We start from the raw sequence: 72,089 nt of genomic DNA on the forward strand, positions 1-72,089 counted from the left end.
TCGCCGAACAAGACCGCAAGGTTTATTTGAACTCTCCTTTCACTTTGGGGAAAGGCTCTAATATCATTCTAGTATTATATTATCCAATCTTAGTATGTTTGTTAAAAAATTTATAAAATAATTTATTTAGCGTCAGATTTGCTTTTGTGGGCATGCATACAAAAGGACGAGACAATTTTGAGCTTTGCGCCCCGGACCTGTAGAGCAGACCAATGTGCGGAACTATCAGGAAACCGGCGTACCATATTAGTGGCCTCGGGTGGCTGGTACTTTTTAAGTCTAGTTGCGACGGGCGAATATTATTAATCTAACCTATAAACTAAACTGTTACTGGGAAAAGTGATTGTACAAGTCTACACAAAGTTTCAGCACTGCTGGTACGCTTCATTAATTTTCTATGAGACCACTGTGTGGGGCTCCAGCTTTTTGCTACATACAAGCAACACAGTCTGATAGATCATTTTTAATAACCTCCTTTCTTTCTGGGATAAAAGGAGAGTATAAAAGGAAAAATGACGAGTATACAATCCTGTTCCCTCTTGGTTATATCGCACACTGTGCAGTGGGTTAGGTCTGATTAAGCCTCTGAGTGCTCTGGATCTTGACCAACTGGATCTCCTAAAGTGTATTTAGCCTCTTTTGGTTTCTCCAACGAACATGCTCAAAGCGGTCAATGCAAACAACATTGTATTTTTTAAAAATTAAAAAAGCAACATTTGGTTTGAAAACGCGCCCAAGGTTTGAAGTGGCCATTTAGTACTTCTGATGTATTTAAATGCAGACCACTGCATAACCCCAGTTGCAATAACTTCAAATTTTAGACGGGCATGCTAAAAGCTACTTTCGTTGTCCAAGCTTTTAATTGGTTACTGAGGTAAATTCACTTTTTCGTTTCCTTTTCACCTTGTAAGTGGTGTGGGGCTGCACCCTGCTCATTACATAATCCCATTATGTTCTAAAAGGGTTTTAAAATGAAAGAAAAAATTAAAGAATAATAAAGTACACTTTTGAGACTTTTTGTCACAGAATTGTGTGTTTCACAATGGGTTGACTTTTAAATCACTGATAGTTGGATTCAAACTGAGCTTATTCGCCACTTATCCGCGCACGGCTCAACAAGACAACACCGCTTGGCACCCCAACACCCAATCAGATGTGAGCTAGTGAACCCATTGGCCCTTGTCAGACAGTCTCTCCCCCCCATTGAGAACACGACTGGAGACAAGTGTGGGGGGGAAGGAAGTGTGTAGGTAAAAATGTTCCAGAGGACCTCAGGCTGTGGGTGCACAAGGATAAAACAAGAGTGGTGGTTGTGTGTGCGTGTCGTGTGTGTGTGTGAGAGAGAGAGAGAGGAGGTGTAGTAGTGTTTGCCTCTCGCATGGATTACAGAAGCAACAAGTAGTAAATGGTGGTGAGGTAGCGTGCAAATTTCTTGCTCCAATGGGAATTTTCTCAGATGCATACCGATGGTTCAGTGTGGCTTTTTCACTGGATACTGTTAAATGGCAGCGGAATGTGCCTTGAAATGGACAAACTAACAAATATCTTTCCTCACCAATCCCTCTCTCATGCTGGTGCTGGTTGTTGAGGTTCCGAGGCTTCATGGGCCAAGAGACACAGGTCAGTGGAATCCTTATAGTTTATTTTGAGTATTCTGTATATTGTTCTTTAGAAGAGCCTGCGTCCAGAGGAGAATGTTTAGCTTGAAAATAACTGAAACAACTGAAAAACTTAATTTTTATTTAGTAATAGTAAGGAGAAAAAACTGAGAAGGTCGGCCCCCAATTGTTAAAAAAGAAGAAGAAACATCGCCAAGGCATTAAGAGCGCCATTTACATCCAACTTGCGAGAGTCCCAGGCTGTATCAACCTACTCCACAATTAAGTTTCCTCACAATTAAACAGGCTGTCATGTGAAATAGTGGTACCATGCAATAACTGATCACTCGGAACTCATGTACAGTGGAGAAACTCCCTGAGTGGCAACGAATGACCTGGATATATTCAATGGAAACATGGGGAAACATCATTCTATGTCCGCTACCTTCTTCTTCCTCGGCCCAGTTCTCCCAAGACTATCTAACCATACCCACATGTCATAAAATTAAGCCATTTTGTATTGATGGACAAATGAAGAGGTGATTGGACAATGGGCACCTGTCCTGTAACTAGTTACATTTTCTTAATGAGTACTGATTCTCGACTCTTTCTTTCCTTCGAGGACTTGGTTAAAGATTGCAACATTGTTTTCCAGATTGGTTGCATTTTGGTTATTCTCCTGTTTTATTTTGAAATGTTCAACTCCGCCTTGTGTCCATGTCCCTGGCTGGCTGTTGTGTGTTCTTTTCCCCCCTCTTTCCTGAATTGTTTAATGTTGTTCCTCTGTGGCCTAAAATTTACCTGGCCTTGTGTCTGTTGTTTGTTTGCCTTTCCTCGTTGGGTGTCTGTGTATAATATCACTGTCTCCCCAGTGTGCCTTGGTCTGAATCCCTCCTCTTTCATATTATTGCCTGTTAACTGTCTGTGTGTTCCCCCGTGTCCTACCCTCTGGTTTTCGGTTTGGTGTTCTTTGTTCTTCTTCAAGTTTTATTTGTTACGTGTATTTTCCTGATCGACTTTGTTTCATAAAAGCTTGCTTTTCTTTTTGTATAACAAGACAAAAACGCTTGTCCTGTTTTCTAGGTGATGGGGCACAATTAAGGCTTTTTATGGAGCACTGATGCTTTTCTACAGCCAATTGGCTTCGGGGGAAATTATCCTAATACTTGAGCTTCAGTACAGTGACTTACTCTAACTGGCGAAAGTTGCATGCCTGCAGTGGATTTGCCAATTGAACATTCCTCTTTTTGACACACACACCCACACACACCATGTTTCTATTTACAAATTAAAGATTATGAATTGTGCATTGTGTTTTATTGAGGAAAGTGCTGGGAAAATTATTGGCTAGGTTGGGTGTGCCTTTGGTTGTAACTATGGCAGGGTTGGATTTGATTATGTGGGATGGGGAACACTCAAAGATTTTTAGATGAGGGAACATTATCCTTTCACAGTTTGTTGGATTGAGCGGTTTCCCTTTTTTTTTTTTTGCTTTGTGGCTTCAGAACTTCCCCCAACATTTGGAAAATACTTCGCTCCACAAAGGAACAGATGAATGTGTCCTTGGTGATACAACAAAACAAATAAAAAAATGTTTGATAGTTTGAAAGATGAAGGGTACACATTTTGAATGGTTCAGCCAGTAAGCCAGTGATCCTTCTGCATCTTGCCCAGCGTGGATCATCATGTACCGATGCACCTCCACTGTAGCACCTCCGCTGTGGTATTCCTTGCCTCCTTACTTCAGACTTTTCTCTGTCCAGAGTTTTCCCAAGGTTAATACCTGAAAGACAACAATGACTGTAACCTCATTAAAAAACGGTTTTTTTTTAATTTGCATCCTTTTTATTTACTTGAATTGATAATTGTCCTGCATTTGATTCAATTACCGATTTATAACAGTACCTGTGGGATATGGATTTTTCCACCATTTGTGGTGCTGGGGTGGTAGCTGTATGTGAGGGCTTTCTTTCTGTAGGTGGTGATCCTTTAATCAATTGTGAGCATGTGTTGTCAGTCATTTTATACTGCACATCCTGTACTTGATTGTAGAATCCAATTGTTTTGAATCTAAGGATCCAGCAGTGTGAAAAGAGTCAATGCTGTTTTGGTTCTCATAGGTGTCAAACTTGTTTTGCATCATGACACTAAGTTTCTGTCCCAGGATTTTAGGGTGTTGTGGCTTATTTTCCATTGTGTCATTACAAGTATAACATTTAACAGTTTGTGTCAGTTTGCGATAACTCCTAGACCCTGGCACTCTCTCTCTTCTCGGACAGTTCTATGTTGCTTGGTAAAAGGGGCCAGCAATTGCAGGCAGGCAGGCGGTGTTCATCAGTTATCAGAGGGTCCAGAGGTCTCATCTTTTACCACTTAAATATCAAGCGTCCGCAAGAACGCTTGTCCCACTTACTTGGTCTCACTTTAAAAAGGCCGTAGCAATGAGGAAGGTGCTGTTCTCAGCGGTGTGCCCTCCGAATAGCTTCATGACTGGACGATTCAATCCTGCTTCCTGCACTTCTATGAACTTCTCTTTTTTGCTTGTTGTGTCTGGTTTTTGAAGATGTGACTTACTTTCCGTGGCCCTTATTGCGTAGTCTCCTTGTTAGGCCAGGGGGAGTTGCATCATAGATTTCGTTCAAACCATTAAATTTTAGTGAATGAGCCAAAAGCAAAGTGCATGTTCTTAAGATTTAATAAAAAACCTCCCTCACAGAGGCCAACATATTAGATATCCTGCATCTGTCCACAATGCGAGGTCACTTTTCCTTCATCAGTGCCCCATTCCCTCCATGAGAAACCCATTGCAGCAGTGATGTTAAAAAAGATGTATGAGCTTCAGGAAAAGGAGCAAGCACTCCCACAAAGCAATGGTGGCCACAGCTTTCGCAGAGCTCATCCACATATGGCAGGTCAGCTGGCCTAGATATGCTTCCAATATAATGGAGGTCCACTATCAGCAGTCAGGAGCTCCCTCACATCGAGCCTCGACCCTCTTAATTTGACCATCCTTGGCCCTTGGCCTTCCCTCTCCTCATATTCTGGACCACCATGTTTCTTCCAGAGCCCCCGTCTGGATGAAGAGTGTATGTGGGATAATGCAATCCACAAAACTCCTTGAAGCCACCAGATGGAAAATGCTGTGGAGTCTTTCAACCCACCTATCAAAATCACAAGCGCCTCATCCGCCTCGCTCCTCGTTTCTACGTAATAAGTTAGACGAGATAAATGAAGACAGAAAGAAAAAAAACGAATATAAATAAAAATAGCTTGTTATGGAAATTCCAGCAATTTAATGATAGCAGGACTATGGAGTTCTGGAATAACCAGTTATATTCATGCTGGGTCCATATAATAATAATAATTAAACAATATCCCAACTTCTGTCCCTGGTTAACAAGCAGCAGCTCATGCTTGCCAAGGAAGTGCCTAATCATTGGAGGAAGTATCTCCCATTGATATTTCAGTTTCAGTTGAACACGTCAAGCACGGACCCGTAGAGAACGCCATTTGTAAATAAAAATTGCAATTTCAATGTATAAAGGCTATAGCCAATGGCTACACTAATCATATCATTATTTAACTAAGTCCACATATTAGCCAATAAATAGCCAGCATAGTATACCTTATCAGGAGCGATCAGATTGGAAGTGTTCCACATGTCCAGAACCGGACCTCTCTTCCCCGGCTTGGCATCCATAATGTTCCCATACATTGGCATAATACCAACAACTCAACAGCAATAAGGCCCCCCCATACGACTAACGACAACACCCACAAATTTTTTTGTTTTTTTTTTTTTTTTTTTTTGGTATATGTTTAGGAGCGGTTATAAAGTGTTTGAGGGCACTCAATATCAAAAACGTCTCTAACCTGTCCAGATCGAGAGACGAGGCAGTGGCAGCAAATCATCTGATTTGTACCGCAAACCAGTTCGGTGATTCCATTCAGGAAAGAAGCATAGTACTGCTTCATACGTCATATGTCACGTGAGGTTATTGAAGCAAGCTTCGAAGCGTGGTTCGAGGAAATTGTTAGTCCAGCGTTTGATTTGAAGCATGTATAGAAGCTTTCAGTATCACACTGCCCATCAATACTATTGTCTGCCTTTGGGTCCTCGCATGTCCCTGAACCGTGACCATTTGTATTAGAAAAAATAAAATCGTAACAATTCGATACAATTAACTTTAACGCCCATATTGCTCCAAATAAAAGATTTTTTGTGCGAATTTTAAATAAATGGTCTGAGTCACTATGTATTGTCGAATCAGGTAACACAATGGGTGGTTGAGCTATGTCTATGGCCCACTGTGAAAGCCTTGCGTTTGCAGTATGTTAGTATTACGAACGATCAGTTGTTTGGATCTTGAGAAAGTTAAAAATACCAAACAACAACCTGCATATCACTATCACCTAGAAGGATGTGTTGAGATTGCAACAATTATGTAATCTAATTGAAATATCTCAGACAGAACACGACCCTTGGTTAAAAAAATAGGTCCCCAGTTCCAAGAAAAACAAGACAATCCATAACAGGCCTCATAAACCAAGCCAGAAAAAAGCCAAATGTATAACTCGTGACTTTGGTAAAAATGTCGCGTGGTTCGTAAAAGGTGATAGATGTCACAACTTTAGTTAAAGTGTCTGTCTGCTTTTTTGCCCTGCCCAAGAACTCATCAATTACTTTAGTGAGACATGTATCATAACCATTAGAACTAATGCCAGGGGTAACAGAAACAATACCACATTGTTTAAATCTGCAGTTTTCCTTCAGAATACAAAAACTTCTATATTGCTTTTTTTAGAAAACCATGAAAACACAAAATAAATAAAATAAATCCATGTCAATTTGTACACCTAAAGTGCTCAATAGAAGGAAAGTTAGTACCCAAAAGAGAACAAGACAGAACTATTACCAAAGTTCACAGAGAAAAATTCCTGTTACTATTTAGCGTCGAAAAAGATAAAGGACAGAACAAAAGCCACCCTTGGTTGGTGTTGAATAATACTTTTTGGAAAAAGCAACAAGGGCTCCAAATTGTCTCTGCTTTTGTAATGTTTTGTGTTGTGTTCCTCCAAAGGTCCTATGGTCCCACGCCGTGTTTACCGGTAAGTGCTATTTTGCAACAAAATTCCCTAGATGATCTATGATGCGTAATATAAAGAATGCCATAATCCAGTGAATGCCTCCCAAATAGTAGAAGCAGTGACTGATACAAAAGGCTTGTTAAGATATACACTGTAAGTTTGCTCTTAGTTTGATACAACTTCATTTAACTTAAAAGCCTTTTTTACTGGTATACGTACCAACAATAAAAAAAAATAATAATAATACAATAACATTGATGATCTCATGCTTTCAAAAATATGTCCCTCCTGATAGTTTAAAAACATTTACAAAGAATGGGTGTGATGAATGTTGGATTTCCTGGCAGTAGGTCGTTCACTACGGCACCAAAGAAACGGAAATAGGACCTACGGGCAGGGACCAATGTCCATTTTATACTATTTTATCTGCTCGATTTTTAAGTCTGCTATTTTTATAATGGTACTTTCAGACTCATTTTACAGAAAACAAAACTGTGTGTATTGTACTGTAAATGGTCTTTTCTGTCTAATCTATACCTAATGGTTGTTAATTGTTTTTTCGTGAAGCACTTTTAGGGGCGCAAACCCAGTCTGTAATGAGAAAGGTGCTTAATACAATAAAACTTATAAATTATTAATAATACCTTCATGCTTGCATGTAATACAACTTGTATAAATTCAATGCAATATAGTAGCTTGTCGAAATGTTACATAATTGTTTTTACATTATCTAACAAACTCTTGAAACAGTTTTTACTCGTCTAATGCACACAGGTGTTGTGAAAGTTGCCTTTATCCATTAGAAAGTAATTAATGCCACATGGATGGCCCTAACTCAGTGGTCGAACCTTTAATATACAAAAGAGGTTTTTGCGCTGTTTGTTTGCCCCTCTTCTCCACAAATAAGATTTTGTCTGGAAGGCCGCAAAATACATTTGATAACGCAGGCTTATTAAGTTTGATGTATAGGTTATCTATAACTATATATGTTACATTTATGAAATGACCAGAATTACAATAAAGGAAACTATTGAGGATGTGTTGCTATTTCACCTGTTTTAAAAAAACAAAGAAAAACACCAAACTCTTTAAAGCGCAAGGAAAAAAACAGTGGCAGTTTTTAGGCCTACTTTACTTTTTTTGAAATAAATTAAACACAGAACTATTGCAGCCCTATTTGAGTCCTCCCCATATTTGTTGAAAATCAATAAAATGAATGATAATATATAAAAATACACAAAAAAATAAAGAGATACATATAAAAAATTAAATGAATATAAAGGAAATTAGCCCACTTTGAATAAAAAAACATAGCTAGGCTGCAGCTAAATAGCTTAAAGATAAAAAAGGCCAGTTTTTGTTATTTTAATCATGTCCGTTCAGTGTGGTGTTAAAGGTTTCTTTGGCTTTTAACAAAATCACAACAGTTTGTTCCTTGAAAATGTCTTTTATCAACATTAACATTTTCTGTTTGATCCATTCTTATTTCTTGCCACATATCAAAAACACAGGTTAAGCCAGCACGTTGGCAGTTGAAAGCAATGTATTTTCTACGCCAGAATTAAATCAATTCTCATTTTCCTTCAAGACTTTGTCTTTTTTTTTTTTATGTTTTTATCTAATCCTGGTAGCATCAGACTTTAGACTTAGTCTGAAAAATCAAAGATGTCCACACCTGCCAGGGAAAGAACTCCCGTCACAAAATATATATATTTTCTTGCATATATCACATCAAATCCAAGATAAGAAGGTGTTCTCCTTTGAACAAGATTGTTCACTGTGCAACAAAAAATATAGAAAAACTTAATATTTAGTTCGATGTTTTTTTCTTTTATCACAAAAAGCTAAAGGGAGCAACCTTCAGTAGGGGTTTAAAGAGACGACTCTGAGCCGAGGTTGCAGACACCCTGCCCTAACCCTAACCCTAATAAACTATTTAGTAGCTTTGTGTTGCAGAGTTGTTGCTAATGTTTTGAAAAGGTCTTTGATTATGTGATTTAGAGGATCTGGCAGACGGTCCACTCTTTTCCTTGCCCCTCACTCTTGTATCCTACTCTTTTCAACCTTTACATAAAAAACTATAGTAATGTCAGTGTAAATCATTTTATTTTCTCAAGCTCCGGTACACTCCTCAACAACACGCACCTCGGAGTCTCCTGCTAACCAGTTTTTTTGTTGTTGGATTAAAAATGCTATTTTTATTTGTGAATCTTGTGCCAGAAGACACATCTCTAAAGTGGGAGGGGTTTGTTTTATTTTATTTTCTGCTTCCTGGCAGTGGACAGTTTAAAGAAACACACACGGAGGTGCCAAGATGAGATCAGCCATTTCAAGATCATCAGTTTATGGTTTGGAACTGAGTTTTTGGAATGTGCAAAATTAATTTTTGTACCTTGAATGTTGTATATGATGCTGGCTGTAGATCTTCCAAATAGCTTCCATCTTGGCGTTTTTGCACACACACCCGCTCTCAGGACTGAAGCAGAGGTGTGACAGAAACTCTATAATCAACAAACTCTACCCAGTTTTTAAAAAAGTCTCAAACAAGCTTAAGTATTAGAGGAGTATCTGAAGTCAGTTTTTGGTGTGCAGAAGGCGCTCATTTTTTTTTGGACCTTTTGGACTACAAACTGCCAAAGACAATGGTTGAATGCCCGTTTGGTTGTTTTTTTGCAAAGAGCGTGCCACTTATCTCAGTGGGAAAGAAGAGCATCAAAAACTGGTTCGGTTTGAGGGTGGGGAGAAAAGTTGCGTGGTCAAAACATTATTTCAGGTAGCATTTGCTACAAACCCTACGTACGATCTAACTTGTGGCATCCCTTTTGTTTCCCCACGTGAAATCAGACAGGAGCCCTAAAACAGTTTTGAGGAACCTGATCTTAGAACCCTTGGACAGTAACTCAGGGTGGAAACACTGTGGCTGAACTGCATGGACCGTTAGTTATCTGCAGTTTGTACTATGCCATCGTCTAAGATATTATCCCACTGGCTACACGGAATGGGCTGGATATAAAGAAGTTTTTAGGTGGTTAGAAGCGTTCTTAACACTTTGGTCTCCAATCCTATATAATTATTGTTTACATAAAATAGCCATGAACAAAAAAAACTATTTTCCTAATTCAATTTTGCTTTTCTTATAGTTGAAAGGTTGATGGGAAGGTATGCAGCCTGAAAGCAATACCTGAAACATTTCCTTTCTCCTGAAATTAGACCCTAGGAAATGACAAGAGCTCTTGCGGTAAAGATGCCAAGCCACAATGCCCTTCTTAGCAAGTACAGGTATCTGTAAAGGAACAGGAGATTATTTTAAAAGTCAATATGCCAGATGTCACATTAATCATTACTGCTGCATGAGACAAGGACAGAACTGTTTTTGTGTGTGTGTGTGTGTGTGTGTGTGAGAGATTTTTTTTATTTTTCAAAAAAACTTTATTTACATATTCTTAAAACAAACAGTTTACTAATAAAGTGTACTAATAAAGTGTAACGAAAAATCATATATCAAAAATATATATTTATAAATAACAATTCTATAGATATATAAAAATTATCCAATAAAACATTGTGCAAAGTGTAAACATTCATTATTCACAGTGCAGGTAATATTTTTAAAACACCAACGTTCTTTAAAAGTGTCCAGATCCCCGGTATGTTTGTAAAACCTAAAATCGAGCCAGAGTCTTGCCCTGATGTTACACAGCCACACTGTCTTGGCCTCCTGCCCCTCTCTGTTCTCAACTTTGTTCCTCCTGCTTATATAAATCGCCATTTTAGCCTCTCCCGAGAGGAAATTTAGGTGCTGCCACTTTTCTTTGTTGTCTTTTTTGTAGGCAACTCCCATGATAAAAACACTCTCGGTAAAAACTATGTTAAAAAGACTAAAAACCAATGTTAAAGAGAGAAAAGCTCTGTGAGTCTCTTACACTCAGTAAAAACATGGATTACAGTCTCACGTAAATTGCAGAATGGACACTTGTTAAAAACAGCAGGATTAATCCTCCACTGGAGGTCGGCTGTCCGCTTTTTGAGGGGAGATTCGTAAAAAAAAAACCCACTGTTGGGCCTGGTCCACTTCCTTCACCCAGTCTGTTACTCCACACAGTGGAGGGTCTGCTGCACAGGCCTTTCTTGTGGATTGCTTTTCACACAGTTTGTATATAGAGTCTTTTTGTGGCTCTGTGCAGCGTCAGTCCTGCCGGGTTAGTGACCTTGAGCAGGGGACCGGTCAGTTCTCCCAGCCCTGAGCTCAGGTTGATCTCCAGAAAAGGGTCTGCTGGGTCTGGAGAAACCTTCCTGTCACTGTAGTCTTTTATTTGGCTCCTTTCCTTCCCAGAGAGCCTCTGGCTCCACAGCTCCAGAATCCTCTCGGCCACTCGAACGGAGGTCAGACCCAGCAGAAAGCCCAGGGCTCGGGCATCGCTCAGCGCCGGCCCCACTGCATCCACTAGTTGCTGCAGGCACAGGGTTTTGGACCTGCAGAGCGCCACCATCAGGCCGGATGTGCTGCTGCTGCTGACGTCCAGCCTGGCTCTGTAAATCAAAGGCCCCTTCAACAACCAGTGCAGAGAGTCCAACTTTGGACACCTTTTATGATTAAAAAGGGCACAAGACTTAAAAACCCCCTGATAAAACGGAGGCAGCTCATTTCACTTAAAAAAATTAGAATCAGTTAAAACAGAGCAGCATCCAGCCCCAGGTTATTTACACGTCTGAGAATGCAGCTGGTCACATCTCTCCACACCAAATCAGCCGGGCCGGTAAGATATTTTTGTAGAAACTGAAGTCTAAAAGTGGCTGTTCGGCTGGCCAGGTGGACAAGGCCCTGTCCCCGCTCCTCTGTGGATAAAAACAGCACCCCCTGTGGCACCCAGTGTAGACCATCCCAAAAAAATCCACCATTTCTTTCTGTAGCTTTGCTAAAAAACCTGAGGGAGGGTCTACACAGGTCAGACGGTGCCACAATTGGATGCTACAAGGTTGTTTAAAACCAAAACCCTACCTTTTAAAAGACAGCTCAGGGAGCAGCCACTTCCACTTGGAAAGCTTTCCCTGAATCTTTTCTGTGACGTTCTTCTGGACAATAATTTATTTTCCTAAAAACACAAGATATTTTCAGGCCGTCAGTTCTCCAAGTGAGGCTCTGGGGAAGAACTGGGAGACCGCCACTCCCCGACAGCGAGGGCCTCACTTTTCTTCCAATTTACCTTCGCTGCCGATGTTATACTAAAACTATCTACTATATCTGTTAAAATGTCCGCATTTCTCTGGCTTGTAATAAAAACAATAATATTGTCTGCGAATGCGGATAAAACAAATTTGCTATTAAAACCAGGTAAAACCAGACCTTGTAGGTTGGAGCGTATTTTGTAGAGGAGAGGTTCCAGGGAGAGCGCATAGAGCATCCCCAACAGAGCACAGCCCTGCCGGACGCCTCTATACACTCTAAAAGGAGCACACAGACTACCATTGAACTTCAGCACACTCTCAACTTCACTGTACAACACCTTGATCTTGCCTATGAAACCAGCGCTGAACCCAAACGTCTCCATTACTTTCCAGAGGAAGTTGTGCTCAACGCGGTCCAAGGCCTTTTCCTGGTCTAGAGAAATCAGACCAGTATCAAAGCCCAATGAGTGGATGACCTGCTCCATAGACTCCCCCCAGCCTGGTGGCCAGAGCCTTGGACAGAAGCTTGTAATCCACACACAGCAATGACACAGGGCGCCAGTTTCCGATGTCCTGCAGGCTTCCTTTCTTGGGCAGGAGCGTTATCACTGCTCTGCGGCAGGACATCGGCATGGAATCAGAGGCCAGACTCTCGTTAAAAACATCTAAAAGATCTGTTGCTAAAATGTCCCAATATGCTTTAAAAAACTCAGTGAGGCCGTCAATACCGGGAGCCCGCCGTCCTTGCATTTTCTGCAGCGCAGCCTGTAGCTCCCGTGTAGTCAACGGCCCCCTCCAGCTGTGAGTTGGTTTCCACGGATACCTGAGGTAGTCCCCCTAAAAACCCCCTAAAAGTGTTTCCTCCCTCTCATACTAAATAAAAACTCACAGCTCGTGTTCTGATCTGGCTTGGTTCCGTTATTTCTTGCCCTGTAACTGAGAGCAGTGAGTGGATTACCCTCTTCTGTCCGTTCTTCTTTTCCAGGCCGAAGAAGAAGCTAGATGGAGCATCCATTTCGGTGACGTTTTGGAACCAGGACCGGACCAGTGCGCCCTGGACTTTAACGTCCAGCATGTCTGCTAATGCCATTTTTTTTACTTTGAGGATTTCAATATATCCACGATCTCCTGTGGACTCACTGATTTGTTCTAGTTCCACTATATCACCCTCCAGGTCTTTCATAGATCTGGTGATGTCATGTGTGACATTGAGGGTGTGCTGCTGACAAAGCATTTTAATTTCAGTCTTACTGCCTAAGACAATCACCCTTCCTCTGCCTAAAAACACTCCAGAAATAATAAAAGCTTCTCTAAAATCTTTCTTAAATTTGAAAACTGAGTTAAAGTGCCAGTATGCGCTTCTTGGCAACACATTTCTAATAAAAACATTATATAAAAGCAAAGAGTGATCTGAAAAACCAGCAGGTATAATATTGCACATGTTAAAATGATGTTTAAAACAATAAATACGATCTAACCTGGTAGAGGAAATCCTATTTTTCTATTTTCTATTTTGCAGTTGTATTGTTTAGCATCTGCGTTCATCCTCCGCCATACATCTACCAGACCATGAGAGCGGACCAGCTGCCTCAGAACATGCTGGGACGCTGGACGCTCTGCGCGGTTCCGATCTAAAAAAGCATTTTCTGTACAGTTAAAATCCTCCGAGGCACAGTACTTCCTCTCTGCACCGATTGTTGGGGCATACAAATTTATAAAAACAACATTAAAAAGGTCAAACCGGGAGGAAATCCACTCCTCCACTAAGAGATGTGTTGTGGCTTAAAATGACTTCCCCTTCCCACTCCCTCCTCCAGTCTATCTCGTTAAAGCCGTCGCTGTGCGTCTCCTGTAAAAAAACGACATCAACGTGTTTTCATTTTGCAGTTTCATATATTTTTGTCCTTTTTTTTTTAACTCTGGCTCCATTCACATTTAAAACACCCACTTTAAAAGTATCCATGGCTGAGATTTTAAAATAAAAAATAAAAACAAATTAATTAAAACACCCATCATCACTGTTTATTTATTTTTTTGCTCTAAGCACACTTTTTTAATCTATAAACCTCCTGCTCAATGAGGCCAGACTCCTCTCTTTGGCTCATATGGAATCTGGCTGAGCTGAGTAACTCCGGAAAGTTATCCTCCACTTTTACTCCGTGTTGGTTTTTTGTTTGTTGGAGAAAAACTTTTAACATTTCAACCTGGTACATTTTTGTTTTCTGTCTGTCTGACACACTTTCCTCTTCACAAACTATCTTCTGCCTGTTCCTGCTTCCTGCCTGTCTGTCTTTCCTCCCCAACTTTACTGTTCTTGGCATCACTGGATGCATTCTTACTTTTCTTTTTCCGTTTTGTGGCAGGTTTTTGTTTTATTGCCTCTTCTTCCATCTCAGCCTCTTCTACCTGCTCACTCCACGGAACCTGTATTTTTCCTGTCTCCTCTCCTTCTACACCACCCATTTCCTCTACTACATCACCCACTTCCTTTACCTCTTCTCTTACCTCACCCACCTCCCTCTGCACCACCCACCTCTTCCACCTGACTCCCCCTGCACTTTCTCTCCCTCCTTTTTTTCCCACCACACCAAGTGAATTAACACCACCTATCCTGTGCACAAAGCTGGACACAGCAGCTGCCACCGGCCACCCCAGTGAAGAGCCCTCCTCCGAAGCCGCAGCCCCTCCTGGCGAAGAGCCCCCCGCAGGGGCAGCAGCAGCCACTCCTCCAGGACCAGGCGGAGCTGGATCCCCACGCTTCGGACAGGATCTTACGGTGTGTCCCTCCTCCCCGCAAGCAAAACATTTCATAACCGATGAAGTGGCAAATATCATGTATTCATAACCATCTACTTTAACGTGGAAGCGGAGGTTGAGCTCCGCATCTCGGTTATTAAGTATCATATACAGCTGTCTTCGGTGAGACACTACGTGTTTCAGCAACTGAGATTTACATCCAGACAAAATCTTTTTTACTGGGGAAACAACTTTCCCGTGTCTGGATAGTTCTCTGCTGAGAAACTCATCAGTTATGAACGGAGGGACATTTGATATTACAACTTTGGTTGCGGGCAGAGTGACCTGCACAAACACTCCGCTCACCGTAATACCTGTCTCGATGACGCGGTGCACCCGCTCCACCTGGTCCAGGAAGATGACAACTGCCCCGTTCATCCGTGCCAGAGACTTCACACTGCCATGTGGCCGACCTTGTCTCCCACAGCTAACCCGATCTCCTCAGCGCTACACGGGAAGCTGGCTGATATTTTGATACTGTGCTTCCTCGTGAGCTTGGTGTAGTCTCCATTTGCCATGACGTCAGACGCCGGCCGGCAGAACACCGGCAGGAGAAAAACACCCAAAAGCACCCCGACTATCCACCAAAACACACCAAAAAGTAACCTAAATCAAACTGTCACCAATGAACTAAGTTAAAGCAAACCCATTATTAAATAAATAAACAACAAGAAAGTATCGAAATAGCACCCACTCAGCGTCTCACTCACACAACCAAACTCCCAGCATGCAGAGAGAGAGACGGACAGACAGACAGAGATGTTGTTGGTTTGTTGTAGTCCACAGTTTGATTCATTTTAAAATGTATGAACTTTTCGATCTGTAATGAAATAGCCTCAAGCTATTGTAAAATGAATAAACCCGATAAACTGAATTTGAAATAGTTAATGTGTTATTTTTATCTGTCTCTTTAAATAATAAGTGTTTTAAGAAATAACTGCACGAGTGCTGATGCTGTTTCTGCAGGGAATAAAAATTACCCACTGAGAAAGCTGTAGACAAACAATGGGCTATAATAGCTGATTGGGTCATATTCCATAATCACTTGAAATAAAAAAGAAAAGAGAAAGCTATTGACAAGAATCTAATAAGCTCCCGTGGTGATTTTGCATGCACTTTTGAGACACATCTAGTCTCCTCTACACAGGCTTCAACACCTGATCATGAGTTAAAAACAACAGCTGTGAATCCCGCCACCTGCTTATCTCCACACTGCAAAACTAACCTGCTGATAAGTGGTCAAAAGTGGAACCATGCAGCGTCTAATATTGATCAAACTCTATCTGGGTGTTTACATTGTTGGCAAATCTGAAAGGGAGTACAAAAAGTACTGGTAAATCTGTGGTGATGCTGTTTCTATCTGTGCATGCTCAATGTGTTCACATTCATCACATCATAACATTTTGGTTGAACTGGACATATGCAGCCAGAAGCAAAAGGTCACAAGTAAACGGGGTTACCAGCTACAAGGGAGAACAGCTGCTTTACACTGTTAGCATAGGGACATTTTAATGGGTATTAAAGTAGTTCCAATAACATCTGTTCACAGTGAGGTCTGTGGCTTATCAAGAGGAACAGCAATATGTTGCTATAATTTTAAAAACAATTAATCTTTTAATGTTCTGAACACCTTAAAGGAAATTCACCTCGATGTTGTTAGGGTGGAGGCCGTGATATCTCTCTGGACAAATAAAACTACATTGTTTAATTAGTGTGAACTGAACCTTTAACAAAGTCCTTTAAAAGAAGATGTGTGCCCATTACTGGTGTACTCACGCCTCATAATCAAAAGCTTCAGAGGTTTTACTCTTTATTTTTAAGAAATCAATAGAAAAGAGAAAAAGAAACTGCGGCTCTACATGTAACCTCTTCAGTCCTACAATGGCATATCTTCAATGAAGCGGAGGTTGACACTGAGCAAGCTCGTGGTTACTCGCACACTCTTCAAGTGATAACATTCATCAGTTGGCCTGATTGTGTGGACACCAATCCAGATCACAAACTGTGCCACGGTAGCTGCTCTGTGATCTTTAAAATGACTGCAGACAGTGAGTGATTATGTCTTATGGCCCAGTGACAGTGCTGGTAAAAAAAAAATCTCAAACCTGACAATATAGATTCACTGGGAGAATTTTAAGTGCAGATGTGAAGAACTGACAACCAACCAGGCCAAACAGGAGGTACATTTATAAACACGGAGATCGATTGGGACGAGAACAGCTCAAATCAAATTTATTTGTATAGCCCAATATCACAAATTATACATTTGTCTCAGTGTGCTTTACAGACTGTACAGGTTACGACATCCTCTGTCCTTAGACCCTCACATCGCACAAGGAAAAACTTCCTAAAAGAAACCCCAAAATTAAAGGGGAAAAAATGGAAGAAACCTCAGGGAGAGCAACTGAGGAGGGATCCCTCTCCCAGGACGGACAGACGTGCAATAGATGTCGTGTGTACAGGATAAACAACATAGTACAAATACAACATTTGACAGAAATTATGTTGTGTTGGAAAAAAAAGAAATAGAAAGTTTGGATGAATCCAGGAAAATGTCAATAAGGCTTCCCGGTGTCCAGCAGGACCAGGTCAGCAGGCGCTTTCACGATTCATGATCCTGACGTAAACTTTATCAGTGGCAACCTACCACATGAGAGACAGACACTCCGGGGATGATACCCCGGATGGTGAGTTAGTAACATACATTTACATAAATGCATACAGATAGAGAGGGAGAAGAAGAGAGGGAGGGGAGGAGAGAGGAAGAGAAGGAAGAGAGCAGGGAGGTGTCACCCGGCAGTCTAAGCCTATAGCAGCATAACTAGGGGCTGATCCAGGGCAAACCTGAGCCAGCCCTAACTATAAGCTTTATCAAAAAGGAAAGTCTTTAGCCTACTCTTAAATGTGGAGAGTGTGTCTGCCTCCCGAACACAAACTGGAAGCTGGTTCCACTGGAGAGGAGCTTGATAGCTGAAGGCTCTGGCTCCCATTGTACTCTTAGAGACTCTAGGAACCACAAGTAACCCTGCAGTCTGGGAGCGTAATGCTCTAGTTGGTTTATAAGGTACTATGAGATCTTTAAGATATGCTGGAGCCTGACCTTTAATTGATTTGTAAGTCAGGAGAAGGATTTTGAATTCTATTCTGTATTTTACCGGGAGCCAGTGCAGAGCAGCTAATACAGGAGTAATATGATCCCGTTTCCTTGTTCTAGTCAATACATGTGCCGCTGCATTTTGGATCAACTGAAGAGTCTTAAGCGACTTTTTGGGACAACCTGATAACAATGAGTTGCAGTAATCCAGCCTTGAAGTAACAAATGAATGGACTAGTTTTTCTGCATCATTTTGAGACAGGATGTGTCTTATTTTTGCAATGTTACGTAGATGAAAGAAGGCAGTCCTTGAGATTTGTTTTATGTGGGAGTTAAACGACAGATCTTGATCAAAGATGACGCCAAGATTCCTTACAGTGGTGCTGGAGGCCAAGTTAATGCCATCCAGAGCTTCTATATCATTAGAAAATGCGTTTCGGAGGCGTTTAGGGCCAAGTATAATAACTTCAGTTTTGTCTGTGTTTAACATCAAAAAGTTGCTCGACATCCAAGTTTTTATGTCCTTAAGGCATGCTTGAAGTTTAGCCAATTGATTGGTTTCATCTGGTTTAATTGATAGATATAATTGGGTATCATCCGCATAACAATGAAAGTTTATAGAGTGGTTCCTTATAATATTGCCCAAAGGAAGCATATATAAGGTGAATAGAATCGGTCCAAGTACAGAACCCTGCGGAACTCCAAGACTGACTTTGGCTGTCATGGAGGATTTATCGTTAACAAGTACAAATTGAGATCGCTCAGATAAATAGGACTTGAACCAGCTTAGTGCGGTTCCTTTTATGCCAACACAATGTTCCAGTCTCTGTAGTAGAATGTCATGATCAACAGTGTCGAAAGCAGCACTGAGGTCTAACAAGACAAGAACAGAGACAAGTCCTTTGTCTGATGCCAATAGAAGGTCATTGGTAACTTTCACCAGTGCCGTCTCTGTGCTATGATGAACTCTAAATCCAGATTGAAAAACCTCAAATAAACTTATTATGTAAAAAGTCACACAACTGTTTTGCGACTGCTTTCTCAAGGATTTTAGCGAGAAAGGGTAGGTTAGATATCGGCCTATAAAACCTCTGGATCAAGACCAGGCTTTTTAAGAAGTGGTTTTATTACAGCTACTTTAAAGGATTTTGGTACGTAGCCAGATAATAGAGACAGGTTGATCATATTTAATAACGAAGTGTTAATTAAGGGTAAAACTTCTTTAAACAGTTTAGTTGGAATCGGGTCCAAAAGACAGGTTGATGGTTTAGACGATGAGATTGTTGAAGTTAGTTGGTTAAGGTTGATTGGAGTAAAACAGTCTAGATATATTTCAGGAGTTACAGATGTTTTTAAAATTCCAACAGTTGAAGTTAAGTCATTACCAATTGAGGTCAGGAGGAGATTAATTTTGTCTCTAATAATTATAATTTATCGTTAAAGAAACTCATAAAGTCGTCACTACTGAGAGATATAGGAACAGAAGGCTCTGTAGAGCTGTGGCTCTCTGTCAGCCTGGCTACAGTGCTGAAAAGAAACCTGGGGTTGTTTTTATTTTCTTCTATTAAGGAAGAGTAATAAGCTGCTCTGGCATTACGGAGAGCCTTCTTATACGTTTTAAGATGATCTAACCAGACTAAACGAGATTCTTCCAATTTAGTGGAACGCCATTTACTTTCAAGATTTCTCGACAGTCAGTAGTCTTTCAGTAATCCTGCTGACAAACAGACAACCAGGCAAACGAACCAGGCCAAAGAAATGACCTTCTTGATGGAGGTGATTATAAAATTCAGGTTAAACAAAAAGGCTGTTAGCCACAGTAAAAACAGAAGGGTAGAGCCCTTCTGTTTTTACTAACAGCCTTTTTGTTGATAAGTTTGGTCTCTACTATTGGATGTATTGCCTTGAAATTTAGACATTCATGGTCTTAAGGATGATGAATTGAAACTCCAGGGGGAGAGAAGGGAGGAAAATCAAAAGCGTATGTAAGCATGGGATGCATTTCTACCATTTATCAGAATCATATCATTTACATCATACATCATTATATCCATCCATCCATCCATCCTCTACCGCTTATCCGGGGTCGGGTCGCGGGGGCATACAATATATAATCTCTCCACCGAGTCCTGGGTCTTCCCCGGGGTCTCCTCCCAGCTGGACGTGCCTGGAACACCTCCAGGTGGCATCCTTACTAGATGCCCGAACCACCTCAACTGGCTCCTTTCAACGTAAAGGAGCAGCGGCTCTACTCCGAGTCTCTCACGGATGGCTGAGCTTCTCACCCTATCCCTAAGGGAGACGCCAGCCACCCGTCTGAGAAAACCCATTTCGGCCGCTTGTCCCCGTGATCTCGTTCTTTTGCTCATGACCCAGCCTTCATGACCATAGGTGAGGGTAGGAACGAAGAACGACCGGTCGATTGAGAGCTTTGCCTTCAATCGACCGGTCACAATGGTGCGGTAAAGTGACCGTAATACCGCCCCCGCTGCTCCGATTCTCCGGCCAATCTCTCGCTCCATCGTCCCCTCACTCGCGAACAAGACCGCAAGGTACTTGAACTCCTTCACTTTGGGTAAAGGCTCATACATCATTATAGGTTTATCCAATTCTTAGTATGTTTTATCGTCAGATTTGCTTGTGGGCATGCATACAAAATAGACGAGACAATTGTGAGCTCTGCGCCGTGACCTGTAAGAGCAGCCAATGTGCGACTATCAGGAAACCGGCGTCACATAGTTGCTCGGGTGGCTGTGTACTTTTAGTCTAGTTGCGACGGCGAATACTTATAATCTAACTATACTAACTGTTACTGGGAAAGTGATTGTACAAAGTCTACACAACGTTCAGCACTGCCTGCTCATTATTTTCTATGAGACCACTGTGTGGGGCTCAGCTTTTGCTACATACAAGCACACAGTCCTGATAGATCATTTTTAATAACCTCCCTTCTTTCTGGGAGTAAAAGGAGAGTAAAAGGAAAATGACGAGTTATACAATCCTGTTCCCTTGTGTTATCGCACACTGTGCAGTGTGTTAGTGTCTGATAAGCCTTGATGCTCATGGATCTTGACTCAAACTGGATCTCCTAAATTGTATTTAGCCTCTTTGGTATCTCCAACAACATGCTCACGGCAATGCAAAAAAACATTTGTATTTTTTAAAGCACATTTGGTTTGAACGCCGCCCAAGTTTGAAGTGGCCATTTAGTACTTCTGATGTATTAACTGCAGACACTGAACTCAGTGCAATAACTTCAAATTTTAGCGGCATGCTAAAAGCTACTTCAGTTGTCCAGCTTTATTGGTCTACTTGAGGTAAATTCACTTTTTCCACCTTGTACGTGTGTGGGGGCTACCTGCTCATACAGTATATCCCATGTTCTAAAGGGTTTTAAATGAAGAAAAAATGAAAGAATAGTACACTTTGACTTTATTGTCACAGATGTGTTGTTTCAATGGGTTTGACTTTAAATCTGACTAGTTTGGATTCAACTGAGCTTATTCGCACTTATGCGCAGCTCACAAGACAAATCACCTGGCACCCCAACACCCAATCAGATGTGAGCTAAGTGAACCCATGGCACCTTGTCAGACAGTCTCCCCCACATTCTGGAGACACGACTGGAGACAGTGTGGGGGGGAAGTGTGTAGGTATGTTTCCAGAGTACCTTCAGGGCTGTGGTGCACAAGGATAAACAAGAGTGGTGTGTGTGTGCGTGTGCGTGTGTGTGTGTGAGAGAGAGAGAGAGAGAGTGTAGTGTGTGTTTGCTCTCGCATGGATGACAGAGCAATCAAGAGTAAATGTGTGAGCGTAGCGTGAATTTCTTGCTCCAATGGGAATTTCTCAGATTGCCATCCGATGGTCAGTGTGGCTTTTTCACTGGATACCTGTCAATTGGCAGCGAATTGCTTTGAAATAAACCAAATATCTTTCCTCACCAATCCATCTTCCATGCTGTGCTGGTTTGTTGAGGGTTCGGAGGCTTCATGGGCCAAGAGACACAGGTCAGGTGGAATCCTTTAGTTTATTTGAGTATTCTGTATATTGTCTTTAAGAGCCTTGCACGTCAGAGGAGATAGCTTGAAAATTACTGACAACTGAAAACTTATTTTTAGTAATAGTAAGGAGAAAAACTGTGAAGTCGGCCCCCAATTGTTAAAAAAAGAAGAAGAAATCGCAGGCATTAAGAGCCATTACATCCACTGCAGAGTCCCAGGCTGTCAAACTCTCAAAGTTCCTCACATTACAGGCTGTCATGTTGAAATAGTGTTACATACATAACTGATCTCGGACATCATGTACAGTTGGAGAACTCCTGAGTGGCACGAATGACTGGAATATTCAATGAAAACATGGAAGACATCATTCTATGTCCGCTACCTTTCTTCTTCCTCTGCCCTAGTTCTCCAAGACTATATAACCATACCCACATCATTAAGCCATTTTTACTTTTATTGGACAAATGAAGAGTGTATTGGAAATGGGCACTGTCTGTAACTAGTCAACATTTCTTAATGAGTACTGATTCTCGCTTCTCGAGGACTTTGGTTAAAGATGCAACATTTGTTGTCAGTCTGGTTGCATTTTGGTTTCCTGTTTTATTTTGAAATGTTCACTCCGCCTTGTGTCATGTCTGGCTGGCTGTGTGTTTCCCCCCTCTTCCTGATTGTTAATGTGTTCCTCCTGTGTCTATTTACCCTGGCCTTGTGTCTTTGTCTTGTTTCCTCGTTTGGTGTCTGTGTATATATCCCTGTCTGCCCCAGTGTGCCTTGTCTGATCGTCTTTCATATTATGTGCCTGTTAACTGTCGTGTGTCCCCGTGTCTACCTCTGGTTCGGTTTGTGTTTCTTCAGTTTTATTTGTTACGTTGTATTTTCTGATCGACTTTGTTTCATTAAAAGCTTGCTTTTTGTTATACACTTGGTCTGTTTTCTAGTGATGGGCAAATTAAGCTTTTATGAAGCACTGAAGCTTTTCAGCCAATTGCTTCGGAAATAGTCTAATACTTGAAGCTTCAGTTACAGTGATCTCTACTGGCGAAGTGCAAGGCTGCAGTGGATTTGCCTTGAACATTTTTTGACACACACACACACACACACCATGTTCTATTTACAAATAAAGATTAATGAAATTGTGCATTGTGTTATTGAGGAAAGTGCTGGGAAAATATGGCATAGGTTGGGTGTGCTTGTGTAACTATGGCAGGGGGTGATTATGTGGGATGGGGAACACTCAAAGATTTTTATTGAGGAACATTAGTCTTTCAACAGTTTTTGGATTGAGCCGGTTTCTTTTTTTGCTCAGAACTTCCCCACATTTGGAAAATACTCGCTCACAAGGAACAGATGATGTTCCTTGTGATAAAACAAAACAATAAAAATTGTTTTGCTAGTTGAAACAGATGAGGGTACACATTTTGATGGTTCAGCCAGTAAGCCAGTGGATCTTCTGATCTTGCCAGCGGTGGATCAGTCATGTACCGCTGCACCTCCACTGTAGCATCCGCTGTGGTATTCCTTGCCCTCCTTGCTTCAGAATTATCTCTGTCCAGAGTTTCCCAAAGGTTAATACCTGAAAGACAAACATGACTGTAATCATCAGTACTAAACGGTTTTAATTTGCATCCTTTTTTACTTGAATTGATATTGTCCTGCATTTGATCAATTACCTATTTATAACATTACCTGTGGATGATGGATTTTCACCATTTGCTGGTGCTGGTGGAGCTGATGTGGAGGGCTGTTCTTCTGTAGGTGTGTATCTTATCAATTGTGAGCATTGTGTTGTCAGTCATTTTACTGATGCCTGTACTTGATTGTAGAATCCAATTGTTTTGAATCTAGGATCCAGCAGTGTTGAAAGAGTCAATGCTGTTTGGTTCTCCATAGTGTCAAACTTGTTTTGCATCACTGACACTAAGTTCTGTCCCAGGAGTTTAGGTGTTGTGGCTTATTTTTCCCATTGTGTCATACAAGTATAACATTAACATTTGTGTCATTGCGATAACCTTAGACCCTGGCACTCTCTTCTCTTCGGACAGTTCTACTGTTGCTTGGTAAAAGGGGCCAAGCAATTGCAGGCATGCAGCGGCTGTTTCATAGTTCTCAGAGGTCAGAGGTCTCACATCTGTTTTCAGCGTCGCAAGAGCTGTCCCCACTTACTGTCTCACTTTAAAAAGGCGTAGCATGAGGAAGGTGCTGTTCCAGCGTGTGTGCACCTCCTGAATAAGCTTCATGACTGGACGATTCATCTGCTCCTGCACTTCTCTGAACTTCTCTTTTGCTGTTGTGCTGGTTTTGAAGAATGTGACTACTTTCCGTGCCCTTATGCGTAGGTCTTGTAGGCCAGGAGTTGCATCAATAGATTTCTTCACCACTAAATTTAGTGAATGAGCAAAGCAAAGTGCATGTCTTAGATTTAACCTTCTCACAGAGGCAACCATATTAGCTCCTGCATCTGTCACAATCGAGGTCACTTTGCCTTCAGTGCCCCATTCCTCCATGAGAGAACCTCATTGCAGCAGTGATGTTAAAAGTATGTATGAGCTTCAGGAAAAGGCAGCACTCCCAAAAGCACTGTGGCCAGCTTCGCAGAGTCATCCACATAATGGCAGGTCACTGCTAGATATGCTTCCATATTAATGGAGGTCCACATATCAGCAGTCAGGCTCACAGCCTCGACCCTCTACATGACATCCTTGGCCTTGGCCTTCTCCTCCTCATATTTCTGGACCACCATGTTCTTCAGAGCCCGTCTGGATGGAAGAGTGTATGTGGGATAATGCAATGCCACAAACTCCTTGAAGCCACGATGGAAAATGGCTGTGAGTCTTTCACCACCTTAATCACAAGCGCCTCATCCAGCTCTCGCTTCTACGAATAAGTTAAGACGAATAAATGAAGACAAAGAAAGAAAACGAATAAAAGAAAATAAGCTTTTATGTGAAATTGCATTTAAATGAAGCAGGCTATGAGTCATGGAATACAGTTATATCATAGTGTGTCTAATAATAATAATAATAATACATATACCCACTTCTGTTTCCCTGGTTAACAGCAGCAGCTCCATGCTTGGCAGTGAAGTGCCTAATCATGGAGGAAGTATTCCCATGATACTTCAGTTCAGTTGAACACGTCAAGCACCGGACCCGTAGAGAACGCCATTTGTAAATAAAAATGCAATTTCAATGTATAAAGCTATAGCCTAATGGCTACACTAATCATATACATAATTTTACTACGTCACATATTAGCCAATATAATAGCCAGCATATATACCTTATCAGGAGCGATCAGATTGAAGTGTTCCCACATGTCAGAACGACCTCTCTTCCTGGCTGGCTCCATAATGTTCCAATACAATTGCAATACCAACAACTCAACAGCAATAACGCATACTACTACGACAACAACCCACAAATTGTGCATTGTTTAGAGCGGTTATAAAGTGTTGAGGCACTCAAATTCAAAACTGTCTCAACCTGTCAGAATCGAGACGAGGCAGTGGCAGCAAATCATCTGATTGGACCGCAAACCAGTTCGGTGATTCATTCAGGAAATGAAGCAGTTACTGCTTCATACGTCATATGTCACGTGATTTGAAGCAAGCTTCGAAGCAGTGGTTCGATGGAATTGTAGTCCAGCGTTTGAAGCATGTATAGAAGCTTCAGTATCACACTGCCATCAATACTATTGTCTGCATTTGGGTCCTCGCATGTCCTGAACCGTGACATTTATATTAGAAAAATAAATCGTAACATTCGATACAATTACTTTAACGCCATATTGCTCCAAATTAAAAGATTTTTTGTGCGAATTTAAATAAATGTCTGAGTCACTATGTATTGTCGAATCAGGTAACACAATGGTGGTTGAGTCTATGGCCCACTGATGAAAGCCCTTGCGTTTGCAGTATTACGAACGATCAGTTGTTTGGATCTTGAGAAAGTAAAATCCAACAACACACCTGCAATTATCACTTATCACCATAGAGATGTTTGAGATTGCAACTTTATGTAATCTAATTGCAAATATCTCAGACAGAACACGACACCATTGTTAAAAAATAGGTCCAGCCTTCCAAGAAAAACAAGACAATCATACAGGCTATAAACAAGCCAGAAAAGCCAAATTATCCACTTGACTTTGGTAAAATGTCGCTGTCGTAAAATGTGATAGATGTTTACAACTTAGTTAATTGTCTGTCTGCTTTTTTGCCCTGCTCCAAGACCTCATCAATTACTTTAGTGAGCACAATGTTATCATACCATTAGAACTAATGCCCAGGGGTACAGAAACAATACCCACATTGTATTAAACTGCAGTTTTCCTTCAGAATACAAGACTTCTCATATTGCTTTTTTAGAAAACCATGAAAACAAAAATAAATAAAAGTAATCCATGTCAATGTACACCTAAATGCTTCAAATAGAAGGACAAGTAGTACCCACAAGAGATACAAGACAGACTTACCAAAGCTCACAGAGAAAATTACCTTGTACTATTTAGGTCGAAAAAGCTAAAGGACAGACAAAGCCACCACTTTGGTGTTTGAATACCTTTTGGAAAAAGCACAAGTGGCTCAAATCTGCTCTGCTTGTAAATGTTTGTGTTGTGATTCTCAAAGGTCTATGGTCCACAGCGTTTTACCGGTAAGTGCTATTTTGCAACAAAATTCCAGTAGATGATCTCTGATGCAGTAATATAAGAATGCTAATCCATTGAATGTAAATTGTAGAAGCAGTGACTGCATTACAAAGGCTTTTAAGGTATACACTGTACGTTTGCATTAGTTTGATACAACTCATTAAACTTAAAGAGCCTTTTTTACTGTATACTGTACAACAATAAAAAAGAAATAAATAATAATACAATAACATTGATGATCTCATGCTTTCAAAATATGTCTCTGATAGTTTAAAACATTTACAAGAATGGTGTGATGAATGTGATTTCCTGGCAGTAGGGTCGTTAACTACGGCACAGATACGGAAACTAGGCATGGATTCCAATGTCATTTTATACTATTTTATCTGCTATTTTAAGTCTGCTATTTTTATAATGGTACTTCAGACTCATTTACATAAACACTGTGATTATTGTACTGTAAATGCTCTTATTCTGTCTAATCTATACTAATTGTTATATTTTTTCTGTGAAGCACTTTAGGCTGCAATTCTTGTATGAAAGGTGCTATACAAATAAAACTTATTATAATAATACTTCATGCTTGCATGTATAAACTTTGTAAATCAATGCAATATATAGCTATGCGAAATGTTACATAATTGTTTTACATTATCTAACAACTCTTGAAACAGTATTTACTCGTCTAAATGACAAAGGTGTTGTGAAATTGCCTTTATCTCATTAGAAAGTAATTATGCCCCATGATGGCCCTAACTCAGTGGTCGGCAACCTTTACTATCAAAAGAGCCGTTTTGCCCCCTCTTCCACCAAATAAGATTTGTCTGGAGCCGCAAAATACATTTGATAACGCAGCTTATAAGTTTGATGTATAGTTATACTATATATGTTACATTTATGAAATGACAGAATTACAATAAAGGAAACTATTGAGATCGTGTTGCTATTTTCACCTGTTTAAACAAAGGAAAACACCAAACTCTTTAAAAGAGAAGGAAAAAATACAGTGGCATGTTTAGGCCTACTTTGAAATAAATTAAACACAGAACTATGCAGGCCTATTTGAGTCCTCCCCATATTTGTTGAATCAAATAAAATGAATATAATATAAAAATACACAAAACAATAAAAGATACAATATAAAAATTAAATGAATAAAAGAAATTAGCCCACTTTGAAATAAAAAACACATAGCTGCAGCCTAATAGCTTAAAGAGTAAAAAAGGCCAGTTTGTATTTAATCATGTCCGTTTCAGTGGTGTTAATTTCTTTGGCTTTTAAACAAATCACAACAGTTTGTTCTTGAAATGTCTTTCAACATTACATTTTCTGTTTGCTCATTTCTTGCCACATATCAAACACACAGGTAAGCCAGCATCGTTGGCAGTGAAAGCAAATGTATTTGTCTACGCAGAATTAAACTCTCTATTTTCCTTCAAGACTTTTCTTTTTTTATGTTTTATCCATGGTTAGCATACAGACTTAGACTTAGTCTGAAACTCAAGATGTGCCACCTGCAGGGAAAGACTCCCGTCAACAAAATATATATATTTTCTTAGCATATATCACATCAAACTCCAAGATAAGAGGTGTTCCCTTTGAAAGATTGTTCACTGTGCAACAAAAAATATAGAAAAATTAATATTTAGTTCGATGTTTTTCTTTTATCAAAGCTAAAGGGAGCCACTTCAGAGGGGTTAAAGAGCGACTCCTGAGCCGCAGGTTGCAGACCCCTGCCCTAACCCTAACCCTAACTAAACTATTTAGTAGCTTTGTGTTGCAGAGTTGTGCTAATTGGTTTTGAAAAGGTCTTGATTACTGTGATTAGAGGATCTGGCAGACGGTCACTCTTTCTTGCTCACTCTCTGTATCCTCTCTTTTCAACCTTTACATAAAAACTAGTAGTAATGTCAGTTAATCATTTATTTCTCAACTTCCGTACACTCCTACACACGCACCTCCGGAGTCTCTGCTTAACCAGTTTGTGTTGGGATTTAAATATGCTATTTTATTTGTGAATCTGTGCCAGAACACATCTCTAAAGTGGAGGGGTTTGTTTTATTTGTATATCTGCTCCTGGCAGTGGACAGTTAAAGAAACACACACGGAGGTGCCAGATAGATCAGCATTTCAAGCATCAGTTATGGTTGAACTGAGTTTTGGAATGTGCAAAATTAACTTTTGTACCTTGAATGTTGCTAATCATGCTGGCTGTAGCATCTTCCAAATAGCTTCCATCTTTGGCTTTTTGCACACAACCCGCCTCAGGACTGAAGCAAGAATGGTGTGAAAAGCAAACTCTACCAGTTTTAAGAAAGTCTCAACAGCTTAAGTATTAGAGGAGTATCTGAAGTCAGTTTTGGTGTGCAGAAGGCGCTCATTTTTTGGACCTTTTGGACTACAACTGCCAAAGACAATGTTAGATGCCCGTGTGTTTGCAAAGAGCTAGCACATCTTCAGTGGGAAGAAGAGCATCAAAACTGGTCGGTTGAGGGTGGAGAAAAAGTTGCGTGGTCAAACAATTAGTTTCAGGTAGCATTTTGCTACAAACCTACGTACGCTAACTTGTGGCATCCATTTTGTTCCCCACGTGTAAATCAGACAGGAGCTAAAACAGTTGCAGGACTCTGCATCTTAAGAACCTTGACAGTACTCAGTGTGGAACACTGTCTGGCTGAAACTGCATGGACGTGAGTTACTAGTTTGTACTATGCATCGTCTAGATATTATCCCACTGCTAACGGAATGCTGGATATAAGAAGTTTAAGGGTTAGAGCGTCTGAACACTTGGTCTCCTAATCCTATATAATCGTTTACATAAAATAGCCATGAACAAAAAAACTATTTTCTAAATTCAAATTTTGCTTTTCTTAGTAGTGAAGGTTGATGGGGAAGGTATGCAGCCTGAAAGCAATACCTGAAACATTTCTATTCTCCTAAATAGACCCTAGAAATGACAGAGCTCTTTGCGGTAAAGATGCAAGCACAATGCCCTTTCTCAGCAGTATCAGGTATCTGTAAAGGAACAGGAGATTATTTTAAAGTCAATGCAGATGTTCACATATTTATATTATGTTTGAGATACTTAACACATCTTCATTTGGGCTGCGTAGATGTGTTTGGATTGGATTTGGATTGACAGTGGTCTGGCAACTCAAGCAGGATTCTCCACTTTAAAACAGTGAGAAGGGAAAAAAGAGGGAAGAGCTAAAAGAGAGGAAGTGTAGTCAAGTGTTTTAATCACGATGAACACAAGGGAAGACTTATTCAAAAACTTCCAGCAGAGTTTAGATTGTCTTTTTGTACCTCGATAAAGGGAGATGTAAAATATGGACTACAAATTTAATAAAAACACGACATTGGTTTGTTTGTGAAATGGGAATCTTCAGACACATTCATCCCCAGTGAGGTGAAGATTGCTTGCCTGGAAGCTCAAATACTTTAATACTTAAATTTGCAGGGATGTCCTTTAAAATGTCATAATGCAGCTGCTGCTTTGTTTTTCCTCCACTTGTGCCCAACAGCGTATTGTCTTAAGCTGTGCAATCTCTCTTCACTGGGGCTCTTGATTTATTTGTGAATTATATTAGTTTTTGTGGAGCAACAGAGTCAATGGTTGTCCTCCATCCATCCATCGTCTACCGCTTATCCGGGATCGGGTCGCGGGGGCAGCAGCTCCAGTAAGGAACCCCAATCTTCCCTTCTACGGGCCACATCCTCCAGCTCCGCCTGGGGGATCCTGAGGCGTTCCCAGGCCAGTGAGGAGATATAATCACTCCAACGAGTCCTGGGTCTTCCCCTGGGTCTTCCCCCGGGTCTCCTCCCAGCTGGACGTGCCTGGAACACCTCCCTAGGGAGGCGCCCAGGTGGCATCCCTACTAGATGCCCGAACCACCTCAACTGGCTCCTTCAACGTAAAGGAGCAGCGGCTCTACTCCGAGTCTCTCACGGATGGCTGAGCTTCTCACCCTATCTCTAAGGGAGACGCCAGCCACCCATCTGAGAAAACCCATTTCGGCCGCTTGTACCCGTGATCTTGTTCTTTCGGTCATGACGCAGCCTTCATGACCATAGGTGAGGGTAGGAACGAAGATCGACCGGTAGATTGAGAGCTTTGCCTTCTGGCTCAGCTCTCTTTTCGTCACAACGGTGCGGTAAAGTGACTGTAATACCGCCCCCGCTGCTCCGATTCTCCGGCTAATCTCTCGCTCCATTGTCCCCTCACTCGCGAACAAGACCCTGAGGTACTTGAACTCCTTCACTTGGGGTAATGGTTCATTCCCTACCCGTAGTAGGCAATACACCGGTTTCCTGCTGAGAGCCATGGCCTCAGATTTGGAGGTGCTGATCCTCATCCCAACCGCTGCACACTCGGCTGCGAACCGATCCAGTGACTGTTGAAGGTCATAGACCGATGAGGCCATAAGGACCACATCATCTGCAAAGAGCAGCGATGAGATCCTCAGGTCACCGAACTGCAACCCCTCTCCTCCACGACTACGCCTCGATATCCTATCCATGAAAATCACGAACAGGATTGGTGATAAAGCGCAGCCCTGTCGGAGGCCAACATTCACGGGAAACGAGTCCGACTTACTGCCGAGTATCCGGACACAACTCTCGCTTTGGGCGTACAGGGATTGGATGGCCCTCAAAAGTGACCCCCTCACCCCATACTCCCGCAGCACCTCCCACAGTATCACCCGGGGGACCCGGTCATACGCCTTCCCCAGAGCCACAAAACACATGTAGACCGGATGGGCGTACTCCCAGGCCCCCTCCAGGATCCTTGCAAGAGTAAAGAGTTGGTCTGTTGTTCCACGACCAGGACGGAATCCGCATTGTTCCTCTTCAATCAGAGGTTTGACTACCGGCCGAACCCTCCTTTCCAGTACTTTGGAGTAGACTTTACCAGGGAGGCTGAGAAGTGTGATACCCCTGTAGTTGGCACACACTCTCTGGTCCCCCTTTTTAAATAGGGGAACCACCACCCCGGTCTGCCAACCCCTAGGCACTGTCCCAGACTTCCACGCAATGTTGACGAGGCGTGTCAACCAAGACAGCCCCTCAACACCCAAAGCCTTCAGCATTTCTGGACGGATCTCATCAACCCCTGCGGCTTTGCCACTGTGGAGTTTTTTGACTACCTCAGTGACTTCCATCAGGGAAATTGACGATGATCCCCCATCAGCTTCCAGCTCTGCTTCAACCATAGAGGGCGTGTTAGTTGGATTCAGGAGTTCCTCAAAGTGCTCCTTCCAGCGGCCGATAACCTTCTCAGTTGAAGTCAGCAGGGTTCCACCCTTGCTGTACACAGCTTGGATGGTTCCTCGCTTCCCCCTCCTGAGGTGCCGGATGGTTTTCCAGAAGCACCTTGGTGCCGACCGAAAGTCCTTCTCCATAGTTTCTCCAAACTTCTCCCACACCCGCTGCTTTGCCTCTGACACTGCAGAAGCTGCCGCCCTTCTAGTCCTTCAATACCCTGCAACTGTTTCCGGAGTCCTCCCGGATAACATAACCCGGAAGGACTCCTTTTTCAGTCGGACGGCTTCCCTGACCACCGGGGTCCACCACGCACTATCCGTTTGGGTTTACCAGGTCTGTCCAGAGTCTTCCCCCACCCCTTGATCGAACTCACCACCAGATGGTGATCAGTCGACAGCTCCGCCCCTCTCTTCACCCGAGTGTCCAAAACATGCGGCCTCAGATCAGATGATACGATTACGAAATCGATCATTGACCTTTGGCCTAGGGTGCACCACGTAGCTTCTTCAGTGCTATGCCCGACCGGGCTCCGTGGCAAACCCGGCCACCAGGCGCTCGCTGTCGGGCGCTCCCTCTGGGCCTGGCTCCAGACGGGGGCCCCGGGCTTCCTCCGGGCAGGGTCTCTCCTTTCCTTTCCCTTTCTTTCATGAAGTCGTTTTTGAACCATTCTTAGTCTGGCCCCTCGCTTGAGACCAATTTGCCTTGGGAGACCCTACCAGGAGCACTAGGCTCCAGACAACACAGCTCTCAGGTTCATAGGGACAAACAAACCTCTCCACCACGATAAGGTGATGGTTCCCAGAGAGGTCAATGGTTGTCCTTTGAAAGTGAAAGTCTTACTCGGTGCATCTGAGGAAGGTAAAACATGGTGCCTGTTGTCTTCATAAAGGAAGAAAATACTTAGAAATGATGATAAAGCCGTGGCTGTGTGTCTTTATTGAAGCCAAAAAGGAAAAAGTTCAGAAAGGAAGAGAACAAAGAAAAAAAAATTAGACATTAAAGTTAAGATCAAAGTCGACAGCTTGAAGTAAGAAAAAGGTCTGCAGAGAGATTTTTACTTTTCTTTCACAACCGAGAGCTTGTTTGTTATTTGATTTCAAAAATAGCGCTCGGATTCACTCAGAGAAAGGACCCCAAAGTAATAATACACAGGAGAACATGACAGAAAACCACATTTTCTGAAATCATGATTCAAGGCCTTTATTTGTGCAAACTGAAAATAACTGACATTTATGCACCCACTAGGAGTAAACGCAAAATAAATCCAGATGTTGCTAAGTAGTGCTGGTGGAGGTGGGAAGAGTGAGGCGTACATTTTTATAGACAAATCGCTGATTTTGTAGCATTTCTTAGCATGATGTGGCAAGTTACTGGCGAAGCCAGTGTTTTAATCAAAATCTGTTTGTTTGTTTTGGCAGTTGTGTACGCAGTAATCTTACTCCAGTCCCTCTTTACCAATTGATATCAGGTAGGAAATAAAAAAAATACATTTAACAGTTTAACTTCTTTGCGTAGAAAAGAACCAGTTGAGGTGGTTCGTGTAAGGATGCCACCTGGGCGCCTCCCTATGGAGGTGTTCCAGGCACGTCCAGCTGGGAGGAGACCCCGGGGAAGACCCAGGACTTGGTGGAGAGATTATATCTCCTCACTGGATTCCCCCAGTCGGAGCTAGCGGATGTGACCAAGCCCAAGAAGGGAAGTTTGGGGTTCCTTACTGGAGCTGCTGCCCCCGCGACCCAGATAAGCGGTAGACGATGGATGGATGGAGTTTAACTTCAACTTGAAGTTCCATACATTTGGCCTATACATTCTATTGTAAACAAGTTTGTAAGCTATTTGTGTTCTAGTTTTACAGGAATGAGGGATAAACACTAAACAAGTTAAGGAAGTAAGAAGTCTTATCCTTCTCGTGAGAACCACTGACATATTGTTTTAATACTGGTTGGTATGTTTCTTTAATGTTTATTTGGAAATGTGTATCTGTAAGATATTAAGAATTCAGATGGGTTCTCTTCCTGTAAGAGTGCTGAGTCCATTAGTGCAACAGGTCGGACTGAAAGCTTGTTACAACCGTGTAATTGTGCAGCTAAAATTAGTCGAGCCATTTGAGGTCACAGAGAACCTGAGATGGTTGGTACGTGTGAATAATTATCTTGGATTTATTGTTCATTTAGCTTTATGTTGTCTTTTCTTTTTACTCAAATTCAGTGCAGATATTTAAGTGTTTAGAACAGCAAATGGCCGTGCACTATGACTTGCCGTCGAAAAGCGAAAATACAAAAAAGTTGGGTCCTTTATTTCAGACAGAAGTAGACAAAGCAGTTTTCCGTATTTTTAGCCAAAGAGCTTTCATTTTGCCAGCCTAAAATGGCAACTGTCACTGGCAGATTTCATCAGCTCTAGCTTGCTAGCAAATTAGGCACCATAGCAATTTCACAAGTTGGTTGGAAACTCTGGGCTGCATTGTAAGAAAAATGAGAACCCTGCACACAAGTCAGTAAGCATACAGTATGTGGCCTACATATTGTAATTCCGTACCATAATGACGCAAAAAAGACCGGAGCTAAAGCCTTCAGGTGCGACCATAAGTCAGCTATTGACACAACAATTAAATAAAGCTAAGCAATGTTTGTGCTTGTAAAACTGCATAACATCAAACATGTTCTTTCTTTTGTCAGCAGTGTTTCAACGTGCTGAAAACCAAATGTTTGCACAAAGATTTGAGAATTATTGTAAGGGCAAAATACTGTACATTGAAATCCAAACATATGTTTTTGCAGTTCACAATACAGTACATCTATGGGTTCACAGTGTTTAATGTAATGGGCTCCGAATGCAGGACAGCATTGATTATGTAGTCTAGAATGCATCCTGTAGGATAAAGGTAACTGTTATGGCATATGGTTGTAATGGTACAATCACGGTACAGAGGGTGGGACTCAATAGCAGGACATAACGAAGTAAATGAAAACAGTCTTTACTGAAATTTGACAGTAGAGTTGGTACACGTGCATGCAGTAAAACATACAGAGATCATTCAGGGGCAGAGTTGGGTCACAGAAACAGGTTCGATACACAGGTAGGTACTCTGCCAAGCAGAAGCAGGATTGAGGAAGCTGGGGAATCAAACACACAGGAATAACACTGGACCTCTTGACATGAATGTACGAAGACAAACTGTGTTTTGTTTGTCCCTCGTTGTCAGACTATATACACCAGGAAGTGGGAGGGGACAACGAGACACAGGTGGAGACACTAACGAACAGATTGGGAACACCTGGGGGTAGGAAGTAGAAACAACTGAAACAAGAGAGAACAGGTAAGTATCACAATATAACACAGACACAGACAGATCTGCTGCGGCTATTTAAGCTATCATTTGATGTCCACTGTTTGAACCAGTTGCAGACGCCTCCCACAAACACTGTTGTGTTCTCCAATTTCTGTCTGTATGACAATATTGTGAACTCTGAAATTCCCAGAAAAGTTATGCTGGTGTCAAAAAGAAGGGCTGTGTGATATTCATGCACACAACACATCTTATGTAACTGGGATTCAGAGACAATCAGTTATATCCATGAATCAATGTGATGATGTTCAAAGTAAAGTTTGAAACCTAAATGCAAACAGAAGTTTACTTTAGACACAAAGTGTTGATCAGATGGATTTGTTTGGTGTTGTAGCCTCTCCAATCTTTGAAGCAGTCATTTTATTTTAGTGCATACGTTCTCACACACACACACACACACGCACACGCACACAGGTAATCGCCTCCTGTGATTACATTGCATGTTCCCTCGAGACCTGCACACACATGCCGCAGCGCACTCTCACACACGCACACACACAAATCCGCACAGTGCCATTTTACCCAGAGGAATAATCTCTGTGGCTGCTATTTAGAGTGAGCAAATTTCCTCTAACTGGATTACTGCAGCCACTCCTGGCTGCTGTCACAGGGGAGATAGAGCAGCTACAGGGTTGGAAGGCTTTCCAGAGACGGGAGAATGACAAGAGGTGGGTCAGCTGCGGTCAAATCCAACTTTGATCTCAAGTCTCAAATTTGAAAGATCTTATTTTAGATATGTTGGAGTTAGGTCTCCTGTGACATGTTCACAACATTCAACTTTGCCAAAAGAGAGGGAAGGAAAAAGCTGCCTCAATCACATTTTGTGTAAGCGACTGTAGCTGCAATACCTGCTACAATCAGCAAAAACCAGTTATGTGCAACTCCTAAACTCCAACTATTTCACCTGAGTGAAAAACTCTTAACAACTTTGTAGCTTGTCTCAGCTAATAGGGATTTGGCTTGCGTGCGAAATTGAACTCTGACCCCAGACAGGGTCAGAGTTCATATATACATAAAACATTTTAGTTTTTCAAATGTTATATTCAATATTGTCATTTTAAAATGAAAAATGATGCAAATTTTATTGATTCAAAAAGGACATCAACACATTTTAGATGGTGCTCCATGGTGACTAGTGCTATTTTTTTAATATGCACTGCGGGCACTGTGAACGTTCTGACAAAAAAAATATCACATACAGCTTTTCCTGCTTTCATCTTGTGGCCTACCTGTGTTTTGCTGTAGCTCGGTCACCAGCATCCTCTACCTTGTCATGGACAAGAACAATGCTTGAGCAAGTATGCACATATTACTTATTGATAGTTTAAGTACAGCCTAAAAGAGTCATTAACATGGCTGTAGACCCTTCTTCTTGTCGAAAGGTCTCCTCCACTTTGACTTTTGTGTTGTATTGCCTAGCTGGTTCTGCAGCATCTAATATTTGTAGATGAGAATTCCATCCACATGAATTTGGCTGTATCAACTCATGATTAAGTATATTTGAGCTTGTGCAGTTGGGTGAAGTTTTAAGAGTACAATATTGCACGCCGTTTTCAGCATATGTCATATTGACTGTTTTTTCAATTCTCAAGTCAGATATGCTCTCATATAGTAAACATAATTGCTCTTTCAACAGTATGTTTTTGGTGGCACAGTTTCTGTATAACCAAAATGCTTTAGCGTGCTAAAGATTCAGCAGGGAGAGCGATCAAACCCCTAGGGATATACAAGCTGCAGACATTAATCACTGAGATATGAAAAGTACATAATTTCAAGAGACAAGCCTATAGAAACATATGGTAGATATTGACAGATAATAAACCAAGCAGGAGGGGAAGAGGGAGTAAATAACAAGCAGGCAGCAGCAGTTTAAGTGATGTGAAACATCATTTCACTTTGTGTTTTGGTTCTTTGTGCTCACTCTGCTTTTCATTCTACCCGCCCCCCAACATTAGTTTCAGGGAGTTGACTTATGTTCAAGTTTTCACATCTTCATTTAAGCAGCAAGGCAGATATTACCACATTCATGCTTGGTTGAGTGTGTCCTAGACCTTGAATGTAGCAAATATCATGACAATCCACCCACAATCTTCTATATTTCTGGAACAAAGGGGATGGATTGACTACTGACTACAAGCTACTGGCGACTACTTGCATTGCCATAGAGTGTGCGGGCCCGCCGGCGGGCCCAGCAGGTGTTTTATCGCGCCTGTACATGGACATTTTTGAACTCTGAAAAATTAATTTTTGGGGGGGGTTTTGGAAAGCTTAGAATCTCGTCTATTTTAATATGGAGATTAAAGGGTTGAAAAAACATAATTGTGCAGAAAATACATAATAGTGCAGAAACATATTCGTAGTGTCGTAATATATTGATTGAGGTAGACAAATACATATGATAGTCTTTCCAGTGTGGATTAATACAAATCAGGATTTATTTACCTGACAATTCCCCCTTTACACACCATTTATGGTGTGTATAATCTCCAGTAAATATAAGGCACCGAGTGGTGTACAAATTCAGCATATGGTATACAAGAATACATTCATATTGCACTTGTTTTTATTCCAGTCATAAAAAGTACCTTTGGTAGAAAACATCAACTTTAATAAAGAATACCTTCTGTATAAAACATCAACTGTACTAAAGAACACCTTCAGTATAATAACAAAGAACCTCACTTTTTATTCCAGCATAAAGACAATTAGCTTCAGTATAATAAAAAACACTTCCAGTAAAAGACTGTAAATATCAGTAAACATTAACATCAGTAAAAGACTGTAAATATTAGTAAACTTTTAATGTCTGTATAAGACTGTAATATCTGTATACGACTGAGAGACTGTGACTACAATAAAAGACTGTAGCTACAATAAGTCAGTGGCTTCGGTATGGCAGCAAAAAACACTTTGTAGAGTTATTCACACGAAATTATCTTCCTGGTTTTCGTGTTCCTGCTCTATATCATAGTCTATGAGTAACTTGGTTTGCTCTTGCATAAAAAACTGACCTTTCTCAGTTTCTTTCTCTTTGCTCAGGGCAGTGGTGATCAATCTAGTGGTCAGGGTGTGGATACATGGAATGCCACAGCATCCACATAGGATTATTATGCCTATCATTATCGGTATGAACAATACCAACATCTTATACTGACCAAACCAACGCTCCAGGGAGTCTGTGAAGTAATTCTCTACCCCACTGTTTGATGCTAGCTCTTTGCTCAGTCTGTCAAGTCCCTTCAAAGCTCTGGTAAAGGATCCATCAGGAGCTGTGTTATTTGGGATGAAAGTACAACACATAGATCCAAACAATTTACAGACACCCCCTTTTTCAGCTAGCAACATGTCTAATGCAATTCTGTTCTGTTGAGTCATCAGGCTAGTCCGCCCTAACTGCTCATGCACCCCAGTGAGAGCATCTCTGGTGAAGTTCACAAATCTCTGCTGGTTGTAATAAATGTAATTAATCCAATCTACATTTTTGTTGATAGTGACCTGAGCGAAAATGGACTCCAGACCCGCAAATACTGGATTTCTAGCTTTGAATTCATTGGGCACACCTCGTGGTACTCCTATGGAGTCTATGTAAATTGTGGAGCTGAAACTTCCACCGGGAGCAGAACGTTTAACTCGACTCTTGGGAGTCTCTCCATTAGCCAGATCAGTAAGTTCTTCTGGAGTAAATGGCATTATGTAGAAAGGCATTACCAACTGCACTAATGCACAGGTACCTACCCAGTCTGCTGGTAGATTTGGATACAGGATATGTGTACCACAATACCACCATACATCAGCTCTGGCATATAACATGAATGATATAGGTGTTTCCAGGACTATCCCTTGTGGGGTGACCTCTATGGTAGAATTACACCCTTTAAAATGTCCTACCTCAGTGCCTGTACCCTTGGTTCTCCTGATGCACTCATAATCGCCCTCGTAGGCTCTGAATGGGGGTGGAATGATGTCCTTTCTAGTCACTGGATACAACAATGCTAATGATTTGCAGCCGTTTGGTTCAAGAGATGTGTACAATGCGAGCATGCACTTAATACCTGTTGGGTCTTTCCTCAGATTCAATGGGAATGGCACAGTTGCTAAACTAGGTCTAGCCGTGGCACATGCAACACAGTTTGGCTGATAATTATGTGCAGCCGAATATCTCACCCAATCCAACCATGCATTTTTCTCTTGATATCCTGTCTCCGCTGCCATTGTATCTTTAAGACTGTTGACATTCAGATAAGTCACTTTCGTTCTTTTCTTTTCCAAATCAGCATGCAATATATAGGGTGTCTTCCTAGGCTCGATTACCCTTAACGTGAAGCTGAAAAGTGGGTCTTTAGGATTCTTTGATATACCTAAATAGTACAGGCCAGAATCAGTGGAATCGGGATTGAAGATCGTGATGACCACAGGGTTACAATTTGTCGGATGACCATTACCAGGCAAAGTTCTTGGATCAGGGTTAGTATTTGGTGGTTCTTTCACACCGCACTGACATGGGCTTCGTTTTATGATTCTCCATTTTTCAACCAAACGATGGTCTAGATTAATCCATCCTCCGTTCGAGTGTGAAAATACATCGCCAAAATAACAGGGAGCTGTACATAGATACTTGGCTTTATTGGAATCGCATTGTGTGCTCCATTGGAAAGCATTAACAGACTTCATGGTGTTTACATCAAATTCAAACGAGGTGATCTTGCCTTCCTCTACTGTAACAGTAATTCCCTCTTTGTTAATATCTACGGTTTTGTCCCGTTTCATGCGTTTCATGCGTAGGTTGTTAGGGGGTGAAGTTTCATTTTGGAATTGGTTAGTTGTTAGATTATCTGGTTCTTTACTTGATTCATGCGGGTCAAACTCCCCCCATGTCAAGGGGAGTACTATAAGGACAGCAAGCAGTGCTATCCCGGCTATCACCGAAGTGCTTCCCCACAGAGTGATATTCTTTTTCATTATCTTGTCTATTTCGCTTAATGTTGGCTGGTTTTATCGGCTTGCTTAAACGAACCTGCACGTTGTCGTAACAGGTGTAAAGTGGGGGTAATCTAAAGACAATTTGTCCTCTGATGCTTTTTCTAGACTCACACTATATTATTCATTAGCGTTTTGTTCTGACAGGCTCAGATCTTGTCTAACTTCTGCCAGAGTGCGAGCAGGCGCCAGTGCGGGTACACAATGTGTGAGGTGGTGCCAATTAGCTCCTGTTTTACCTTTTACTCGGAGCGCGTGTGAAGTGCGTTCTATCACCTCCCACGGTCCCGTCCACCTAGGTTCAGACCACTTTCTTTTGTGGACCTTGAGCCTTACCCAATCACCTGGTCCAACAGGAGTCTCTGGTGGTTCCTTAGGTACCTCTGCTGCTGCTTGCACCTGTGTAGACAAAACGCTAATGATTTTAGTCAATTCCCTGACATATTCATCTACTTCAATTTGCCATAGATCTAAAACAGGTCCATGCCCTCCTTCTCTTGGAGGGCCAGGCATCGGTCTCCCTGTTAACAGCTCATACAAATGACAAATGTGTTTGATTACTTTGTGAGGATCTCATGGACATGAGTGCCAAGGGTAAAGCATCTACCCATTTTAGCTTGTTACCATAACATGCTTTAGCAATTTTTCTTTTGAGTGTTTGATTTGCACGCTCTACCAGACCCTGGGATGCCGGATGGTAGACTGAGCCAAAAGTGTGTGTTATGCCGAAATATTGTTCTACTTCTGCAAGCTTGTGGCTGGTAAAGTGTGTTCCATTATCTGATCTTATACAGCGTGGCACTCCATACCTTGGTATGAGTTCCTTCTGTAACCATTTGATTACAGAGTTGGCATCCTCTTTTTTACAGGGGATGGCTTCAATCCACCTGGTGAAACGATCAACCATCACCAGGATATATCTGTATCCTCTCACAACATTGTCTGCTCCCATGTCAGTATAGTCAATACATATCTCCTTAAATGGAGCATCTGGAACTGGAAACCGACCCATTGGACACTTGTATGTTCGTTTGTCATTAAAATTGTTGCAGGTGTCACACTCTGTCACAAAATTTTCCACCATCTCTTTCATGTATGGATGCCACCATTGTACCTCGACATCTCTTGTTGTTCTTAATTTTCCAACATGTGTGGGGCCATGGGCTTGTTTTATCAGCATGTGGCATAACTTAGCTGGTGCCACTAGCCTGCCATCATGTGCTCTCCACAGTCCTTCTGTATGGGCGGCACCCTTTTGAACCCATTGCGTTTGTTCATATGGACCTGCTAGTTTCTGCATTTCTTTAATGCTCTCCAAAGTCAGCTCTCCTTCTCTCTCACTGTTTAGACAAATCATTTGCTGTATGTAGCCGCCTGCTAGTTTAGCTGCCTTATCTGCTGCGTCATTGCCTTTTGCTACTGCTGTATCTGTTTTCTGATGGCCTTTGCACTTTATTACAGCAACCTGTGATGGCAGTAGTACAGCTTTTAGTAGGGCTTTTAAGGCTTCAGTATGTCTAACAGGAGTTTTGGATGAAGTCAAAAAACCTCTTCTGATCCACTGAGGTCCGTCAATGTGGACTGCTCCATGAGCATAGGCTGAGTCTGTGTATATGTTTACTCTCTTGCCTTCTCCATGTTTTAACGCTTGTGTTAACGCAACTATTTCTGCTAGTTGCGCAGAGGCTGGTTGTGAAATGATGCAAGCTTCCAATGTTATTATCTCTTTTCCATTTTGTTGCACCACAGCATAAGAAGCCACATTTCCTTCTTCTCCTTTATAGCAACAGCCGTCACTATATATAGTTTGCTCTGGATCTTGAAGTGGCTCTGCTTCCAAATTTGACCTTATCTTGAGGTCTTGTTGTGAGACGAATGCACAGTCATGAGCGTCGTGGTTTTTTGAATTCAGTCCTGTTGCCATGTTAATTGTCTCTGCCACATATGTGATGTGTGGTTTAGTCAGCACTTCTTCAATTTGTATTTTCCTGACTGGTGAAAAAGTGAAAGCTTGTGAGTTTAGAAAAGCCACTACTCCATGCGTAGTGTTTACTTTGAGTGGATGGCACATCACCACGTGTGCCGTCTTCTTGATTGTCTTTGCCAATGCAGCCAAATGTCTTGCACAACCTGTTTGTCCTAGCTCCACACTGTCCAATTTTGAGCTGTGGTACATCAGTACATGTCTCTCTCCCCCTTTTTTCTGGAACAGAACACCATTTACCATCCCTTCTGTTTCAGAAACATCCAAATGAAAGTCCGCATTGTAGTCTGGGGAGCAGAGATGGGCAGCTTGTCCCAAGGCTTGCTTGGTCTTGGTGAAGGCTTCCTCGCCTTCTATGGTCCAGATAAGTTCAGCGGTGAGGTTTCTGTTTCCTGCTTCCGCAAGCATGTCTCTGAGAGGTTGGGTCAGATTGACGTACTCTGGTACATGAGTTCTGCTATAACCCGTCAGACCGAGAAATGCTAGCATGTGTTGTACAGTCTTTGGTTTGCCATGTGACAGGATTGAGGTCCTTTGTGCATTGGTTAAGGTCAGACTGTTTGCAGAAATTAGTCTTCCTAAGAAGGTGACTGATCTTCTAGCGACTTGTGTTTTCTCCTTCTTCACCTTGTATCCTGCTCTAGCAAGTAGTGCGAGGAGATCAGCTGTAGCTTCTAGACACGACTCAGCAGTAGTACCTGCGAGCAGCAAGTCGTCAACGTACTGGATCAGAGTTACACCCTGTGGTAGGTGTAACATGGTTAAATCCTTTTTCAGCGCTTGATTGAACAACCCTGGGCTATCTTTGTACCCTTGTGGCATTCTGTTGTAGGTGTATCTCTGTCCTCTGTATGTGAATGCAAACAGGTCCTGTACTTCAGGATCCAATGGTAAACAAAAGAAAGCGTTTGCCAAGTCTATCACAGTGAAGTACTTGTGTTCAGGGTTCAGATTTTGTAGCGCCACATAGGGGTCTGGTACAGGGATGTGTTGTGAAACGGTGGCTGAATTGATTCTTCTTAGATCATGAACCATTCTCCAGCCTTTGTTGCCTGCTTTTGGGACTGGCAAAATAGGAGTGTTCCAGGTGGAGTTTGAGGGTCTGATTACTCCTGCACCTAGAAGTCCAGTGATTGTTGCTCCTATACCTTCAATCTGTTCCTTCTTGAGGTTGTATTGTGGCAACCAACATGACATCTGCCCAGGTCTCAGAGTGACTGAGACCTGATGATTAGGTACATAACCTACATCATAGTCTCCAGTAGCCCACAGATAGTGTGGTACTGTCTTTAGGGTTTCTTCGGTGTCAGGATGGTTGGTGTGTTCTCTCCCATGATCCCTTTCCAGTTCGTGTTGTTCCAAGATGCCAACATCCATACTGTGATGAGTTATTTTCCACATGGTCTCGTCGTCTGATTTCCATATGCGGGCAATGTTGGTAGGGAGCCAGTTCATTGTTCTGGCTTTTTTGACCATGGGACCTAAAGATCTTGCTTCAGCTCCTCCTCAAGCAGAGAGGGGCAGTTGATGGGTGTTTGGTGGGTTGCCACCTCTCCCATAACCTCTTTGTCCTCTCCCTCCTCTTCTATTATTGTTAGGGAGTCCCCTCCCACGCTGCATGTACTGTGGGGGCCCGTACCACTGAGCACTTTGATAATTTGGGCAATCTTTGAGCCAATGGCTGTGATCTCCACAACCAAAGCACCTAGTTGACTGGTCTTGTACTCTGGCTCTGTAGCGATTTCCTCCCGCTCTCCACTGTTCTCCGCGTGGCTCTGTCGGGTAGTAAGGCGGAGCACTAAACTGGGCTTCTCTATTATAGGGATGAGCCTTGACCGGCCCTGTAGGGTAATAGGGCTGAGCACTGACCTCCAGTGCAGCCTGTTGCTGCGCTTGCCCTTCTGCTTCGAATTCCACTGCAGCTGGAGAACCCATCACCATTTGTCTCTTCTCTCTCTTAAGCCTTGAAGCCTCGCTGTCTTTTTCAGCCACTTGCATCCTTAGCAATCTCTTGGTAAGCGCATTCACTTCTTCGTTTTTATCTCCTTCTGTTTTCCTGTTCTTAAGGTCGTGGTGTACAAGGTATTCTCTCCATTCCTCATTAGACTTTGTGTCTAGTCCCACCACATCCTCCAGTTGTTCTCGAACTCGAGGAGGCAGGGCCTTTATCACTGCATTTCTCCATAGCATGGTGACTGCTGGGGTGAAGTCATGTCTCTCTCCAGTGCCGTCTATCCAGACGCCTTCGCTCCTTTTTAAGAAAAGATGCATGTCTTCTTCAATTCCTTTCTTCAGGCTGGACATAGCTGTCAGGCTGCGAGTGGTGGGGTAGGTGTCTCTCAGGGCAGTCCAGCAGTGATTCCTGCATGCATTGAACGGCAGTTCATCATCCGCCCCACTGCATCCTGTTTTAGTGTCAATTTCCCTCGCCTTCAGACTTCCTTCCAGTCTGGCGATGACACATCTCAAATCACCCACACACACTCTGTCTCCTGCAGTATACTTTTCAAATTCCGAAATCCACTTTTGTCCTCCGCCGCTGAGGGGAGGAAGTTTGGACACCAAACCCTCCAAGTCTCGATGACTCCATGGTTGGTATATCATGTTCCCTCCTTGAGTTGTCATGAGGGGGGCCTGCAACTTTCTTACTTGATCCTGTCTTCTGGTTCTGCTGGCGATGGAGGCTTCTTCAGCCACTGTCATGCTTCCTTCCAGTATGGTTAATTTCGTTCGGCCGTCTTCTGTAACTGAGTTCTTTCTGCTGGGATCCTTTTCTGCATCCCCTTGGAATCCTCCCGCTTGTGATGCGCCCTTCTGACCTCCCCAGTCCTTCTCCCTTGATGATCCAATCCCTTGTGTCACACTCTGTCCCACGTAGTCATGATAGTTTGTTCGGGTCAATAGCTCAGCCATTCCTTGTGATCCCTTTTGCTTTGTTCCATCTCCACTCATTTGTCTTGCTTCTTTGTCCATGGTCATGCTCTCCAGACCTCCAGAGGAATTTGGAAGTGACTGGGGATGATATAGTGATTGGACAGGATGAGAGGTCTGGGCAGCCTCCAAGATACTGTGGGGCAAGTGTGCTGGAACTGGGGTTGAGAGAACATCCTTCTGGAACCCTCTGTCTTTCATTTTCATGCGGTGTTCCCTCATGCTGTGTTCCCTCATGCCATGTTCCACCATTCTCTGTTCCTCGTCTGAGAGTTTTGTGAGTTGTTTCAGCACGGATCCCATACGTGCGCTTCTCTCATTTTCCTCGAGTTCCAAAACTCCTCCACTCACCTTGTACACGGGTGCTTGAATGGAAGTGGAAGGGAAAGGATTGCTATTGGATAAGTATGCCGGAGTGTCGGCCACTTGGGACAAATCTGGGTAGAGCTGAGGAGTTTGAGAGATGTGTGTCTTCTGATCTTTGCTGTCATCTTTTGTCTCTCCCGCTTTCTTGACCACGCAGATTGTACCCTCCGCATTTGGTGGTACATATTTAAGATGGAAAAGAAGACTCGTGGCACGAGCCTTCCTCTTTTCAGCTTTCTGAAATGCTCTATATGCAGTGCCGAATCCTTTTTTCCCCGCTTTCTCCCAGGCTGTAGCATGTTGCAGATATTCTCCGTTTTCATAGTCAACAACTGCTTTTCGTTGTTTTACAGTAAGACCTGGCTTGTCATCTTCTGAGATGAGTTTTCTTGTTTGCCACAGCTGGAGCAGCTCTTCCATTTTTTCTCTGACTTTCCTTCTTTCAGTAGGTTCAGTGGAGGCTTCCAGCCTTTTGAACATCGTCACTTTCAAGTCCGCTGTGGTTACAGTCTTGACTGGTTTTGAGTCCCCCTTGTCCGCCATTGTAACTGATGTACGCAGTACCCCACTAAGGGACAAATGTTGTTTATTTGTTAAATCCCGGATTTCTAAAGATGTTAAAAAATGTTTAACTTTAATAAAATGGTTTAAACAAAACAAAATTTGATAAAACATAAATGTATTAAATTTCTGGATTTCCTAAAAATGTTAATCTAAAAACAAATTTGTAATATTAAAATTGGGTTAAACAAAAACAAACTTTAGCTCAAAAACTAAAATAATGAATGTTAATCAAAGTATCTCTTTTTGTTTTCTAATATTTTGTCTAAAAATAAATGAAAGCGACGTTTTAATCAAAATAAATGTTCAATTAATCAATGTTAGTGAACAAAATGTTAATCTGAAAATCTAATGAAAATTGCAATAAAAAATGTAATGAATTGTTGATTAGAAAAATGTTAATCAAAACGTTTCTATTTTTTAAACAAATGTCAATTTGCAAAAAATATTTTTTAATCAAAAGATCTAAAAACTGTAATGTGCAAAAATATTTTTAATCAAAAGATATAAAACTGTAATAAAAATTAATGAACCGAGAAATTTACTGAAAAAATAAATGTTCAATTGGTCACTCAGAGAAAAATTAATCAAGAATGTCTTAATTCAAAAGTCCATCTACTCTATCCTTGAATTTCTATTGCACGATTTTTAAATTTAGGTGCGCTTTAATTGCCGTCCTACAGGTGGAGGTGTTTAAATTTTGTAAAGTTTCTATAAACTTTTAGTTGTAGTCTCAATTTTGTCCACCTGAGGCATTTAGCTCTCAACCGGATGTGGGTTTTTTTTTGAATTCCCACCGGATGAAGAAGGATAGAAAATGGAGGTTTCTTTGTTCTAAATTTTCTCTCCTTCTAGTTTGGAGAAAACTCGCATCTTTGGTTTAATCACTCGGTCACTACATCACATATGCATTTTATTTCCACACACACTGCTCCAGCACAAGTTTCAAGGTTTAGTTTATCACAATTTACTTTCTCATGCCTCGTAACATCAAGTAGGCGGAATTAGCGACCCAGCATCACTTGGCCACAGTTAGCTGGTCCTAATCTCAGAGGCCTCTCACAAAAACGTCTCCTGCTTTCACGTTTTTCCAACTCAAAACTACTTCACACACACACACTCACACACTCCACGGTTCTCTTTGATTTCACAACCGTCTACCAGTCAGTTTGAACAGTTTTCACCCGTTTTACAAACTCCAATGCATTAGCTAAATATCAGCGCTAGCTTAGCCTCGCCTTAGGCCTGCTTTAAACACACTTTACTCACAACAATACAACAATACAACAATACAACAAATCTTAACATGTTTTACACTATGCTTGCCCCAAAGGAGATGATATACAACATCTGAGACTATGAGGCGATCGTCATCGGTTCTCACGTAATTCAGGATTATAATCACTATCCTCCTTTGGTAAACAACACTGGCTTCTAAGCCACGCTTCCCTTAAGTCTTTTAATTAAACTATACCTATCTGCCTTCCATAGGACTTCTTTAACATTAAACTAACTAAGCTTTCTTAGCTACCTTCCTTAGGTGTTTTCGTATTAAACTACATCAATGCAAGCTTACCGTAAGCTTTATCCGGTACCAGACCGGACACCCATTACGGGCTTTCTTTGATTAAGTATGAGCTCCCCGTGAACTCTAACCAGAACTTCGCTGGAACCCTCCGTAGGCTTTTTAGTGATTAATATGAGCTTGTCCTGCCCTAACCAGATCTTCGCTGGAACCCTCCGTAGGCTTTTTAGTGATTAATATCGTGAAACACAATTAATATCTTCAATGCTTGCTCTTATCACATGCATTTCAACATTCAGGATTGCTTTCTATCGTTTAACAGCAGTTGTATTAGCTATGACCGTCGAACATTGTTGCTGGCATTCATTAATAAATTTTCCTAATCTACCTGTAGTGAATATTTGTTTTAACCGGTGTTCACTCTCACCTGATCTTTTGCACGTGCAATGAATACCAGTCAACGATACTTGGCGATCGTTCTTCACTTCTCCTTTCTGGATGCCCACCCAGGGACGCCAATTAAAGGGTTGGAAAAAGCTGAAGAACTCGGAGCTTGAATGTCGAATCAAAACAGCAATCCTCTAGTTCAATCGATATATTTATTTAACGTGATAAGTCAAACATAGAAAATACTCTCAGCTGAGGACACTTTTCACTTTGCCGTTTCCACAGACTGAACGCTCTAAAAACCCCAGTTAACTGTCTGACGGTTCCGCTTCAAGTGTGCACAAAGGGTTGTAAACATCTCATCTAATACATGGAGTAGGCGTTGACCTTCTCCTCATTGGTCCCAGTTTGGCGGCCCACACGCTCCTCCGTCAGCAGTCAGGAAGTGATGGTTTGTTGACCTGTTACTCTTAAAGGGGAAGTGCCCCTATTATGTTTGTAATACATTCAGTGCATAAAATACATAATTGTGCAGAAAATACATAATAGTGCAGAAACATATTCGTAGTGTCGTAATATATTGATTGAGGTAGACAAATACATATGATAGTCTTTCCAGTGTGGATTAATACAAATCAGGATTTATTTACCTGACACACTGAAAGTATGCTAACATTACTCTTGTCTTGTGCTGTGCGACCCGGGCTAGCTACAGCTGGCAGGCAGCTACTAGCTAGCAGGACTATGTAACGTACCTTATTCAACTGTAGCTCGTAGTGCAGATGTGTTGGCTCACAGCTACAGTCATTTGTAAATCCACAGATTTCTGTTGTGATTGTGATTGTTTGTTCATGCTTGTTGTTGTAAACTCTTTGTATGCATTTTTTTGTTCATTCTAATAATACAGAATTAATTGTGCTAGCATTGGTGTATAACGCTAAACATTTAGTGATGTGCATTTCAGTTATGTAGCATATTAGCCTGGGATTATTGAATGTTGTTTTTCTGAATTAGTAGTATTATTTGTTATTATTTGTTGTGTCAAAAATAATTAGCACATGCTGTAAACAATCCAGCCCCTCGGAGCTCCCATAACTGTGTGTTATTGCTTCAGTCAGTGGCCTACATAGAATTGCTATGTTGAACATAATAAAGACGTCCTCTGTGGTTGTTCAAACAAGTGGTCAGCACTTTCTGGTGCTGTTAGCGCTGTTAGCTGCTAGCCCCGGCTCCGCTGTCGCCATATTGAGAAACATGTGGAGGCAATCCCTCTGCTCTGAAATTCTCTGCAAGCTTTTAAGGCCCGCTTCTGATCGTTAAACCATATATGACAAAAAAATACAACATGACGAGGAGAATAAATATAGCCTAGTGGGCTGTAAATATGAATTATGCCACTGTCATCTGTAAGGACTAAAATAAATATTGTGCTTACCCTCAGTGAGACACTTGGTGTGTTAGTGGGATGGCTGAGATGTTGACTCGCAGAGAAGCATTCAAAGTTGCTTTCATTTTGGTTCAAAATTATGTGTCTAGATTCTAGATTGGACTACAGTGTTAGACAGATAGATGCCATTTATGCCAAAACCTTGACTTTAATACAAAACATTGTTAATATATATTTAATATTTGTAGGCTTTGAAGAATTCCATAATCTCGTGCTGTCTGGTGCCGGTACTAAAAATGACAGTGTTGGATGTGAGTGGGCGTAGATAGTTAAAGTAGCTCTTACAGCTCTTAGAATGCACCAATTTCCACTGGGATTGTATCCTACAAACAAAAACTTCATAATAATAATAATAATAAGATTACAAAATTACAACCAAAATCTACACATGGTAACTTTAAATCTCTAAAGATTTGTACTAAAACCTTTATTACCTCAGATTTCCTCAGGAAGGGAATTTTCCTGAATCTTTACAACACTTCATGCGAGAGTCTGCACCTGGTAAAATGTCATGTTAGTGCTCAATATGTCATAATAACTGCGTCAGCAAGTTGCACCATTATTGTAAAAACTGGATTGTTTAACCTTAGAACTGAGTTTACACTGTTTAGACACTTTGTCCCCTCAATGTTTCTGACAGAGTCCTCTTAAAGGAGGTCAGTATGAATGCGTGTTCTCATTACGTGTGTGGGTGTGCTAAGTGTTTTTGTCCTCCTCATCTGTCCTTTCTTCTCTTTCTTCTTCCTCCACAGATCGAAAGTTTATCATCGCCAATGCACAGGTGGAGAACTGTGCCATCATCTTCTGTAATGACGCCTTCTGTGGGATGTGCGGTTACAGCCGGGCCGAGGTCATGCAGAAGCCCTGCACCTGCAGCTTCCTGTATGGACCGCACACCAAGAGGCCAGCGGTGGCCCAGATGGCTAAAGCTCTGTTGGGAGCAGAGGAGAGGAAGGTTGAAATCTCCCTCTACACTAAAGATGGTATGATACATTCAGTCATCAGTTGTAGAGTTTTCTTTTTTCAAACTTGTCGTCTGCTGAACTGATGCTGACTCAAGTGACATCACTTCAATTTCTCAGACTTCACACAGCTCAGTGCTGTAACAACATCACAGAACTTGCACCTCCTTACAGACAGCACTCATAATTCCCATGGGCATTATAGGGCCATGTCAGGTAAACATAACCATACAGATGTTTCCTCGTGAGGACAGACTGTTCACGCTCTCTTTGTTGCTTTACTTCCTTTGTTTTGTTGTGGAATGGACTCCATGACATATTCTAATGAAAAGAAGTGTCAAGTGACTCTTCAATAACTACATATCATCATCATAACTCTTTATCCGTTTTCACAGAGTGTTTTGCAATACAAGATAAAGCTTGACTAGTGTTGCACAGGTAGCATTTTTAGCTGTTGATCAGATATTGAAGCCTGCGGCTGAAGTTTCAGAAGTGCCTTACAAAATGTCCAACAAGGCTTTCTCCGAATTTTGTGTCACAAGCTTTCTGCTGTTCTATTATCATAGACACTTGACTCAAATAGACTTTTAATCTGGGGCCTCTTCCCTTTATATACATAACCTATAGTTTAATTTGTAGATTTTCTCATGCAACTGAATGATTTATACATATATATTAAATGTATTGTGTCTACTTTACAAATATTAGTTGCACTTTGTATGGTTGACATTGGACAGTGATGGCATGTTACCACAAGTTTCTACACACAGTACATTCACAGACTGCAGTGCTGCAGCCCCCCTATGAACATTTAATCTGTCATTTTTGCAGCTACTGACATTTACTTTTGTTATTGTGTTTTTATTATATTTCATAGATAATAACAATTCCCAGATTTATTGCTTTTGCCTGGAGACGAGGAGGCCAACAGTATAAATGTCTTTAACAGACAGAACATGAGTGTCAAGAATGATTACTGAATCGGGAGCCATGCTGACACAGCACTTCTACTTTAACTGTATATCAGGATTTTTGCTGACCATCATTAGTTTCCTCAGTGCCTCAGACTCTGTTGTACTTTTTAGAATGTTTCCTTTTACAAGAATGAGAATAGAATGAGGCTGATTATTAGCATGTGAGGGTGTGGTTATGTGAGGATAGAACTCAGTACAGTCATTTCAACTGAAGCATCCACAGGAGAGGCTTTGCATTTTATGAAGTTAGTGCCAAGTGCTCTTTTTTCCTACTGTATACTTGTGTGTGGACAACCATCTATTCTCCAGCTCTTAAACCTAAAGACAATTTCATTACTAAGGAGAAGTAGTTTGTTGTTACTAACTCGATGATACCCCGGAGTGTCTGTCTCTCATGTGGCAGGTTGCCACTGATAAGTTACGTCAGGATCATGAATCGTGACAGTGCCTGCTGACCTGGTCCTGCTGGACACCGGGAAGCCTTATTGACATTTTCCTGGATTCATCCAATTTCTGTCAAATGTTGTATTTGTACTATGTTGTTTATCCTGTACACACGACATCTATTGCACGTCTGTCCGTCCTGGGAGAGGGATCCCTCCTCAGTTGCTCTCCTTGAGGTTTCTTCCATTTTTCCCCCTTTAATTTTGGGGTTTCTTTTAGGAAGTTTTTCCTTGTGCGATGCGAGGGTCTAAGGGACAGAGGATGTCGTAACCTGTACAGTCTGTAAAGCACACTGAGACAAATGTAGAATTTGTGATATTGGGCTATACAAATAAATTTGATTTGATTTGTATGAACTTGCTGAACTCAGCAGCTAGTTAACGTTAGCTGTTAGAAGCCGGTATTGGAGGTGCTATTCACTTGTATTAGGTGTGTTCAGACTCCATTCAGTAAAAATGTGTATTGGGCGAAAGGTAAAGTATAACGTTACATCCATCCATCCATCCATCCATCGTCTACCGCTTATCCGGGGTCGGGTCGCGGGGGCAGCAGCTCCAGTAAGGAACCCCAAACTTCCTTCTCCGGGCCACATCCGCCAGCTCCAACTGGGGGATCCCGAGGCATTCCCAGGCCAGTGAGGAGATATAATCTCTCCACCGAGTCCTGGTCTTCCCCGGGGTCTCCTCCCAGCTGGACGTGCCTGGAACACCTCCCTAGGGAGGCGGCCAGGTGGCATCCTTACTAGATGCCCGAACCACCTCAACTGGCTCCTTTCAACGCAAAGCGGCGACTGTATTCCGAGTCGAAGATCGACCGGTAGATCGAGAGCTTTGCCTTCTGACTCAGCTCTCTTTTCATCACAACGGTGCGGAAAAGCGAATGTAATACCGCCCCCGCTGCTCCAATTCTCCGGCGAATCTCTCGCTCCATCGTGCCCTCACTTGCAAACAAGACCCCAAGGTACTTGAACTCCTTCACTTGGTGTAAGGGCTCATTCCCTACCCGGAGTAGGCAATCCACCGGTTTCCTGCTGAGAGCCATGGCCTCAGATTTTAAGGTGCTGATCATCATCCCAACCGCTTCACACTGCAAACCGATCCAGTGACTGCTGAAGGTCACAGACCGATGAACCATCAGGACCACGTCATCTGCAAAGAGCAGCAATGAGATCCTCAGGCCACCGAACTGCAACCCCTCTCCTCTAAGCACTACGCCTCGATATCCTGTCCATGAAAATTACAAACAGGATTGGTGATAAAGCGCAGTCCTGGCGGAGGCCAACATTAACTGGGAACGAGTCCGACTTACTGCCTATTATCCGGACACAACTCTCGCTTTGGGTGTACAGGGATTGGATGGCCCTCAGAAGTGACCCCCTCACCCCATACTCCCGCAGCACCTCCCACAGTATCACCCGGGGGACCTGGTCATACGCCTTCTCCAGATCCACAAAACACATGTAGACCGGATGGGCGTACTCCTAGGCTCCCTCCAGGATCCTTGCGAGAGTCCGCATTGTTCCTCTTCAATCGAACCTTCCTTTCCAGCACCTTAGAGTAGACTTTACCGGGGAGGCTGAGAAGTATGATACCCCTGTAGTTGGCACACACTCTCTGGTCCCCCTTTTTGAATAGGGGAACCACCACCCCGGTCTTCCACCCCCTAGGCACGGTCCCAGACTTCCACACAATGTTGATGAGGCGTGTCAACCAAGACAGCCCCTCAACACCCAATGCCTTCAGCATTGCTGGACGGATCTCATCAACCCCTGCGGCTTTGCCACTGTGGCGTTGTTTGACTACCTCAGTGACTTACGTCAGGGAAATTGACGATGATCCCCCATCATCTTCCAGCTCTGCCTCTACCATAGAGGGCGTGTTAGTCGGATGCAGGAGTTCCTCAAAGTGCTCCTTCCACCGCCCGATAACCTTCTTAGTCAAAGTCAGCAGGGTCCCACCCTTGCTGTACACAGCTTGGATAGTTCCCCGCTTCCCCTCCAGAGGTTCCGGATGGTTTTCCAGAAGCACCTTGGTGCTGACCGAAAGTCCTTCTCCATAGCTTCTCCGAACTTCTCCCACACCCGCTGCTTTGCCTCTGCCACGGATCCATCGGTACCCTGCAACTGTTTCCAGAGTCCTCCCGGATAACATAACCCGGAAGGACTCCTTCTTCAGTCAAAACGGCTTTCCTGACCACCGGGGTCCACCACCGTCCGACGCCTCAAACCTTGGGCAACTCCGGAGAATAATAGAGTCCAACCCCTATCCAGGAGTACGGTTCCAGAGCCAAGACTGTGCGTAGAGGTAAGCCCCACCAGATCCAACTGGTAGCGCTCCACCTCCCACACTAGTTCCGGCTCCTTCCCCCACAGAGAGGTGACGTTCCACGTCCGTACAAAAGGCCCTTTGCACGCTCCCAGATGACCGGTGCGAACGTCTGGGAGCGCCGGACACATGCACGAAGCGTCTTGTATAGTAATGATCGCGGGCATATTACAATGGGATCGCTGTATGCTTTATGAGTAGTTTAGCTTTGAAAATCATGCTATAATCACATATCTGCTATCTTAAAATTCTGTGGTTGATTGCTTTGCTTTCTCACCACAAACCAACCGCAGTCTGCTTTGAAGCGGACCCAGACCCACCTTTTCAGGCAGTCTTGGTCCGGTTGTTTGGTTCAGACCAGGGCTTGATTGACAACTTTCACAGCAGCCCAAATGAACAGTACTAACCGGGTAAATGGACCTGAGTTCATTTCAATTGAACCAAACAGGTTATGTGTAAAAGCACCTTAAGATTGTCTTCAATCAAAATGTCTTCAGTTTAATAAAAAAAACCGGGCTATTCTAATAGTGACAAGACGTAATATACATTACATGAAAACCCAAAGAATGAAGTGGAAGAATTAAGTCTGGTCTAATTAAAGGTTCCATATTGTAAAATGTTAGATTTCCAGGAGCTTTTTGATTGTCAAGCAGGTCTCGCTGATATATAAATATTGTCAAAACACTCAATCCATGGAGAAATGCACACAGCCCATATTCAGAAACTTTGCCTTTAAATGGAAAGTAAAAAATATTTATATATATATATATATTTATTTTGTAAAGTTGTGATGTCACAACTACAGTGCCGTAACAGTCACTCTCAGAGATACAGAGAGCGCAGACGTTGAATACAGGTATATATTCAGGGATAGTATGACACAAGCAATGTTTTTTTTTCTAAAACAAAAATACAAGTATGAACCTGAAATTGAGCACAATATATCTCCTTTAGGTAATTGAGTAAAGGGTTAAGGTTTGTTCAGACTGAATTCAAAGTGAAGTATAGAGGCAGTTTCACAATAGCAGAGTCAGCAGTTCACTGACCATATTACAGTTTTGGTCCTTGAAAAACAGATTCATTTTCAGCACCCTTTCTATGTTGAGTCAGTGGAATATATTTGGAGGTTTTGTCACATTGTAGATTTAGACACGATTTGTCCAAATGTAGATAATATTGTGGTGTAATATGCAGTGCACATACTGTAAGAGCCTGAACACTGTACTGTCTGATGAGCCTGAGGGGATCTGTGGGATTAGATTCTTTAACACACACACACACACACACACACACACACACACACACAATATTATAATAGTTTCCGTAATATGTATCCTTGGTTCACTTGATTTGCTAATGGAGTTGTAACAGTCTTCATTTGAAGTACTCAGCTATGATATGCACACAAAAACACACCAAATTAAAATCAACCCTTAGTGAATACATAGGGATTATAAGGAGGTTAAAGGGGACCTTCAAAGCTGCCTCCCCCTTATTTAATGTAATTAGACTTCTAAGGTCACCATGGAAGAATGAGAGGAAATGTTTCTCCTCATAACAAGTAAAAGATGAGCAATTAAGACTGGATACTGTTGCATGCTGAAATAAGGCAAGACTTATTTTACAAAGAATGGTAATATGATGACTAGTTTGACTTCTCTTTCCCTGATTTCCTCTCCCGTTTAAACTCATATCCAAACCTAATCTAATGTACGTAAACCAGAGACTAGCCTAAACAACCAAAGTCCTTGGTCACTAGTCGAGCCAACGGTCACCTAGTCCGTGAAGTTTCTTTGGGGATTATGTAGCATGAAGCTCATTGAGACATACCTCCACCCTGAGTCTCAACCCTTCCAGCGACATCACAACCTTGTCCGCTCATCTCCATGCAAACGACCACTTTTCATCACTCTCCTCTACCCCCGCAGTCCACCATACACAAGCCTGACCAACCATCGGCTCAAGTTTGTCCCAACGTTAACAATCCTATTTTCATCCCTCTAAACGACCCTTTCCATCCCTCTCCTCGACCCCAATCATCCCACTGAACACAACCCTTTGAACCCCCTTCATCCCTCTCCTCGACCCCTTATATCCCTCTCCTCAACCCCTTTTATCCCTCTTCTCGACCCCTTTTATCCCTCTCCTTGACCCCTTACATTCCTCTCCTCAACCGCTCTTCATCCCACCAAACGCGACCCTTACCCAATCTTTCCCTCACCCTCTAGCCACTCCAAATAAAACTACTTTCTTATTATACTAATAGCATAGTCTTAGTTAGTGAAATACAGGTTAGACAGGTTGTCAAGTGTTGTTTCGAGGTTTTTTCTTAATTCTTATTTTTTAAATAGTATCTTGTATAGCTGGATGCCACACACGTATTCTCTCAAACGCATTACTACTAATTGCCCTAAAACATGCAGTGTCTTTACATGAACTACGTAACCAGCTCACAGTCGGCTCTCTCCAGTAAATTGATTTCTTGTAAAACGTCATGTAAACGAGAAACCTGTTTTCTGTAATTGGGGTATGGAATGAGATTTGCAGTCAACATCTTACTACAGTGCATGTAAAAGCAATGGCTGTTCAACCCTCAGGATCAACAGAGCCCCGGTGGAGAGGGTGACAGTTTCAGATACCTTGATGTCTGCATCACAGAGGATTTATCATGGTCCAGAACATTGATGAAGAAGGCATGTCAGCATCCCTTCCACCTCAGACACTTTAGGGACTTCATGGTGCCCCTCAAGGTGCTATAAACTTTCTATACATGGACCATAGAGAGTATCCCAACAGAGCCAAGAGGGACTTCTTTGCTCTCTAACTGGCCCTGAGGGTGGTGCGCTCAGCTGAACCTACCAGATATTGTATTCTATAGAATACTAAAAGCATATGGCCAAGGACCACTCCCTGGGGTACACCAACATTTACATCACCCCCTTGATACTAAGCGGCTTAGAAGAATGCTGTCGTCCACAGTGTCAAAAACTGCACTCAAATCAAGAAACATTATGATGTAATTGTCATGTCTCGTCAAATTTGTTGAGTTGTTCATGTTGTCTTGTCACTTCTTGTTTTATTTTGTACCTACCCTCTTGTTTCTCAACCCAGATCCCTTTACTTCCTGTCCTGGTGTGATGTCCCTCCATCGTCAGCGTCTCCCTCACCCCTGATTGATTTCACCTGTTCCCACTCACCTCTTGTATAAATTGTCCTGTCTCCCCTTGTCGTGTGTCAGTTCGTCTTACCATATCCTTGTCGTAGCATATCCAAGTACAGTGTTCCAAGTATCAGTGTGTTTTTTTCAGACAACTCTGTTAATCCTCCTAGTGAGCGCTTTGATTTAATATTCTGTTTTACGAAAGTAAAGTATTGTTTTTTCAACACTTTACCATTGTGTCCGGAGTCGTGCGTATGAGTCTTCTTTCCCTGTGTCTGAGGCGTAACAGTAATGTCAGAATCAACAGTAAATAATAAATTATTAAACACTCATACATTATAGCAAAAAGAAAGAGCCTGCACCGTTTTTGAACATTTTGTTGTCTACACACATGTTACAATGCGACGCAACACAGTGTTTGTGGAGAGAGAGTTTGTTCATCTGTCCTGAACAGCATTCTGCATGGTTTGCACACTGAGAAGAACTCCACAATCTGCCCCAAGTTCAAATTTGCTCATTCATTCTTTATGTTTACTATGACCAGGTAACTCAACCTCTCCTGTCGCACTGCCCTCCTAAAATGTATTATTTTTTAATTTTTTACTGAATGGGCACTCTGCAGTTGCAACTTAGACAGGGAATGTCAAAAACTGTTGAAAGGCTGTGAATACATCACAGAAGGTAGAAGTCACTGCTGGTAGATCCACCATGTACGTTTCCCCAAACAAATAACCTGTTGGCTGAGCAATGTAGCTTCACTAGTGATCTCCAGCAACTTTAACCATGAAGGTGATCTTTCCCCACTTTCAGAATGCTCCGAGACAAATTAGATGCTAATTTCATACTGATTATGAGCGCAAAGTGAATATAAAGTGCTCTAAAAATGTACCCTAACCTTCTTCTGGGGCTGTTCTGATCTTTTAGATCGCATATTGGACAGATATATAATACAAATCAATGTTATATAGAGGGACTTCACATTTTACAGCAAATTTTAACCACAGATATCGTAGGTACTGAGGGGCTCAATCAGTTGTATAACTATCGCTTAGCAAGGGACTGAAACTGAAATGAAATGAAAAAGGACGCAGTAGTGAAAGGACGCAGTAGAATGACAGAAAGTTGAAGCTTGGTGCGAGATTGAGTGAGAACCAGATTGGTGTGTGTGTGTGTGTGTGTGTGTGTGTGTGTGTGTGTGTGTGTGTGTGTGTGTGTGTGTGTGTGTGTGTGTGTGTGTGTGAGAGAGCTGGATAATCTTTGGCTCTTTCCATTAATCTCTAATCCGTTGTCTATCATTTAATTAGTCTGATATGGTACTTATACTCTAATGAAAAATATGATCCTATTTCTCTCTTTGTCCCTAAAGACTGGTACCAACCTTCACTATGACCTCAAAACAAACACACACACATACGCACACACACACACGCACACACACACACACACACACACACACACACACACACACACACACACACACACACACACATTCTCTCCATGGTTAATGTGCAACTTTAGGAAAATGTTGTAACATTAATTAAATGAATGTGATTGAAGTAGAAGTAGAAGAATCAGGGTTGTTGGGGGAAATAAGTGAGCCACCATTACCCCAGTTACTGCAGTAGCAGTAAAATTTCACTTTTACAGTTGATATCTTCATTACAAGAGAACTACACCTTTTTTGCACTCCTATATCATTGTCAGACTCATAATGGACTGTTTACAAAAAAAGGTGATCAAAATTGGTGGGGGCAGAACCACACTAGGGATATTGTCTTTTTTATTTTACACATTGTTCTTCCTGGTCCAAACCTGGTGCCTACATTACCCTCGATGCAACCCAACCAGCAGTTTGGTTTGAGATTGTGGTGTTTTATGCAAGTGGCAATTGCAGCCAGAAGTCTCTAGCCTGCAGCAGAGATGAGCAGCGGGCTGCTGAGGTGTCTCACTGCTTTCTGACTAATAATAATATATCAATAAATCAATATTGGCACCCAAATAAAGGTGGAGGACTCACAAACAGACGGAATTATATAGATTTATAATCCTTATTCTGGGTCAAGCTCTAAAAACATATGACCCTCGCCCATATTTTTCAAACTATATATGAGATGACCCCGGGACATCATCTGGGTTATTGTCTTGACAAGTATATAACTGTTTTCAAAAGGGTGAATTGTACTCCTTGTGACTAGTAGACTCACATTTATGTGTAAATTAGGTAGAATGCTCCTTTATGCTTGTGAAATGTAGTAACAGTGGCGTTATGGTGTGCTACTTTTATACACAATTAGAAGAGAAAACATTCCAAAACATATTTGAAATATAGAACACAATTTAAAATATGTTGTCTGTAGCTAGGTGACTTCAGAGATAAGATCTGACCAATCAGTTCAATGGAAACATGGAAATCACATCACTCCTTTGCTCATACCTGTCAACCCTCCCGTTTTTTCCCGGGATTATCCCATATTTTTCCTTCTATCCCGTTTTCCTCCCGTTTAAATATTTCTCGTAACTATCCCGTATTTTTAGGCCTAATTAAAAAATGTGTAAAGTGGCCTCCGATAGAGCAGGTGGCAGTATTATGTTTAACATGAGCTGGAAAATGTTATCCGCCAGTAAACAAACAGAAGAAGAAAACAGGAACAATAACACAGAAGAAGACGAAAACATATGGATGAGAGTCACATTGAATGGGAGATAGATGGAGACGCAGTTGTACCTGTCAAAAAAGTTAAAACTGCATGCAAGTAACAAGACAAATGAGAGGAGACCTTCCCTTATTTAATAAACAGCAGAGTCGGGAAAACTCGTGCTTTTTGGAAAGTGTGCCATTCAGATGTTAGCTTTGCACACGGACGATGTCCGTCAGCATGAAAAATTGTCCAAGCACAAGAGGCACAAACACGCAAGTAAAGAAACCAGATCTAAATCTGAATTATGTATATCCCACATAAAAACACGTAGCCCCAGTGGGCGCAGCTCTTAGAGCAGGCGTTCCCTCAATTAAAGGCTTGATGCAGCAGCACAAGGTTCAAATCCAATCAGTGTCCATCTGTTGCATTTCATTTCCCTTATCTCTATCCAATCTTAACTGTACTATCATTTAAAGCCTAATAAGCCCACATTTCCCTCCCAGCACTCTCTTCTCAATAACACATACACACAATCATCAATCTTTACTTTTAAATAGAACATGATTTCAGTCTTAGATGTGTGCGTCAAAGAATTTTCAAGGCAAAGATACTTTAAATCTACTGTAGCCTTGCACTTCGCCAGTAGAGGTCACTGCACCTGAAGCTTCGAGTGATGAACACATTTCCGAAACAATTGGCTGAAGTGGTTCAGTGCTTCACAAAAGCTTCATTTGCCCATCAGTACTGAGAGGAGTGCTAGGTTAACCCAGCAATGACCTATGGATCTATTTCCCTACCCAGCCCGATGTCCGGTCACAGGAAAATAAGACAGGCATCCTAGATCAAGCTGTTGCACTTGACTGGCGGACCGCAGGACCGAGCGCAGGACTCCGGTGAAGAGGTAGACTGTGTTATATCAATGATGCTTGGTGTTCAAACGTTGTAAGCGCATTAACAAAATATTCCTCTTTTGTCTGTGCTTTGGCAGCATGCCATACGTATCATATCATATAATAGTTTGTTAAAAAAAAGTAAATTACGAACTTCCGGTATGACAGCTGAGTGAGGAAGACACAGATGAAAGGAGCTCCCAGCTATATAGCTATAATAGGACAGTGGGTCCTAGAGCAGTGTCGGACTCATCTGAAACTTTACTTGCAGCTGCGACGGAGCAGCCAGGTAACGGGCTAACTGTATCGTCTCTACAAGTCGAACTGAAGTAAACAATCTTAGTTGTCTCTTCAGAAATTAAAACAAGCTTACATCCTATTCAAGGCTCATTGGAAGCTGTACGCGGGGAAGAAACCGCAAAATAAACACAGTGACTGATTGACTGTGCTCAAATCTGCCGTAGAAACTGCAAAACCGGTCCCGGCGAAACAATCTGTAGACGGTGAGGAATCCTGAGGGGTCTCAAGGTCAATCACTCAGGGAGTTATGCCCAAATTTGTGGACATTTTGGGAGATGCCACGTTCACAGTAGCACCAGAGGTTGACAGAGCACACTGTACCGAAAGTGGGAGAGCAGCCTCGGTCTATGCTGGTGCATTTCTCCGCTTCCAAGAGAAGGAGAGGGTGCTGGAATTAGCAAGGACAGGTGGCCAGTTCCATTTCCAGGGAAGGAAGGTCTTCATCTTCCCCGACATGAGCACCTGATTCACCACGAAAACATATGGAATTCAAGAAAATGAAAGCCAAACTTTCCTTACGCTAACCAGCTGTACTATGTGTTTGTTACTGTTAGTGTTCTTAATTTGGAGTTAGAGTTTCTATCTGAATCAATCCAGTAAACTTCTTATTTATCTCAAACCATTTAATAAAGTGATAAGACAAGCATAGAAAATACTCTCAGCTGAGAGACGATCCTGCTTCACCGCTCCTTTTTGTCTAGCAGTTTCACAGACTCGTCCCGCCTCAAAGCCAAAGTTTTTATATACTCCTCCACCTCTTCCCATTGGTTGTCTGAGTCCAGGCCCCTTAGTGCTGATGTCATACAGGAGGAGAGTACCTCCTGCATGTATTACTTTAATATTTCAGTGCATACATTCAGTACATAATATTATATATACACAAATACATATAGTAATTGACTATTACAAATTGTAGTAAATCAAATACATATAATACATATTAATATATTCAGGAGTTAATTATATCACATTACAAAGACGTAAACCACACTTTCAGCATTCAGAGGTCGAGGCATTTTTCAACCAGCGCAAGCCCTTACTAAATGACTGGCCCTGAATTAACGTCAGGTACGACCAGATACTGGTATAGCCAAGGAGGCAGAGGACAACGATAGGACCTTTTATTGGTTTATTTAATCGTTTTTCCCTCTGTCACATGGGATGCCCCTTTTCCCCTGCCCGTTTCATCCTTGCCATCAAACCCTTGTCATCGAACCCTTGTCTATAGTACTTAGGACGTGCACCTTCTTCTCTGGGCTCAGGAGATGGGATATTGAGCATAAGGTTTCCTTATATGCTAATGATCTGCTCCTTTACATATCTGACCCGATATCCAGCATTCCGCACATTTGATCTATTATTGGTGAAATTTTTCATATTATCAATTAAATATACAGAGAAGGTAATATTTTCCTATTAACAACTTTGGCATGGAGAGTCTCTTGGTTGGATCTGAACACTAACCTATGTACCTCATCAGATGTCCCTATACCTTGTTACCTGTGTCATTGGTGTGCTTACTCCAAAATGGAGTCAAAGTCTGTTATATTTATTTTTAAAGTTGTTAGATTTAGTCTCAATGGATTATCATGGCATTACTGTGTGTGTGGTGTGTGTGTGTGTGTGTGTGTGTGTGTGTGTGTGTGTGTGTGTGTGGGTGTGTGTGTGTGTGTGTGTGTGTGTGATGTGTTTGTGTGTGGTGTGTGTGTGTGTGTGTGTGTGTGTGTGTGTGTGTGTGTGTGTGTGTGTGTGAGCTCCATAGCAGATGGTCTTCCAGCAGCGTCACTGTGATATCATTAAAGTAGAATAAATTAGCATGTAGCTACGTTAATCCAGCCTGGTTGACCCCCCCCCTCTCTGGTCTCTGTCATTCATATACTACACGCACATGCACACGTGCACACACACACACACACACCAACATACACACACACACACACAACACACACGCACACACACATGTTCTTGACATACCAACTAGACATTTAAAAATGTATTACAAGGGGCTTAACAACACAATGAAAATACAATAATAATAGCACAGTTAAAGAGGATAGATAAAAGATATACATATATTTGTAAACACACACTAACTCGATGAAAACACAGCAAATCCGACTACAAAATCATTCATGCCAGTCTTTTACACCACTTACAGTAAATCAGCCATTTCTCAATCATCAGCTCTTTCAATACAACTTTGAGCTGCGGTGGTTGCAGAGCAGAGGATTATACTACAGCAGGGGTCTTCAACGTTTTTCAGGCCAAGGACCCCCAAACTGGTGTAGCATGGAGCAAGGACCCCCTGCTTCAAACGAAGGGGGGGGTGCTGTCAGAGTTCTATGTGAGGGGGGGTGCTGTCGGAGTTCTGTGCGACGGGGGTGGTGCTGTTTTTATAAAAGAAATAGATAGATATTGCTTTATTTTATAAACAATTTTGCGGACCCCCTGTTGAAGACCTATGTACTACAGTATGTTGAAGGTTTTAATTTGTAAATAAATCAACAAAGATCCATAACGTTGGTATTGGGTAGGCTTGTGTGTAAAGAAAATGTGAGCTTATAAGAAACGAGGTAATTGACTGCATATTGTGTGAAAACCACATTAATTGTTTTAATGGTCAACAACAGAGGGAGGTTGTGCTAATAATGTTTAGAGTTTTGAAAATGTGACTACAGATTGGACAAAAAATGACAGCTATTTTATAAATAATAATAATACATTTAATAAAAAACTTTAATAAAGGTTAAAAACATAATTTCATTCTAATTTAACATCTAATCTAAACAAACCAGAAGGAATATGTGTGTCTGCTTGTGTGTTTGTGTGCAAGTGTGAGTGCGCGTGTGTTTGTTGTGTGTGGGTGCCTGTCAGATTGTGTGTGTTTATTTGTTCTGGCCTCTGTGTGTACCTCTGTTTGTTCCTCTTGTCCTCTGTGTGTACCTCTGTTTGATCCTCTATGTGTACATCTGTGTGTACCTCTGTGTGTACCTCTGTGTGTAACTCTGTTTGTTCCTCTATGTGTACCTCTGTGTGTACCTCTGTTTGTTCCTCGTTGTCCTCTGTGTGTACCTCTGTTTGTTCCTCTATGTGTACCTCTGTGTGTTCCTCTGTGTGTACCTCTGTTTGTTCCTCTATGTGTACCTCTGTGTGTACCTCTGTTGTTCCTCTGTGTGTACCTATGTGTGTACCTCTGTGTGTACCTCTGTGTGTTCCTCTGTGTGTACCTATGTGTGTACCTCTGTGTGTACCTCTGTGTGTTCCTCTGTGTGTACCTCTGTGTGTACCTCTGTTTGTTCCTCTGTGTGTACCTATGTGTGTACCTCTGTTTGTTCCTCTGTGTGTACCTATGTGTGTACCTCTGTTTGTTCCTCTTTGTTCCTCTGTGTGTACCTATGTGTGTACCTCTGTGTGTACCTCTGTGTGTTCCTCTGTGTGTACCTCTGTGTGTACCGCTGTTTGTTCCTCTGTGTGTACCTATGTGTGTACCTCTGTTTGTTCCTCTGTGTGTACCTATGTGTGTACCTCTGTTTGTTCCTCTGTGTGTACCTCTGTGTGTACCTCTGTTTGTTCCTCTATGTGTACCTCTGTGTGTACCTCTGTTTGTTCCTCGTTGTCCTCTGTGTGTACCTCTGTTTGTTCCTCTATGTGTACCTCTGTGTGTACCTCTGTGTGTACCTCTGTTTGTTCCTCTATGTGTACCTCTGTGTGTACCTCTGTTTGTTCCTCTGTGTGTACCTATGTGTGTACCTTTGTGTGTACCTCTGTGTGTTCCTCTGTGTGTACCTATGTGTGTACCTCTGTGTGTACCTCTGTGTGTTCCTCTGTGTGTACCTCTGTTTGTTCCTCTGTGTGTACCTATGTGTGTACCTCTGTTTGTTCCTCTGTGTGTACCTATGTGTGTACCTCTGTTTGTTCCTCTTTGTTCCTCTGTGTGTACCTATGTGTGTACCTCTGTGTGTACCTCTGTGTGTTCCTCTATGTGTACCTCTGTGTGTACCTCTGTTTGTTCCTCGTTGTCCTCTGTGTGTACCTCTGTTTGTTCCTCTGTGTGTACCTATGTGTGTACCTCTGTTTGTTCCTCTGTGTGTACCTCTGTGTGTACCTCTGTTTGTTCCTCTGTGTGTACCTCTGTGTGTACCTCTGTTTGTTCCTCTATGTGTACCTCTGTGTGTTCCTCTGTGTGTACCTCTGTTTGTTCCTCTGTGTGTACCTATGTGTGTACCTCTGTGTGTACCTCTGTGTGTACCTATGCGTGTACCTCTGTGTGTACCTCTGTTTGTTCCTCTATGTGTACCTCTGTGTGTTCCTCTGTGTGTACCTCTGTTTGTTCTTCTGTGTGTATCTATGTGTGTTCCTCTGTGTGTACCTCTACACAATAGCCTTACTACAAAAAGGTCACAACACTGAAGCCAGGCGGTGAAGAGTTAAGGCCGATTGTGCAGGTTGGAGGAAGCCAGTCGCTCCTTTGTTCACTTTGCAGTTAGTGGCTCAGTGCTAACTTGCTTTGTTGTTCCTGTTGTTTGAAAAGTCAGCTGGCAGGCTTTCTGTTTTCTGAACTGCTCTGAACCTTTTTACTTTGGGTTAGCGGTGCATACTGAGATGAGCAGACGAGAATCAGGAAAGCTGCAATAGTCTGACACGATGAGACTATAAGGACTACAAGTCTGCAATAAAGTGAACTAAAACAATTGAACTAAACTCAACATATTTAATCCATGCCGAAGTTACAGGATACTCATCTCTGTATTGTGAGAATGCCACTGTATAGAGACAATAATTACATTGTTTATTTTCTCTCAAACCTATGCCCTCCTCGCTTTACTGTCTGATCCTTGGTCAATGCACCACTAAAGCTAAACTACTGCATTGCCAACAACATGAAGACTTCTGTACTGTTTTAATTTTATGAATTGAATGGAATATACTGTATACTCATCATTAGGATATATTTAAATCCTTAAAGCATTCATATCATATTGGATTAAATATCATTGGGTTTTGGCCTGATAAAATAATTTTAAACATAAAAACATTAAAAGATTTGGGATTGAGATGTGAAATTAAAATACATCAATTTGGATTTTGGATCTGTTATGGACATTTTTCACCAATTTATGAACTTTTTATAGACCAAACGATTAATGGATTAATGTAAAAAAATAAAATTGGCAGATTAATCAATGATGAGCATAGTTGAAATAGAAAAATAAAGCCTTAACTTGTCAACACAGACACACAGACACACACAGTACATTTTAGGTAATTTAGCAGACGCTCTTATCCAGAGCGACTTACATTGAACTAAGTACAGGGACAGTCCCCCTGGAGCAGCTCACGGTTAAGTACCTTGCTCAGGGGTACAATGGTGGCACCCTGGTATTGAACTCCCAACCTTCTAGTGTTTTCCTACACACACACACACACACACACACAAACACACACACACACACACACACACACACACACACACACACACACACACACAAAAATACAGTTCTGGACGAAAGGTACATAACCACTCTCTGGCCCTGCTGCTAAAACTGCTACTTCATCAGATCGAAATACAGACAGAAGCATGTGTTTACAGTATAAATCATGTTTCCAGTTTGCTCCCATGTATTCTTCTTTAACATGACACCATCAACACATAGTCTCACCTGCCATCTCCACCATTCAAACCGCAGCAATTCAACATGATAGCTCCAGCCCAGCGCCAGTGGATCAACTCCTTTTGTCAGTGTTGCTTGGCTCCGCATCATCTGCTACAAGCTGAACACGATCCAACAACAAGAAACCCATAAGCTTTGATTAGTTCATTAAATTGTCATGAGGTTGTTTTGCAAGACCACAACTGGGCCGCCAATTCCACACGTTCACACCCATGGCGCACACTTGCATGAGTGCACACACACACATAGATAGAGACACAAACATTAACACATGTGCAGGTTCAGAGGCAGGTTTCACGAACGCGCACACACAAAACACCAACATTCGATCTGACCAGTGGCTGTTTACTTGATAGTGATCCTTTACAGTGGAAGTACATCCAAAAAGGAACTGAGTAGATCACCTGTGCTTCCTCTGGCATCATGTGATACGGTTGGGTTGTATGTGTGTGTTCAAGTCAGTGTGTACGTGTGAGGTGTTGAATCACATTGAACAATATAGAGGGTAATTAATTGACTTTCTTATCTTGTGTCTTTGTAGCCACACCTCTCCCCGCTGTGTGTGTGCGTGTGCGTGTGTGTGTGTGTAATTTATCCCCTCCCTGTGCACGGACCTCAATCTCATTAAGACACCCTCTGAACTTTCTAGAATGTCACGGCCCTGTTACCTGAAGCCACCACGGACACACACTTGGAGGGTTTACTCTACTTTCTACAGCTGCCTGGCAATTAATTTCAGTTAGAAACATGTTTCACATCTGGACACTCATATTTATTTATTTATACATCCCTGGGTTCATTTACGTTTCTTAAATATTCTTCAGTAACTTCTTTTTTTGCCATTTTTCAGCCTCATTAGTATTTTGGGGATGGCTGCTGTGAAGGGCTTCCACTCTAACATATTGACTGTAAATCTGCAATATAGATCTTGAATATTTTTTATCAAAGTTAGATCTTGTTTACATTACATCTGTTTCTCTGTCAGTTCTAGCCAAAGGGGCAAGCCAATTAATGTGAATGCTAAGGTGCCATGAACTTGAAATCTTTAAATTGGCCAGCAGGGGTTTATTTTGTAGATCATTGTCCTATTTAGAGTAAAATAGACGATAAAGCAGGGTATGAATGTACCAAGAACCAAAATAAATAATTTGTTTATGAGTGGTCACTTGTACATTTTGTTATTGCTTGCAAATATTTGGGAAATTAAAGTGTTGAGGAATCAGACACAATTTCTTATTTTGTTCATAACCACAAGTATATCAAATGTGTACAATTGAACACTTCATTACTTCGGCCTTCACGAATGTACAACTGAATGGACATTTGTTATTATGAATGCATTTGAGTATCAGGTCTACCATTACACATTCATAGTACAGCTGAATTAGAGTAGTCGAAGCAGCTGTCAAGAAATAGCTCATACACAACACACATTGTTCACATTGAGTTGGACTTGGAGGCACCATGTGACTCATTCTTCTGACCTTCTGGTGACTGTGTTATGTCTTTGTTGGGAATATAATTTGCTGTGCTGCTTAACTGCCATTGGATGATAGACTACCATCGCTCCTTTGGGGTAAAATCTATTTGTTTGACATTGTTTTTTTCCCATTGAGCAACAACCAGAGGATTACCTGAAAAGGAGCGACAGCGCATTTCTAAACTAATCTAAATGTGGATCAGTGTTGTAGTGTTTAGGGCAAATTTACACGATCCCTAAAATTCTTTAAGGTACATTCTGACACTCTTCACTGCCTCTGCTATCTCTACTGAAGCCTGGCTCGCTTGCAGTTCAAACGCTTGTGAACCACTGACTGTCTTTCAGTTAAGTTTGAGACTTGCTTTTTCAATTTCGGCCAGTAAAAAAGATGCTTTGGGTTGGCCAGTATAGATGTTGAATCTGGGAATTCTGGATGACCGTCATATAATAACTAGGAATTAAAATGGCTGTAAACGTGTGAAACAAGTTGAGTTTGACAGGCAAAGAGATAGAAGAACACTGGAGTAATGACCTGACAGAGCAGTGAGGGGAGTGGGAGTGTCAGCTGTCGTGGCAGCCTGTTCAAGCTAAAACATTGCTTGTTTACAAACTTGCATGATGACATGTGGGGGACTCTCTTCTGATCTTATGAAACCAAATCATTGCTCTTTAACCAGCATACTGTAAGATATGTGTAAAGGTGCAATTCAAACACTTGACCTCAATGCAAGGTTTTGGGTTCGAACCCACCATCTGGCTGCATCCATTTTAGGTTAGGTTTAAGAAAAGATCATGGTTTGAGTTCTAATAAGTAAGTTTGTTACATAACTTAAGCTACGCCTAGCAACAGCCTGTCCACAGTGCAGAAATGTAACAGAACAGATCTGTTTGGCCTCTGTTTATGCTTGCACATAATCTGCAAGTGCTTGTATGTGTGTGACATAGTCAAACAGGCCTTTCTGCAGGCCATTATAAGCTATTTTAAAGGCAAGGCCAATGTGGGTGAGTCATAGCTGGAGGAGTGTTGATGGTTTGACAATGCAGATGACATCTCAACATGCTGTGGCTTTAGATGTTATGTATCCTCCATTACTATTTCAGCCCGAGCTGGCTCAGGGGAGATGTGATTACAGGGCTCTGCAATAAGCCTGCAATCTGTAGTGGAAAGTACAAGGGCTGAGGGTAAATAATTGATGAAGATTCACTGTTTGAAGGGTTGAGTGACTTGACTGTCATCCTGCACAGAGAAATAGAGGATTTAGGTTAAGGCTTTTTGACTACTGTCCCTTTACATTTTTTTTGTCTTTGTTAACTTTATTCACTTGTTTTTTGTTTTGTTTTGCTTTACTTTTCCTAATGCCCTAACGGCACCTGTCGTCTCCTTTCCCATCAGCTTTTGTCTCTCCCCTCTTCTCTATGCCTCCGCCGCTCATCTACTCTATTTTGTTTCATGCCTTTTTTCCCCTGCTCAGCTCAGGTGATATAACGTATGGCGACAGCTATTGAAACCTGAGGGATTAAGTAAAGGGATTTTAGTACTTTGGGCTAACACCACAGTATCTCACAAACATAACACCAGACAACCAGGTGATATAAGGTAGAAAGACAGAGCTATTTAAATGGGGGGGGGGGGATGTCTATTTTCAAGTCACAGTTCTTCCAGGCAGGGATAACAAGGTTGCAGCGCTCATACACAGCATGTAGTCAATGGCACAGAAAAAAAAGATAGAGGTGAACACAAGCTTATATCCTCCACCCACACATGTGGAGAGAGAGCACAGTGTGATACAGCAACTGTCAAGCTATTCTCACTCTGAGGAAGCCAGAGCACCTGAAGTCAACACCCAGAAAAGGAGCACATCTTCTCTGCAGACCCATATTGTCGACTTATTTTATACAAAAAACCTGGAAACTCTGCATAGATCTTCCCTGTAACGCTGTGTGGTTAAGTTAAAATGAAAAGATAGATTTATAAGATGTTGATAGGGACAATTCAGCAGCACCTTGACAGTGGTAAGGAACCAAATCTACATGTAGGGTTTACACCCTCTGGATTTTCCTTTGTAGCTGTACAGCTGACCTTCTTCGAATTAATTTTCAGCAGACACTGCAGCCGACAAAGGTGTAGACCTTTCAACAGGAACTCTGGGAACTGTATTTTTTACCAAAAGTAGAGCTTAATTATTTTAAATTGACAAACACAATGAGCCCTTTCACTAAGGTTTGGTGTCAACTGTTGGAAGTTAATGTTAACTTGTAAATTGTGCATTTATTACTGGTTAAACAAGGACATGCTAAAAAATACTTATATTAAAAGCAGTTGTAAAGCGCGATGGTACCAATGACCATTCAAAGCTCAGCCCGTGGTACAAAACATGAATCGTTGAGGATGATGACAATGACACTATTGCGAGGCAGTACTGTGAAAAGCTTGGTCTTACAATTGATATCATCAGTTACATTTCAGGAAATGCATGTTGCTATGGATACTGTAAAAAAGTGGTGCTCTTTTGAAAAAGAAAGCAGTAAGAGAGTGAGCGATGGAGAGAAAAAAGGTAGAGGAGAAAGGAGAGTCGGAGGACAAACGAGGTTAGAGATGAGATCTCCTGATATCAATAGTTTTGAATCATACTGAAATTTCTTAATTAGTGTCTAGTGAAATTCCAATGATTTTTATTCATATTAAATACAATATTGTTCCTCATCTGACTGCACATGTAACTGTTTTTCTATGGGTGTAAAGGTGTATGTGCTCATCAAAGCTACAAGCCACATTACACCACACTATTTCTGTGCTAGAACGTCTATCACTTCATGCATACCTGAACACAAATGTCATGCTTAAAGCTTAGGAAAACAATTCCCCCTACAAGTCCATGTTTCTTTACCACCACAATGTCAGTTTGTGTCACCTTCAGTTATGTTAACAAGTAGCAGCAAAACATGCTAATTTACTTTCCTTTTAAACAAAATCATACCACAAAGGACATTTTCTAAAGAGCCTTTTAAAGATTTGAAACACCTAAAACTTTTTGGACACTTTAAAAAACATTACACACTTTCTTTGTAGAAAAGTTATTTGGCTGTTCTCAGAATGGATGTGCCACAGCCTTAGGCTACTTTGTATTACTGACATAAGGATAGACAAGGTGAGACAAAGTGGAAGGGCAGATGGAGAATGATGGAGGAGTATAATGTATGCATTTGTCATCCGAAAGTCACACAGTGAAACTTATTTGCGTGTTCTCAATACACAAGTGGTGCTGAAAAGTTGGTACATAGCGACTGTAACTGTGTTCACGTTTTCCCTGTGCGCAATTGTGGTAATAACGCTACTCGTGACCCAGAGAAACGGTTCTTTAGATTTCCTAAAATCATCAAAAACAACTATCCACAAAAGAGGGATGAATTGCTGTCTGCCGAACGCCGTAAACTGTGGTTTAGCAACATAACTCGTAAGGATTTAACAGAAGAAAAAGCACAATTCACCACAATTGTGTGTGGTGACCACTTTATATCTGGTAAGAGCTCATGCTAAAGCTATGTTTTCAATGTTTACGTTAAACATTTGTGCTTATGATATACCCGAACACTGTAAGACCTTACTTCTCCATATTGCTGACTGGTAAATAAGGCACTTTCTTTACATGTGATGGCAGCCATTTGCTCTTTTCTTCTGTGCATGTTTTTGTTTGGCTTATTCTTGAGACTACTTCACTTGCGAAAAGCAAAGCACCAATGTGAGAACATGCTTCGCTTAATCCAGCCATACAATCACAGTGTGCGAGGATAACGTCGCCGCTCTTCTCACTCGCAAACCATGGCTTGAGCGGTGTATCTCGAGCTCTTTGAGAGTGATTTACACGGGCATGGACGAGCACCCTGTCATCTTTCACTGGTTTGGTAAGAAGACTACCAACCCAGCCAGAAACAAAGAAATTATAAGCATCTAAGCTCTTGTATGCCTTCATTTGTGCGTTGGTTGCCCATGACGTTTGTAGCACAAGGTAGTTCACAATATCCGGATATTCAATCGGCGGTAATGAATCTAAATCCTCAATA

At 41.8% G+C, this 72,089-nt stretch overlaps 1 protein-coding gene across 1 annotated transcript; it reads right to left on the reverse strand.

The window, feature by feature from the left end:
* Positions 1–40,451: 40,451 nt before the first annotated feature.
* LOC115015101 (uncharacterized) lies at positions 40,452–45,805 on the reverse strand. Its single transcript, XM_029442262.1, has 4 exons — positions 43,835–45,805; positions 43,605–43,740; positions 40,826–43,470; positions 40,452–40,502 (listed from the first exon to the last, which is right to left on the reverse strand). Exons 1-4 carry the CDS (start codon positions 45,803–45,805, stop codon positions 40,452–40,454), a joined length of 4,803 nt encoding a protein of 1,600 aa, XP_029298122.1.
* Positions 45,806–72,089: the final 26,284 nt, after the last annotated feature.

Source organism: Cottoperca gobio, chromosome 10, assembly GCF_900634415.1.
Source record: "Cottoperca gobio chromosome 10, fCotGob3.1, whole genome shotgun sequence".
Classification (NCBI taxonomy): Eukaryota; Metazoa; Chordata; class Actinopteri; order Perciformes; family Bovichtidae; genus Cottoperca; species Cottoperca gobio.

Coding starts and splice junctions, on each gene's coding strand:
- LOC115015101 (XM_029442262.1), bottom strand. CDS start 45,805: ATGGCGGACAAGGGGGACTCAAAACCAGTCAAGACTGTAACCACAGCG. Junction 43,471..43,604: donor AATTATCAAAGTGCTCAGTG/GTACGGGCCCCC, acceptor TCTCTGCTTGAG/GAGGAGCTGAAGCAAGATCT. Junction 40,503..40,825: donor AAAAAGAGGATGCCAACTCT/GTAATCAAATGG, acceptor AGCTGTTAACAG/GGAGACCGATGCCTGGCCCT.